This window comes from Labeo rohita, chromosome 9, assembly GCF_022985175.1.
Source record: "Labeo rohita strain BAU-BD-2019 chromosome 9, IGBB_LRoh.1.0, whole genome shotgun sequence".
NCBI lineage: Eukaryota > Metazoa > Chordata > Actinopteri > Cypriniformes > Cyprinidae > Labeo > Labeo rohita.
This window is the reverse complement of record NC_066877.1, coordinates 40,101,124-40,162,071: the sequence shown is the minus strand read 5'-3', so window position 1 is coordinate 40,162,071 and position 60,948 is coordinate 40,101,124. Positions and strand designations below refer to the sequence as shown.

The window sequence follows — 60,948 nt, the reverse complement described above, 5'->3', positions numbered from 1 at the left end:
GACATATTCTGCGTGATTATATCGGGACATGTCAGTCAGTCAGGACACTCTAATAGTGTCTGCTGTTTAAAGTATCCAAAAGAAAAGTGTCTTCAGTTTGTTGCACTTTATTTTGTTGGTTTTGTGTGGACTAATGCCTTGCTGAATAGGCCAAAATGTTGTCAATTATTCAGACATTTGTTTTGACAACTTAAAATGTAAAAATTTACACATGGAGTTGGGTTTTAACAGTGCCTTAAATATGAATTCAACAGAAAGTTTACTGTAAACCACAATAGGTCTACCTTTGAGGGAAAAATGGTAATTAAAGCACAAGCTATAGACAAACGTGCTATTTATGTCTGTATGTAGGCTATGTATTTCTTTATTTGGTCTATTCCTATTATTATTATTGTTATTATCTTACATTCGAATTGTAATATAAATGCCATTGGTGTGCACCATATAGCTATTTTATTTTCACACTGGAGCAATATTCTCCGTAGACATCAAATGTGATGAATAATATTTATCGACGCAGCGTTTTTGCACATCCGGACTAATAAACACCGCCGAACCACAGAGGAGATTTATTCTTTAAAACGGTTTAAATTATGAATTAATCGGAAGGTCACAAACAGATCGTTTCTACACACTGAACACACACATTCACCGCATGTGGCTTTGACATCATGTCCGCGCTCCCGCGAACGCGCGCGCCCCCTAGCGGGCGTCAAAGCGCCCTGTGACGTCACTTCAGCACCGTAGAGGAGAAACAGCTCCTTCCGCTCGACTAATGGACCCGAATCCGTGATCACGCAATTCAGCCGATGGGGCTCGATCCGGACCGGATGAAATCACGTCGACCCTAGAGAAAAGCACGCGCGCACGAGGATAGAGGAGAACGCGCTGAGAGACAGCATTTACCGCGGAACCGAGAGGACAACATCGGATCCCACCCGTCACTTGACAACGCGACAACAGCATCCTCCAGAGATACGGTACTGCTTGATCATCTACAGCCCAAATATGAAGCGAGCTTCTCCGCGACGCCTCGCTCGGGGCAGCCGTGGAGAGCGCGCGAGGCACGAAAAGCGGCTTTAAACGCCAGCGGGAGAGATGTGATGTGTGTATGCGTGTGTGTGTGGTGTGTGTAGCCGTGCAGTGTTTGTGTGTGTTTGATGCTGGGAGCGCATCCTCTCTTCACTCGTTGCGGTACTTTACGCGGCTCCTCGGCTCGACGCGTTCACACGCGCCATTGACGCCAATGACATCACATCTGAAAGAACGCGTCCGTTCACTGCGCTTCCACGAGCGCGTTTGTGGGAAGCTTTTGATTGTACACGCATAATAGTGTAATTACACGACGCGCGTAAAGAGTCGTGTCGTTGTGGAGCGCACGCGCGCCGTAAGAACGCGTGTGTTTGTTATGCAATTTTGTCATATTGTGCAGAGAGCGACGTGACGCGAGCGCGAGCGTCGGTTCGCACGGAGGAGCGAGCAGAAGTGCAGCGTTTTTCGTAGGACACGCTCATATTCAGAACGTATTTCATGCAGTTATACAATAGATTCGGTAATGTTATTGCTGGCACTGGCGTTGCAGTACGCAGGGCCAGCCTGTGGGATTGTGGGTAAATGACAAATAACATGTCCGTGAATGTATATAAATATAGAAGTGCATGTTCAGGTTGAACAGTCCACCTAAATAGTACTGTGACAACGAATTAGAAAATGTTTAATATGAGGTCAAACTTCTGTGTATAACAGATATATTGTCGAATTAGAAAAATGGTTTGAAATTGTTCTAGCTTAATATTTATAACTTCAGTGTGAACTACCCACTTAACCATGTAGAACATCTATCTAGTCCAACAAAATCAGTGTAAACAAAAAGTAGTGGAACAATAACATTGTAAACAAAATAAACCAGGGCTTACACAGAAACACAATGCCTAAAAATATAACAAAAGACCCCTTATAGATTGCTATAGGTAAGTTTTTTTTTTTACTGATGTGCAGACGAATTGCTCACGTTTGAAGTCTTTGCTCAAATTATTCCTGAGAACACATGATAACTCTTATCTCCGACTCTTATCTCCGATAGTGTGTTAAACACAGTCATCTTTTAGCAAGCTTTTCAGAGATTGTCATTTGGGACCCAGGACCACAAAACCAATTTTTGAAATTGATTTATAATTTCTACATCATCTGAAAGCTCAACCGATAAGCTTTCCATTGATGTATGGTTAGGATTCATCAATGTTAGGATAGGACAATATTTGGCCGATATACAACTATTTGAAAATCTGGAATCTTAAGGGGTCAAAAAAAAAAAAAAAAAAAAAAAAAATACTGAGAAAATAAATAAAGCAATGCATATTCCTAATCAAAAATTAAGTTTTGATATATTTATGGTAGGAAATTTACAAAATATCTTCATGGAACATCATCTTTATTTAATATCTTTATGATTGTTTGGCATGAAAGAAAAATCGATAATTTTTACCCATACAATGTATTGGCTATTGCTACAAATATGCCTGTGCTACTTACGACTGGTTTTGTAGTCCAGGGTCAGATTTTAAGTTATTAGTTGTTTGATAATAAAAAAAGAGCTTATCTTTTACTTAATGTTTTTTTTAGAGTTGGCACTATCTTCTGCACTGCACAAATTCAGTATAGCCCGAACAAAAAACATTCTCGTGTCTGTTGTTATATTAAGACTATTTTATGCACATCTCCTCATGGGGCCCCAACTCCACCACCTAAAGCAGTGGTTCTCAACCAGGGGGCCCACAGCCCACTAGAGGGCCTCCACAGCTCTTAATGACTGAGTCATTAAATCATTTATTTAACTGATTCGTTCAAAAGAGCTGATTCATTCAGTAACGATCCAAGTGACTGTTTTTATGAATGGCTCAGTGAATCATTGATTTGCCTGATTTGTTCAAAAACACAGGTTCATTCAGAAACAAAACAGAACACTGCTGTATGTTGCTCGGAGAGGCACAACAGTTCTGCTTTGTTTAGAACTATCACCGTCTGTGAAAAAGAGCAAAATATCGTCAGTATTGACAATGTTGTGTCTAAAATGCCATTTAATATTAACTTGAACTGTTGTATAAAATCACAATCGCTGACATAAAGTGCCATTGTGCTACGGGCGACCCGTGTTCGATTCCCAACTTGAGGACCTTTCCTGAATACCCCCACCTTTGCTTCCTGTCAATTCTGATCTGTCCTGTCACAATAAAGGCAAAAATGCCAGAAAATAGATTTTTAAAAAAAGAGTAACTGATGCACTGACAGAATACATTCTTATAGAAAGATATTATGAAGTAGAAAAGTGATCTTTGTGCTTCTAATTAGTAAAATGAAGTGCAGAGTTGGGAAACACTCACTATTTAAGGTGTGAATTCTACACAGCATTTACTACACAAGGCACAGCAGGGAGGTTGCAGCACTCAAAGACTCTCTTGTAATGTTTTGCATTTGCTTTAAATGATGTACTGCAACACATACAACATTACTTATGGTAATACCATATTGACCATGCTACCGTTTAAAAAATATAGCGGCATCACCAGTATTTTGTATCATGATACTACATATAACCCTAAGAGACACAAACTGCTCAGTATCCACACTTAAAGAATGGTTTTATTTTTCATTCAACCGGCCAGGGACCGGAATTAGACAATTTTCTGCATAATCAGCCCGGCCGGTCAGTATGTCGAGTGAAGAAGACACAAAGTTCGTAATTTATAATATGTGTAGGGTCAAAGTAAACCATGGTGGAACCACCACAGGGCTTGATTAACGCTTGCCTGGGTCAAGTAGACGGGACTGATAATAAATTTAGCCTATGTTGTGCCAGATGAGGTTTGTGCAGCCTGAGTGAGTGAGCGTGAGAGACTGTGCAGAAATCAAAACAAATGAGCACAAAAGCACACACAGAAAAAGTTACAGATGCATACTGCAGTAACAAAAAATTATATATATATATATATATATATATATATATATATATATATATATATTTCTAATATATGATTTAGGTAAGCAACTTTACACAACCAACATGTTTCCCTAAATATCAACATGATTGCAATGTGACATTGATTTTATTCCGTAGTAGTTCAATAAACAAGAAGTTAATATTAAGTGACTTACATTTTAGACACAGTATTGACTGTTTTTGCTCTGTTTTGCTGACAAAAATAGCTCTAGTCAAAGAAAAACTGTATAAATGTCAAACAGTCATTTGCCACCACCTGCTGGTGATTTTTAAAAGCATCATTGCATTTTTCCAGCATTTTTATATTTGTATGTTTAAAAAATATTTAAAACATTAATCTTATCGAGCAAGCAAACAATTAAGATCCGCACACGGTTACATGCCAGGCATATATCTTAATTGTTTGCTTGCTCCATGTTTATTTGGATCTACGCACCGGACCAGCTTGGGTTCTAGATTCTGGGCATTTGCCGCTGCACCGTTTCTGTGACTTTGAAACATTTTATCTTATAAAATTCTTTATGCATTTGCAGTTAGGGATGGGCGATATGGGCTTAAAAATTTATCACGATAATTTCTGGTATTATTGCAAGAACAATATCATTGACGATAATTCAGGGAATCCTGTTATCTTTCCTACTTTTACCCAAAATAGAGCATAACTGAGTACACATGTACAATGTAATGACTGTTTAATTCACGGAAAGCCAGAGGGTGCCCTTGTGCAGAAACTCCACATATGCTTTATAGCAGAAGTAATAGTACTGACAACGCTCAAGGAAATCTCTAATCGAGGTATCGCTGTAGCTGAATAAAGCGCAGATAGAGAAATTTTAACTGAGGAAACTTGACAATAAATGTACAATTGCTGCAATATGTCTGTGTTCTTCAAGCAATCTTGGTTATTTTTATAAGGATAAAGTATATTTATAATGCAATGCTAATTGACATAGCTTTTATAATACTATAAAATAGTATGATTATAGCCTCATTCTGTGATATGAAGCCACGTTTCTTTTTTATTCAACCGGCCAGGAACCGGAATTAGACGATTTTCTGCATAATCAGCCTGGCCGGTCAGTATGTTGAGTGAAGAAGAGATTTTATTTTTATTTTTTTATTGCATTCAGTGTGAACAGGACTGATAATAAATTTAGCCTATGTTGTGCCAGATGAGGTTTGTGCAACCAGAGTGGGTGTGTGAGAGAGACTTGTGCAGAAATCAAAACAAATGAGTACAAAAGCACACAAAGAAAAAGTTATAGATGCATACTGCAGTAACAAAAAATTATATATATATTTCTAATATATAATTTAGATAAGCAACTTTTTCACGTCTGATTGTAAAAGGTTATTTCAAACACTTGACTATGTTATAAAGTTAATTCAGAGAAAAAGCATGTCAATAAATTATATCTTTGTTGGACGTGTTTGTAAACAGGCTCATACACTTGCAAAACTGTAACGAACATGTGCTACTGTGGACTTTATCGTTATTATCGTGGGTAGACTAATTCTTAATGTGGGGAAAATTTTTACCGCTAAATCGCAAACGATAAGATATCGCCCATCCCTATTTGCAATTTTGTGGTGTAAATGGATGTATGTCACCTCAGCTTCATTGAACGGTCTGTGTAAATACATCTAATGCCACTTCAGGTGCAGCTTCTGTTTCCTCTGTAGTGGAAAGATGGAGTTTGTTAATACTGATTTAATTTGAATGGTGACAGCAACAGTTGAGTTACTCTACAGTTTCTTATTATTGTAACTGAATTAAATGACAATGTATGAATTTGATGTGAAAGATGTCACATTTAATAAGGCTAAAACAATGCCTATTTATAAACATAGTGGGAAATGACATCTGTTTTGTTATATATGGCAACTCATTTTTAGTTAATTGTTATTTCTATCTCTTTCTTGTCACAGAGCACTTTATTTTGAGGGTTGTTTAAGTGAGAGAATATCTGTAACTTAGTCCAGATTGGGGGAATTGTAATGTTTAATAATTTCATGTATTATGTAAATAATTTTTGCACTGAAAAAAAAGTATAGACTTTTGTTTGTATATGCTGTCAACTATAGTTCACACTTACAAAAAAATTGGAAATCCCCATTGGCCAAAAAAAAAAAAAAAAAAAAAATTGCAATCAGTGCATCTCTAGTGTTTTGCTGTGTTTGATGATTCTGAATGGATCTGCATGTAGTATCTATAAACGGTCAGGTCAATGCGGCTGGCTAATCGTCTTTGGCGTCTCCGTGTGGTCTTGTTTGGAATTGCAGGTTGACTTGTGCTTGTTTATTTAAGTGACCATATAATTGAGCAGTGTCAGTACTTTTAAATTGTAAAAAATGACTGCAGTGAAGAATTCAGGAGCTGTTTGATTTTGTTTAAAAAAGTTATAATTTAGCAAAGTGTGGGGTTATAAAGTATAGCTTAAATCTGCAGTGTTTGCAAAAAAAGCTGAAGGTTTAAATCTGTCTTGAATTTATTATCTTTTTCAATAATAATATGCAGCCGAAGTGTCATAACAGAAGAAATCACCAGTACAATATGGGATAGAGGCCCTGCAGTGTTGATTCAGAGAGAACATTGAGAACCATTGATCTGTAGGATGTGCTGGCCCTGAAAATCCTGCTGGTCATCACTATTTTTCTTATCAATTAGAGAAATATCATTTGTGTTAAGTAACAATACACAGAAATATCAGGCAGATTCACTGGCCAGTATTTGGTCATTTTAACATTAGGATCATCGGCTCATAACTGCGGCTGCTTGTCTGATCAGTTTTTGGGTCACTGAGTCCCACGATCCAGTGCTTCTCAGTCCTGATTTGTAGGGATGTCATATTACTCAATATAATATCGAACCGTTCAGTACGACATCCACGGTTCAATACACGCTTGTGAATTGCGGTTTTTCGTTTTTACATTTAAATAACGTCCTTATTTTATTTCTCTCGGAATTTGCTGTATGTGTGCCCGCAATTTCACGTGCTGAAATGAGCGAACGCTTCCCCGCTTATATTTGAAAAAGCAACACACGCAGAGCATCTTCCATTCTAATGCAATGATAAGCCTTTCTAAACCTGTTGTCCAACAAAAGTTATAAAAACAAATGTTATAAAAAACATTATAACTTGTTTTTAATTCACAACATCAGTCAAGTGTTTGAAATAACTTCTTTATGTGATCTGATGTGGATTCTCATCACAGAATGAGGCAGACAATGAATTCTACTCATATTCAATGTATGCCGATTATCAGTGGCTAATAAAAATACCCGAGATGGCTTGAAGAACACAGAAAAACCATATATTATTGCAGACGAGTGTTTATTGTCCTTACATTTCGTCATTCAAAGCGTTTAACGTTATATTTTGTTTTTAATAAGTTACAGCAATAATGATGCTTTTATCCATATTAGAGAAGCTAGAACGGAACGTAATCAGTGATACTTCTTTGACGCATATGTGACTTTACCAGTATGAATGAAACCCATTCTATTTTGCGTAAAAATCAAAAAAAAAAAAAAAAAACCTCTCTCATAAGAAAAAATAAGCAGACATATACTAAACCACGTTTTTCTAGTGTACATTGGTTTACAGGAGTATTTTGTTAATTTCTTCCAAAAAAAAACCCACACTGAAGTGGCAGGATATCAGAACCGAACCAAACCGAAAACCGTGGTTAAAAACCAAGGTGCGTATTGAACCGTGGACTAACTGTATTGTTGCATCCCTACTGATTTGTATCATCAGATGATCAGTAGAGGCTCCTAGACCTTGTGCGAATTTTGCACCCTTGAAAGCCAAACCAAAGGTTCCAAATGAAAGTGAGCAACTGATCATCTGATGCTCACTACAAGGACATCATATTACCATTTATGATGATTTTGCTCACATTTAACAAAACCCCACCAATTCACTCTCAACAAATTAGAATACTTCATAAGACCAATAAAAAAAACATTTTTAGTGAATTGTTGGCCTTCTGGAAAGTATATTCATTTACTTTATATGTACTCAATACTTGGTAGGGGTGATCAGTCTGTGGCACTGCTGAGGTGGTTTGGAAGCCCAGGTTTATTTGACAGTGGCCTTCAGCTCATCTGCATTTTTTGGTCTCTTGTTTCTCATTTTCCTCTTGACAATACCCCATAGATTCTCTATGGGGTTCAGGTCTGGTGAGTTTGCTGGCCAGTCGAGCAAACCAACACCATGGTCATTTAACCAACTTTTGGTGCTTTTGGCAGTGTGGGCAGGTGCCAAATCCTGCTGGAAAATGAAATCAGCATCTTTGAAAAGCTGGTCAGCAAAAGGAAGCATGAAGTGCTCTAAAATTTCTTGTAAAAAACACAGTGGACCAACACCAGCAGATGACATTGCACCCCAAATCATCACAGTCTGTGGAAACTTAACACTGGACATCAAGCAACTTGGGCAGTGAGGATTCCAAATGAAATACAAAACTTGTTCTCATCTGAAAAGAGGACTTTGGACCACTGGGCAACAGTCCATTTCTTCTTCTCCTTAGTTCAGGTAAGACGCCTCTGACGTTGTCTGTGGTTCAGGAGTGGCTTAACAAGAGGAATACGACAACTGTAGCCAAATTCCTTGACACGTCTGTGTCAATGGATGTTTGGTGGCTCTTGATGCCTTGACCCCAGCCTCAGTCCATTCCTTGTGAAGTTCACCCAAATTCTTGAATCAATTTTGCTTGACAAGCCTCTCATGTCTGCGGTTTCTTTCGGTTGGTTGTGCATCTTTTTCTTCCACACTTTTTCCTTCCACTCAACTTTCTGTTAACATACTTGGATACAGCACTCTGTGAACAGCCAGCTTCTTTGGCAATGAATGTTTGTGTCTTACCCTCCTTGTGAAGGGTGTCAATGATTGTCTTCTGGACAACTGTCAGATTTTCAACATATGTAGTTATGTTATGCTATTGCTATTGTAAGAACAGCTAATGGATTAATGGATGCTGCTCTGTGCTGTCATTACATTTTTCTTAAAGATAAAGAGGAAATGACGTCTTTTATTTCTCTCTTCACCAAACACTCACAATACAAGACACAACTGTTCCCACTTCAAGCTCACGGCTGATATGAGAGCCATCCAAGATGTGCTATGCAGGGTGGAAAACTGCTGCCTATAGCCCTATAGATCACACATAAACTGTGAGCAAAAACATTTCAGTCAGGTGTCCATATTTGCAGTCTTTCCACTGGCAGCGTGAGCAGAAGAGCTCCATAAGCAGCACTGAGTGGATAGATAGTGCCTATTTTTGCCACGTGGCTTATGCCCAACTCTAGAAAATGAAAGCATCAGGAGATAATAAATAAAAAATGGAAAAAATGAAAAATAAGAAAGTAGACTACTGAAGCAACACTCTTTACTGTTGTGATGTACAGTAAATGCATCATCTCCCTCATGTATATGTTTGCTATTAAAGATGATATTTAAGGTTGTATCACAGAAATAGCATCATTTTCTGTGTGGAGCTGTTACTCTGTTCCGCAACAAGTCAAAGGTGCAGTGTGAAACAGGCTGTAGTGTCGATGCAGCCCTGTCAAAGTTCAATGTAATAGTCTGAGTCAAATAAAGTGTCCTTAAGGTAAAATAATATTTAAGGACATCATTTATCTGCATATGTTGTGCTGGTCTTGTCATGGACTATGCCGTCATTTTTCTGCCTCAGTTCTTTGTGTGCAATGGGATATTTTGAGCACAAAAAGTATTTCACACATGCGTAATTTGTAAAGCAGTGCTTTGTTTGACAAAGAATCATTCTGGGCATGTTGCCCAGGTTTATCTGTCTGAAGTAATAATGGTTGTTTTGAAGATGTTATGAATAAAAATAAATAAATAATTACATAAAAATCCCCTTCCAGAAGTAAAATCCCATTCATTTTCCTCAAAGGGGCATTTGTTTTTAATGATAACCTTTTAAAGACAGCCCTGCTGTGAGCCGTGTAGTTGTTAATCAATGGTATTTGCATTTGTTGAATCCAGCAGCTTACATCATTTAAACTTGTTAGAACTTATTGTTAAAAAAGTTTTTTAAGCTTGCGTTTAACAGGCGATTTCCTGGTGAGAAACTACATTACCCAAGATTCTGGAGTGAGTTCTCCACCAATCAAAGAATTGCTACGAGCAAATCAGGTCAGAAGAGCTCTTTAGTTCCACCAGCTCATATGAAGCAAATAATGTAGAGTCAGTTTCCCTATGCTCTCAAACTACTGGAATATATGCATATTTTGCAATAAGTAAAAAAAACTGTTTATATAAAATCAGCATATTTAAATTTGTAGTTTGTAGTTTTTAATTCATGTCATTCACAGTTTAAGTAACTAGTAAAGTAGCAAATTACTTTTTAATTGACAAGAAAATATCTGAGTTACTTTTCAAATAAGTGACGCCAGTTACTTTTCCTCCCATTTATTGATTAAAAGCTCTCCTTTTCCCATGTTGAGAGAAATCGGTTGTAAGATATTAGTTTTAGAATGAATGTGAACATGCATTAATTCATCTCACACACAAAAAACAGATTCAGTATTCCTCAAAATGAATAAAAATAGTGAAATTCAACTCAGAATATTGACGCAAACCTGCAATAATTTAATGTTAAATAATACAAATATCCTTTATGCATTTAATACCATTTTATTAACCGATGTCTTTGCTGCCGACCTTCAATGATCCAATTCAACCATACTAAAAAGCAAAAATTACTCAAGATAATCAATCTAATATTTGTTTTCTTTTTTTTTATATTGCTGAAGAGTTGATATTTTTTTCTTCTGTGGTCTGCTGTACAGACATGAAAAGGCTTTTACATTTGCCAAAAATAGAAAAGTAACGCAAAAGTAACGTAACGCATTACTTTCCATAAAAAAACGTAATTCGTTTTTTTTTTAGGGAGTAACTCAATATTGTAATGCATTACTTTTAAAAGTAACTTTCCCCAACACTGTTGTTATTCTTCTCGTTATTTCCCTATGGTGGCTTATGAATCGGAAGTCTAATCCATAGACTTACTTCCACATAAGGAAGCTGGAATTGTATCAAAATGTGAACATCAGCTCACCCAGATAAACCTTTTCCATGTTCAAATTTTTCTTCTTGATTTCTTGATTTTCTTTGCAAAATAATACTTCTTTAAATTTCACATGCTAGGGCTGGGCGATATGGCAAAAAATTAAAATCTTTTTTTTTTTTTTCAGAATGTTTGACTGACTCTCAATTTTTTACGATTTTTAATGAGTCAACATGAAAATGTAACTACAATTTGTTTCAAGTAACTTGTTCTTTATTAACCCTCTAGTTAAAGAAAATTCTATTCCAAATGCACTATATATGAAATTGTCAACATGATGTAAATGTCAAACAAATGACTTTACACAAAAGATGCATGAACTACAACTACATATTGTACAAACTTGTCTCATACATATTATATGTTCAGAAATAATACGAGGAAAATGTTGTTTTAAAAGTCAAGGTAACTCAAATTCAAAATGACGGAAGGTATACATTGGGGAAAAAAAAATATTTGATCCCCTGCTGATTTTATATGTATCTGTATCAGTCTATAATTTTAACGGTTGGTTTATTTGAACAGTGAGAGACAGATTAACAACAACAACAACAAAAAAAATCCAGGAAAATGCATTTAAAAAAAAAGTCATAAATTGCATTATAAATAGCATTTTGATGCGTGAAATAATTTGACCCCTTCGCAAAACATGACTTAGTAGTTGGTGGCAAAACCCTTGTTGACAATCACAGAGGTCAGACCGTTCTTGTAGTTGGCCACCAGGTTTGAGATTTTGTCCCACTCCTTTTTGCAGATCCTCTCCAAGTCATTAAGGTCACCTTAAGGAACCTTCAGCTCCCTCCATAGATTTTCTATGGGATTAAGGTCTGGAGACTGGTTAGGCCACTCGTGGCTATGGCACTTTCTTGAGCAGGGGGACCTTGTGGGTGCTGCAGGTTTTCAGTCCTTCATGGTGTAGTGTGTTACCAATTGTTTTCTCGGTGACTATGATCCCAGCTGCCTTGAGATCATTGACAAGATCCTCTTGTGTAGTTCTGGGCTGATTCCACATCGTTCTCATGATCATTAAAGTTTCACAAGGTGAGATCTTGCATGGAGCCCCAGACCGAGGAAGATTTACAGTTATTTTGTCTTTCTTCCAATTGAGAATAATGGCACCAACTGTTGTCACCTTCTCACCAAGCTGCCTGGTGATGGTCTTGTAGCCCATTCCAGCCTTGTGTAGGTCTACAATCTTGTCCCTGACATCCTTGGACAGCTCTTTAGTCTTGCCCGTGGTGGAGAGTTTGGAATCTGATTGATTGCTTCTCTGGAGAAGATTTTAAGAGAGTGCCCCTAATCTCAGCTCAGTACATGTATAAAAGACACCTGGGAGCCAGAAATCTTGCTGACTGATAGGGGATCAAATATTTATTTCATTCAACCTTTTGGAAATGCATTTTTCTGGATTTTTTGTTGTTATTCTGTCACTGTTAAAATAATTTTCCCCCCACTGCAACACCAGTAGACTATTGTTAACTATTACTGTAAAAATGATGAACAGCAGGTTTCAGCCTGTCACCATGATGCAAACATGAAATATCAGACACAGTAGTAGTTCTTTAAAGGCTTTTTTTATTCGATTGTGCCTCTTTTTTGTTTATTCTGTGAAACAGCATTCTAAAAACGTGGCGCTTAATATAAAAGAAGTTCACTTCACTCCCATCTTGTTACATGTTTTTTCTATTCCCTATTCCGCCCGCATCACATCTTTGTCAACACGCGTTCTGTCAAAGTGCATTCTGTGTGAATGGCGCCTAGCGATATAAGCGCATCACATGAGCGTCATGTGAGCAGTTAATTACGTGCGCTGACATGCGGTTGGATCTTTCTTTCTCTTTAATGTTATCACTGCTGTATTGTCAAAGTGTATAATTCTAACGTTTAGTAATATTTCTGTTCAAAATCGTGATTTCTTGGTTTCTAAAAAATAAAATAGTGGCAAAACATTAAATTCAATTTAATCGATAAAATCCGAAAAATTGCCCAGTCTTAACCAGTGCAGAGGGTAACTTAACTTTTAACTTTTTTTAAGTAACTAGTAAAGTAACGAATTACTTTTGAAATTGAGTTACTTTTTCAAATAAGTAACGCCAGTTACTTTTTTTCCCCATTTATTGATTTATTGACAAGTCTCCTGTCGGAAAATTGTGAGTAAACATGATGTTACTGTATTCTAGACTAAATGTGACATGCATTACTTCATCTCACTCACAAAAAACAGATTCAGTATTCCTCAAAATGAATAAAAACAGTGAAATGCAAACTCAGAATATGACGCAACCCTGCAATAATTAAATATGTTAAATAAAACAAATATTCTTTATGCATTTAATCCCATTTTATTAACCAGTGTCTTTGCTGCTGACCTTCGATGATGCAATTCAACCATACTAATAAGCAAAAATTACTTTAGATAAACTAACATTTGTGCTTCATTTTTTTTTTATAGATGAAGAGTGATCTCCTGCATAAATGTACTTTTCTTTCAGCCTGAGGTGAATTCATTTCACTTTTGGTGTAAAAGGAATTAGAATTGTTTCATATTAAGAACAAAGAAGCAAGCCCTGCCCACATTTAAAAAGTAACACAAAAGTAACGTAATGCATTACTTTCCATAAAAAGTAATTTAAGTAACGTAATTAGTCACTTTTCCAGGGAGTAACGCAAAATTGTAATGCATTACTTTTAAAAGTAACTTTCCTCAACACTGGTCTTAACACACACATACAAAACACCTTTTTGTGCACTCAAGATATCCTGTTGGCATGCACAGATTTGTGGCATAAAATTAAGACCATATTGGACTTACCTTGCTGTGTGAATGTAGCATCGCACAAAAGCAAATGTTTTTAAAAAATAGTGGTGTTGTAACGCTCTGTTCACTGTTAACTGTGAGTACTTTATTACACAATTTGGAGACTGATAACAATGTGTAGAATTCAGCTGCTCATATGATCTCCACCGGTTGGTGGAGAGAATGGTGTTGGAAGAAGCAGCTGGAAGGACTGAGTTAACTTGTAAATGTGTGTTTTTTACTTTTTCCAACTTACATTTTTTGAGGACACTAGTTATGGTGCCTTGGCAGCCTGTCTGAAATCTGTTTGCTCAGGTGAATGCTTCCTTGTGTTGTTGGTTACAATGCTTTTTCTCAGTACTTATGGCTTGTGTTGTGATTACTTTCTCCAGGTGTATTGAAGAGCAGCGGTGCTACAGAGTGAGTGGTGAGGGCCACTTTCCTTAAGGGTGGGTAACGCAGTGGGCCACCCTCACCCCTTCTGCCCCCATGGCTTGTGTCCATGAGCAACATGCCCCTTCCCCGTCCCTCTCAGGGTTCAGCACCCCCCTCTCCGAACCCCCCTTCTGTCGGCCTGATTCGGAGGTGCCGGCAAGCACGCCAGACACCGAACTCACCCCGACCCAGTGCGTCCTCCGTAACGTGCTCTCCATCGACCCGGTCGGGGGCGGCAGCGGGACTCACACCCACAGCAACAGCCCCACCCTGAGCGACGAACCCGCCAACTTCTCCAACAGCGTGCTCAAGCTGCAGGAGGGTGGGGCCGAAGGCGGAGCCGTGCGCAACCAGTCTGACAGCTTCCGGCTGCAGGCAGGTGGAGGAGGCTTTCTGGAAGGCTTGTTTGGATGCCTAAAGCCAGTGTGGACGATGATCGGGAAAGCCTACTCGACAGAGCACAAGCAGAGCCAGGAGGGTGAGTACAGCAGTCGCAGAGCGTTGGGGTGTTTTAGCGTCTTTTTGGATGGAGATAATGGAATGTCTCTTTCAGAATCCTGGGAGGTGCCGTTCGAGGAAATCTCTGAGCTGCAGTGGGTGGGCAGCGGAGCGCAGGGAGCTGTTTTCCTGGGCAAGTTTCATGGTGAGGAGGTGGCTGTGAAGAAAGTCCGAGACATCAAGGAGACTGAGATCAAACATCTGCGCAAGCTCAAACACCCCAACATCATTACCTTCAAGTGAGTTAACGCCAACCTGCACACCAGCAAACATTATAAATACTATACATATTATAGTGCCATTCATTCTAAACAACAGTTAGGCTGTTATAAAGGTATAAATTTGTTTGAAGCAAAACTGAAACAGAAACCAGTGTTGGGCTCATGCGCCACTTTCATTCGGCACAAATCCCATTGTTTCCATATTGACGATATAGCCTAACATTTATTTGCTAAACTGTTTTTTATGTAAACAAGCATTTGTACTTCACCTGTATCCCAATGTCTGCATAAAACATCATCCTTCATGTGCACAAACAACTTAAACTGAGCCAAGGAAATTGTTCTGTGTTTGGTTGACTGCCTTTTAGCTTGATGATGAATAGACTGCGATGTCAAGTTAGCAATGCTAAAACCGCTGTGTACGCTTTGCTCATGTTTTGAGCACTTAATGTTAAATGCATTGTATAAGTGACTTTGGAACATAAGTTGCAGCACATTTCAGATGAAAAAATCATGGCTTATATTCTAAACAAGATGATATGGTTATATTTAACTTTTTGCTAGCCCATAAGCACTGCCTTCATCAGCAAATGACTGACGTGATCATTTAAGTGCAAACCTCACCTTGTAGCCAATTTCACTGGTCAACTCAATCATATGGTCGCCCGTTATGGATTCAGTTCAGAAAAATCATATATGGATCCACTTCAAACAATAACACTGTCTATCATAAAGTTCTGCTGATGCTAAACCAAGGTTAAGGCTATGGTGTAGGTAAAGATTAGAGAACAGTATTTATGATATGACCAATGAGAAGTGGCTGCAGATCCCTGATCATTACAAGAGATGATATTCAACAAACTCAACACAGGCAAATCAACCATCACCCATCTGAATCAAGTATTTAATTATGCGTCGTATCATGTGTCATACTTAGACAGATTAAAACTGTAGCTTGACTATGCAAAAACTCCCTGCGGATGGATTGTAACTCAATTATAACCGTAAACATACTTGATGCATCAACACCCAATTCTGAAGATTCTCTGAAGAAATGAATGGAAACTGCCTGTCCCATGTCACAAAATTAACATTTCATAAAATCCAAAAAGATGATATTACATTTACTACATAAAAAAAAAATATTTATTACATTTATGTGAGCATTATCAGTTCCTAATTGAAGGCTACTTCTGAGAGTTTTTGCCTAAATGTTATGGTATGTATTCCAGAAAGCAGGTGATGTGACTTAACTGGGTAAATATCAAGGGCGTAAGTTTGCTTTTGGCATTGGTGGGGACATAAAAACAAAAAACTCCTTTTTCTGTCTGTATGCTTTATATAGGGAGCTAATAATAGCCACAGATTGTGCTTTCTCTTTTTGTTTGCTCTGTTTTGTCAAACACAGTACTAACTCATCGATGCAACTTTGTTATTTCCTGAAGTGCACTTCTATATTAACTGTTTTGGACAGCTACTACATTCTGCCCATGTATTAAATGCGCGTCCTTGAAAGCAGGCAGTTGTCTAACGTAGCATATTTACTTCAACTTCTTAAATAATATCAATGGTATGTCGTTTTAGATGCGTCCAAAATGACAAAAACATATATTTAATTGTTTGATCAAAATTATTGCTAGGGACAGTTTGGCAGGGTTGTTTTTGAGGGTTCATTTACTTTAGGGGATTTCAGCAAATATAGTATGTTTTATAAGCAATTTCATGCAAATGTCAACGATGGAAAAAAATGAACAAAACCCTATGTATTTTGTGCATTTACAGTGGAGATTAATATTAGGAAAATTTATAAACACTTACTTTTGTTCAGAAATAATGTAATCTTGATCGTTCAAGATTTGAATAAATTGCAGTTGTCCTTTTTTTTTTATTATTTATTTATTCTCAAAGGGACAATGCACATTAATTAACATAAGTAAACAAGTCTACTATGTAAATGTGCCAGATTTAGCCATTCAGGCTTATTTTCATGTGCAGTCCCTGGCAGGTTGATGTAAAAAAAAACAGTCCACAAATACACAGAAAACATATATTTCAGCAAAAAAACAAAAAAAAAAAACAAAAAAAAAAAAAAAACACATACACAACCAGAGGCAAACAAGAAACCACTACTTCAAATTATGAAGACATGATTGATTATCCAGTAACCACCCTTTTATCGATTTAGAAAAAGAAGCAAAAGATGTAATATTTCTTGGTTCTATAGGTATAGTATTCCAGGTATGTACTGCTCTATACTGTAAGAAAATGCTGACTGCCCAAAAGCACTTCTTCTGTGTGGTATTATACAGTGCCCTCTAGTAGTGGCTCTAGTAGATCAATTAGAATTTTGCCCACTAAATTCATTAAGTGTGGGTGGAGCCATATCATGCAAAATTTTATACACAAGTAAAATATCAGCAAATTTAATCATATTTTCCTAGCTTAAAAACCCATATTTAGTTACAATTTTAGAGTGATGATATGAATTTGACCTTTTTTTCAATATTTTCAAAGCCTGCTTATGCACCTTATTTTTCCCATAAGAGTGGGTGCAGCCATTTGTAAATTTTTTGTGTCTGGCTTCTGGTCTCATCCACTTCCAGCTATTTTTAGCTGCACAAAAAGCTTGTTTTGCTGCTTGATATTGCAAATTGGTGTGTCTTACCATACTATTTTAATATATTATCTTAATTATGAATACACTGGTTTGTAGTGCAAACTGTTTTACCGTTTACTGCACTTAGATATTCTTCTCGTTATTCCCTATGATGGATTATGAACCGGACGTCTAACACATTACCAGGAAACAGCTTACTTCCGCATTGAAAAATAAGGTGGATAGAGTCTTTCTATATTGATTGTAAAGTAGTCCCACCTGTCTGTGTCCAGCTGGTGAGACAATAATTTATGTGTGAAAAGTCAATAGTATTAATGTATAACTTTGAAGCCTCAGTGGTTAAATTATTCCTAATATGTCTAAAATTTGCCAGATTAAATTTAATTGTACTCACAACTTTATTAACTTGTTTCTTAAATGTGAGTTGTGAGTCAAGTATTATACCTAAATATTTATGCTTCTATCAAAACATAATATGGACTAGTGTCTGTAAATATTAAGCTGCAAAAATACTATATATATCAATCCTGCATGTTCTGCAAGTTTTTGTGTTAATGAATAGAGCAGACACGGCTTTTGTTTACTACACACATACTGAAGCATGTGACACTCACAGTGTTTTCAGACTGTCGTCTGAGTAAATATGAGTACATGAACACATGAACATGATTTCTAGAACTGCTCTGAAAGTCACTTCATGAACATTTTACCTTATCTGCGAGAGCGATCCAAAAGCATACGAAGCAGTTTGCTCTCTATAGCCCTCTTGGTCCTGCGCAGAGCCGCGATAAAGTCGAACACTCGTTACACTCAGAGATGTGGCTCACACGTGAGGCTGTAGCGTGAAAGCATTACAACCCCCTTAGATGTAAGGCTACACTGGTGCGTTTTTGTTTAAAAAATGAAAACAATCCTCATCCATACTGGCATTTCAGAAAAGATCTTTGTCCATACTACACGACCAAAAGTATCTGTTACATGATCATTCACGCACACTGTAGCATGATGCTACATAAGACAATAAATACGATTTATATTCCACTTTTACTCAAAACTCATTTTAAACCACGAGCGAGTATTTGTGATAACTTCTGTTTGCTGCCTAATGTGTGTTTTGGCCATGTAATCTTGTTGAAATATGTTATGTCCTTTGAGTCAGACAGCGATTGCAGAAGAGAGAAGGCATATAACGTTATACATACTGGCAGACAGTGCTGGAAGGTGCTAGTGCTTGTCAGATGTGTAAGCTGAAAACATTTTGAGCTTTATTAAAATTATTTTCACTGATTTATTGTGTTGGATATATTTTGTTACTTTGTGCAGTGGTTCAGGAGTCTTTGAATCTGTATAAGTGTCAATAAGCTGAAAAAAATATTTTGAGATGATGTAATCCTGTTAAAATTGATTTCATAAAATTGTTATCGAAAAAGTGTCGTTCAGGAATTGGTCTCGGGGTATCGGTATCAGCATCGATATCAATATAGAAAAATTTTGAACGATACCCAACCCTAATAGGCTACAAACAGAAACTTAAAGGCCTTCACAGCAACCCGTCGAAATAAAAGTTTGGGTTAACTTGAAGAAACTGTGACAGAAATATTACTTCATGTAATGATAGTAATACTCCTAATACTAAAATTATTTAGTTTTATACTCTAACCAGCACTTACACACATCATCAACACATCTCTCCTCACAAGCACTTTCCCCACTGCATTCAAGTAGGCTCGGGTAACCCCACTGCTCAAAAAACCTACATTAAACACTTCACTTATAGATAACTATAGACTGATCTCTCTCCTTCCATCCATAGCAAAAACACTCAAATGAGTCGTTTTTAACGAGGTATCACTATTTCTCTCACAGAACAGTACATTGGGTGCTAACCAGTCAGGTTTCAAGAGTGGCCACTCAACTGAGACTGCACTACTGTCAGTAACTGAAGCCTTGCGGATTGCAAAAGCTGATTCCAGATCATCACTCATTTTTCTGGATCTTTCTGCTGCTTTTGACACTGTGAGTCATCAGATCCTCCTGTCCATCCTCTCATCGCTGGGCATCACAGGGATTCCACTTTGCTGGTTTAAATCCTGTCTCACAGGTAGGTCTTTCAGGGTGGCTTGGGGAGGGGAGGTATCCAAAGCACATCATCTGGCCACTGGGGTTCGTCAGGGATCAGTTCTTGGACCCCTCCTCTTCTCCATATACACTACATCACTGGGGCCCATCATACAGGCACATGGCTTCTCCTACCACTGTATGCTGATGACACACAGCTCTATCTTTCATTTCAACCAGATGATCCAACGGTAGCTGCACGGATCTCAGGCTGCCTGATGGACATCTCGGCGGGGATGAAAGAACATCACCTACAGCTCAACCTGGAAAAGACTGAGCTCCTTGTTTTCCCTGCCACTCCGACTCTACAGCATGATTTCACCATCCATTTAGGTTCATTAACAATTACCTCATCAAGTTCTGTCAGAAATCTTGGTGTAATCTTTGATGACCAGCTGACTTTCAAAGACCATATAGCTAAAACTGCTTAATCTTGCAGGTTTGCATTGCACAACATCAGAAAAATCAGGCCCTTTCTAACAGAGCAGGCCACACAACTTCTTGTCCAGGCCCTGGTCATCTCTAGGCTGGACTACTGCAGTGCTCTTCTAGCCGGTCTTCCTTCATGCACAATCACACCTCTACAAATGATTCAAAATGCAGAAGCACGACTGGTCTTCAACGAGCCCAAAAGGGCCCATGTCACACCTCTCTTTATCAGCCTGCACTGGCTCCCAGTTGCGGCTCGCATCAAATTCAAGTCACTGATGCTTGCTTATAGAGCAGCCACAGGCTCGGCGCCCGCCTACCTCCACTCACTGCTACCAATCTACACTCTCTCCAGAAGTCCGAGATCCACCAGTGAGCGACGCCTCATTGTACCATCACAAAGAGGCACAAAATCACTTTCCAGAACATTCTCTTACGCCGTTCCTGGCTGGTGGAATGATCTTCCCACCGCTATCCGGAATGCCAACTCCCTGACAACTTTCAAGTGACTGCTGAAAACTCATCTTTTTTGAAACTCTTTATTCTACTCTTTTCCCTTTCTAGCTTGTACTTATCTGAACAATGCCTGTTTTATGGTATTATGAGCACTTCCTAAGTCGTTTTGCCTCTTTAGGACAAATCGCTTGATGTATTCCCCACTTGTAAGTCGCTCTGGATAAAAGCGTCTGCCTAATGAATAAATGTAAATGTAAATATATTATCAAAACAATATTCTTTAAGGAGTATTTACCAGAAATATTACTTAACAGAATTTATTTAGCAGAAAAATGTAAATACACAGCATTTCTGGAAAAAAAAGAAATAAATAATATTGTTGTTTAATATTGACCATACACCATTTAATTAAAATGTCCACTTATTCTTTAATATCTGGCCATTTCTTTACAACAGAAATGCAACAACCACTGTAATTTCTTGAATATGTGGACATGAAAATGTGTAAACTTTTATTTTGAAATTGCGACAAACAGTTAGTATATTGAGAAAGATATTGATGTATTCTCTTGCATTTGTTATGACTTGATATTGAAACCAAATGTCCTCAAGATATGCGCAGTGAATGGCGCAGTGTGTGGCTGGTCAGGATTTTGTCTCAATCTGCTGTGTGTGTGTTTGTGTTTCAGGGGCGTGTGCACGCAGGCTCCGTGCTATTGCATCATCATGGAGTACTGTGCGCAGGGCCAGCTCTACGAGGTGCTGAGGGCCGGCAGGAAGATCACGCCGTCCCTGCTGGTGGACTGGGCCATGGGCATCGCAGGCGGCATGAACTACCTCCACCTGCACAAGATCATCCACAGGGATCTCAAATCACCCAAGTATAATGCTGCTTTAGCCTTATTAGCTTAAACCCTTGTCTGTACCAAATCACACAACTGTATTTAGAAGCATGAGCAAACCGAATGTGTATTTTATACTCAGACTTGTCTTCTCTTTGTCAGTATGCTGATCACACACGACGACCTGGTGAAGATCTCAGACTTCGGCACATCTAAGGAGCTCAGAGACAAGAGCACCAAGATGTCCTTTGCAGGCACTGTGGCCTGGATGGCGCCCGAGGTGATTCGGAACGAACCCGTGTCTGAGAAAGTGGACATCTGGTACGATCATTCGAAATCATTGGGTCTGGCAGAATTTCATGTTTCATTGTTTCATAAAAGATTCATAGGGTACATATTCTTGCTCCAGTGTACTCATATGCTCCTTTTACGGTATGTAAGGTACATTGTCAACCTTTTGAGGGTGCTGCCTTACACTGAAACAAAAAAAAAATCAGTAAAATTCTAAACAGGTGCTAAACAGGCAGCTGTACAGTTTTCTCTGTTAAGGAACTTACTGTTGACCAAATAACTGTATATCTTCTGCCAGTTTGTGCTGGTCTGTAAGGGAAGTTTTAAGGGAGGCTGATATGTAAATGAATGGTGGTCATAGACTTTCACAAGCAGAAGATGTCCTCAGGGGTTAACAAAAGTGAGGCACGTCATCCTGACAAACCCTCTGTGACTGTATGGCAGTGTAAAAATGCCACATCGTCTCATATGATCACAAATGTTGGCGTGTTTCTCAAGTCTTCTGAATAAAGTGCTATCCATAATGAGCCTAATTTACAACAAATGGAGCTGTGTTTACATAGAAAATCCAAGAAATAGCACACACTAATGTCCAGAAGAGAGTGAGGAGATGAATGCAGCTGTCAGTAATGTGATCCGTGGCGTCTGCAGGTCGTTCGGTGTGGTGCTGTGGGAGATGCTGACCGGTGAGATCCCGTATAAAGACGTGGACTCCTCCGCTATCATCTGGGGCGTGGGAAACAACAGCCTGCAGCTTCCTCTTCCTGAAAGCTGCCCTGATGGCTTCAAAATCCTGCTTAGACAGTGCTGGTGAGAAACAAAGGAAGAAAGAAAGTGTGCTTAATTGTATTGAATGTGCACTTGAAATAGATTTTTAACTGTATTGCAGATAATATAATATGAATAAAATAAAAACCCACTTAAGAGCACTTACAGAGAGATACACAGTCATGACTATGTTTCTTAACACGACTTTTATAACGTGCTGTTTGTAATAATGTCAAATAAAAAGTTTGACACTAAAGTGCATTTTAATTGATTAAGTTTTAATAATCTTTTGTTGTGTTTCAGAAAAAAGTACACCGTGGTGTGTTATTTAATATTACGTTCATTTATGTAGCATAAATGTACAAAATTGCAACTTCCCCATTAAAAAAAATTCTAATAACAAATACATGACATGGTTCAAAAAAAATTACGTTAAAGTATATTTTAGTTTATCACAAATGCTTGTCAGTACACTTTAAACATATTTCAAAAACAATAGAAGTAATTATAACATTATAAGTGGGTCAGAAAAACACTCAATATAAATGTAAACTAATGCAATTTCAATGCAATTCACTGTCCAAAAATATTACATTCAATTCATACTTAAAGTGCATGCTGAAGTACTTTTTCACAAGGGAAGAAAGAAAGAAGACAAAAGAGATTTATGTGGAAATAGATTATCTCTATGCAAAATGACAAGGACAAGATGCAATAAGCATAGAACGTTTAACTGACGGGTAATGGTTTGTAAGTGACTTTTGTAATGCTAATATGTGTGTGTAGGAACTGCAAACCCAGGAACAGGCCGTCGTTCAGGCAGATTCTGCTGCATTTGGACATCGCGTCTGCAGACGTGCTCTCCACCCCACAGGAGACCTACTTCAAATCTCAGGTGAGACACGCATTCATGTGTAGCGAAACAAAGTATGTACTTTTGTTCGCCTAAGCTAAATATGTCTAGTCATAAAAATGGCCACTGCATGACTTCCCTTGAGAGCAAGTACACTATGGCAAACGTATTTCAAAAATAATATACTTTTATAGATACTTTGTTTTAAGATGTCCTTGTTACATGTTACATCTACTTACTATTATAATAACTATTAATTATGCATAATTACATGCAAGTAAGCCTAAGCCAAACCCTAATTCTAACCCTAACCACATAGTACATGTAGTTAATTAATATTACTCAGTACTTAAATGTATAATTACACTGTAACGAGGAAACCTTAAAATAAAGTGTAATCGTAATTTCATATAACCTTTATTCACTTTGAAATGTTGTTAACTGCTAAATGTATTCATAAGCATTTATGGTACTTTAAAATCATTTCTATTGAAACATTTGTCATTCATTTTTATATAAATGTCATTTCAAATGTAATCTATATTAACTATATTACTGATTTAAAATGTAAGTAAAGTACTTTTTTGTGTGTCACTCAATATCCACCAGATGCCGCTGTGAAACAGTACTTTTAGCTCAATACAGTTGCCAGGACACATCACAATGATTTTATCTACTATGTACTTACATTTTTAATAAATTAATCATTTGGTACAATGCATGTATTGTTTTACATGCATGTTCTTACATTGTACTCATTTTAAAAAATACCTGCATGTAATTACATTACATAAATACACTGATGACCCACATACCACAAAACCTGTCCCTAAACTTACCTGTATCCCACCTCAATAGCAGCAAAAGTGTTTTGCAATACAATATTAGCACAATAAGTACAAAAGTGAGTGCCACATCATTAGCACTTTTAACAGTGTTGTTAAAGCACTCTGATGCTGATTTGAGATCTCTGTACGTGATTGCAGGCCGAGTGGCGTGAGGAGGTCAAGCAACACTTTGAGAAGATCAAGTCAGAGGGCACATGTCTTCACCGTCTGGATGAAGAGCTGATCAACCGTCGACGAGAGGAACTCAGGTCAGTGACAGATACGTGCACAAAATACTGTCCTGCAAAAATCAATAATAGAGCCCATCACCAGCAACTGCTTATAATCAAGCTGTATTTAGTAGTGTTGGGTATCGAGAACCTGTTCCATTTTGGAACCGGTTCCAAATTTCCAAGAACCTGGTATTTGAAGACACATGCATTCCGATTCGCGTTTTATTGCAATTTCAAAGTTTAAAATCAAGCCATGTAAGCACAGGAAGGGAAGCTTTTGATTTAAATTTCTGTACCTGTAATTTGTTTAGTTGTTTTTATTTATGCTCTAGTGTAATGATCAGTCCACTGAACGGTACAGTTTTATTGAACAGTGTGTACTATCCCAAATACAAACAAAAGAAGACTTGACTTGACAAAGCTTGACTTGGCATGAAACAGACTTGACTTGACAATGGCTTGACAAAAAGAACTCACTGAACAGCAGGTTACAACATCGATACACGATAAGGAACAATGGCTACATGAGGGCTATTTATATCAAACAATGAAGGTCACATGACAAGAACCAAACAATGAGAAACAAGACACATGACTAAGACAACTAATGAGAACATGACACATTGAACAAGGGAACCAATAGCAGGGAAAGGAAATAACATGACTAGACAAGGACCATGGCAAAACTTTTAAATAAAAGACATGAAAACTTGAACATGTAACAAAACCCAAACACCACGTTGTGTCTTGCTAATTTAATTTATTTTATTACTGACTGTTCTGTAGGCTGCTGATTTTTGCTCATGCTATTCAGCTGCGACAGAAAGCTTTGTAAAAATACAGAATAAAAATGTTTGACCTAATTTTGATTGACTTTTTAATGTTACTGGAATCGAAACTAGGAGTTGTTAAGAATCGGAAACGATAAGCAGAATCGGAAACGATAAAATTCGAACGATACCCAACCCTAGTATTGAGATTAAAAAATTAAATGAAGAATTTGGTTTGCACTTTATTTTTTTAGGCTGTCTTTGTTACAGTGTAATTGTACATTTAACTACTGAGTATTATTAATTACAAACGTACTTATGGGTTGGGATTAGGGTTAGATGCCTGTAAGATGATTACAGGGTTAGATGATATGATATGATATGACTAAGTACATGTAACAAGAACAAGAAGAAGAAGTGTTAAATGTATGTATTGCATTTTATCACAGCAACCTAACTAGTTTTTTGACTGAAACATGCTATTATGATGTAGTTCTACAGGAGATATTTGATGAGGAGATATGTTGTGTAGTTGTTTACACAGTAACTGCATTATAAGAATGAGAGAAGAAATAAAGCAGTGGACATTTGCAATGTGACCTTGTGTCTATTAAAGGATTGTTACTGAGCATGACGTCTGTCTGACTCATTTTAACAGGCATGCTCTTGACATCAGAGAACACTATGAGAGAAAGCTAGAGAGAGCCAACAATCTGTACATGGAGCTCAACGCCGTGATGCTGCAGCTGGAGCTCAAAGAGAAAGAGCTGCTCAGGTACAACACACACCATACATCTAAAACATACACATATAACACTTCTTTTAACCCATTTACTATGACTGTATAACAATTATTATGATTTTGTGATTATTATTAAACCTAAAATTTAAATAAGATAAGAACTATTCCATAGTAGGCAATCAAATTTTTGTAGATGGATGCAAGTTTTCAAAGTCAAGTTACTAAACTAAGTTCTATTATCAATATTGCCACATGCAGTGCATTGAGGAAGTACAGATGCTGCCTTTAAAAAGGTGAAAACAGAAGCTTGCAGACATGCTTATTGTAAATAAATACATTTGTTGTGCGTCACTCAATATCCACCAAATGGTGCTTTGAAACAGTATTTTGTAGCTCAACAGGCAGTTGCCTGGCCAGATTACACTGCTCTTGGTTACTTCGTTTCTTCTTTGATCAATCTTTAATTGTAGATGATTGCATTATATGTTCAACACAGAATTAACACTCCTTGATAGTGTCTGATAGTTTGCCAACTGAACATTTAATGCTATGATTTCCAGAAAACAAAATAGCCACAATAAAACTTTGAATGAAAAGTTATTTTTACTTATAAAATAAAATAAAATAAAATAAATTAAACAAAATAGTCTGCACCAATAACCTACAGCGCTTTTGCACTACGGACGTCCCGACTTCGAATCCCGACTCGAGGACTTTTCCCGATCCCACCCTTACCTCTCTCCCACTTCGCTTTCTGTAAATTCTGATCTGTCCTGTCAAAATAAAGGCAAAAATACTGAAAATATATATCGTTAATAAAATAACAATAATAATAATAAAACAAAACAAAAAGAGAAATAAGGATGCAATTGGGAGGGGAAAAGAGACTAAGTTATATATTAAAAAGACATACTGCATTCACTGTAGCAATGAAGTCTTGTTCATTATCAGGAATAAAGCAGACGTATTGCTCCACCAGTATAAAGAGTCATGAACCACCACAGAGAAAGATAAATCTAGACAGAGCTCCCAATCTGTCAGTTCTTTCTTTGTTCAGGCCAGGTGACCTCTCCCATGTTTAGGCCCTGTTTTGTGCCCTGTTCTGTGCCCTGTTCATTGAAAGGGATCCTGGAATTTCATGTCATGTTACTTTGAGATGATTACAATTCAGCCTGATCTGCTTCTGATATCTTCATTTACAACACGATGAAGTGCTAATGTTGCTGTGTTATTGATAAAGAAGGGAACAGTGTCTGGATAAGAAATATCCTGGTCTCTTCAAACATCACCCTTCAACCACAGTGGACAAACTCATCAAGAAGAGAAGTGTCCCTCAGAAACTTCCTCCTCACGGCAAGAGGTAAGAACAGACATCGACCACTTCACACTGGTTCTTGTTTATTAATAATTATCTGGATTGATTGCATTTATACCCACAGCAGAACTTCTCACAAATAATTAATTTCTGCCAAATTCACAACACGTTCATACAGGCATTAAATTGTTCTTAAGCCTGTTCTATTGTTAATGAATGTGGAGTACATTAAATAAGCAACAACAAAGGTTAGTCATTGCGACCCAGTGTTCAAAATCACTGGGTACAGTTACATAATGTATAGAGGTTTTGTTATGTGTGTGAATGCATGTTTATGTATAAAACAGTCAGCACAGCAACAGTATGCATGAAGTGCAGTAGTTCAAATACAAGCAAGCATATGAGTAGTTCCAGTTTCACTGTAGTTTATTTAAAAAGTCCAAGGCACATAAAATATGAACACGATTAAATATACAGTACTGTGCAAAAGTCTTAGGCCACTAGTATTTTCATCAGCTAAAAAATGGTTTAAAGTCAGTTAAAGTCTGTCTTGTGTTGTAGCGTGTCAGTAGGAAATATCAGATTACATTTCCAAACATTCATTTTGCCATTAATCGTAATAATCCAGTGAGATTTTTGTTTGCGCAAGGAGTCTGACAACAGCGAGTGCTCTGCACAGAGATCTGATCTCATCATCATCCAGTCTGTCAATGGAATGACATGAAGACAGAACAAACTCAGACAGACTAAATCCAGAAGAACTGTGACAAAGTCTCCAGGATGCTTCAAGAAACCTACCTGCAAAGCTGCAGCACTGTTAAAAGTTTTAGGCACTTGTGTAAAAATGCTGTAAAATGAGGATGCTGTCATAGATTTTCTTTATCAATTACCTTCTATTAACTAACTGAAATCAACATTTGGTGCGATCATTCTTCGCGTTTACAGCAGCTTTTGCCCTAGGTGCACTTGCGCAAAATTTTTCAGGTAGCTTTGCAGGTAGGTCTCTTGAAGCATCTTGGAGATGTTGCCACAGTTCTTCTGGATTTACTCTGTTTCAGTTTGTTCTGTGTCTTCATGTCATTCCAGACAGACTGGATGATGATGAGATTAGATCAGTGTGGAGCACTGGCTGCAAACAAAAATCTCACTAGATTATTACAATTAATGGCAAACAGAATGTTTGGAAATGTAAACCAATATTTTTACTGACACACTACAGGAAAAAGATAGAAATAACTTACTTTAAACCATTTTTTAGCTAGTGAAAATACTAGTGGCCTGAAACATTTGCATTGTACTGTATTTCTGACACTCCCACAAACATGGACATGACTTACAATCTTAAATGCATTTTCAAAGCAGTATTATTCTGGGGAATAAGGATGCCACAAACATATTTAGCAACATTCCATGTAATAACATTCCATTTTGCACATAGAGGTGCATCTAAAAAAAATTTAGTGAATTTAGTGGAAAAAGTTCTTTTTTTTGGTAACTTATTTCAAAAAGTGAAACTTTCATATATTCCAGATTTATTACATTTAAAGTAAAACATTTCAAAAGTTTTTTAATTTGGATTACAGCTTATAAAAGGTAAAAAATCCAGTATTTCAAAATATTAGTATATTTTCTTTATTTTATTTTAACCATCGAGCAAATGTTTTAAAACATTTTGATAAATTACTGAATTTTTTTATTACCTTTTAAACCGTTTAACTGATTGTATTAAACGGTCAAAATTCTTTCTGTCGGCTAATGGTTAACCGGTTAAAATGAGCCTCCCTACACTGGACTTCAAGCAGCTTGGATTCTGTACCTCCAGACTCTGGGATCATGAATTCAACATGAAATGCAAAATTTACTTTTATCTGAAAAGAGGACTTTGGATCACTGAGCAGCAGTCCAGTTCTTTTTCTCCTTAGCCCAGGTAAGATGCTTCTGAGATTGTTTCTGTTTCAGAAGTGGCTTAATAGCCCTTTTCCTGAAGATGTCTGAGCGTAGTGACTCTTAATGCGCTGACTTCAGCTTCATTCCACTTCTTGTGAAGCTCTTCCAAGTGTTTGAATCGGCTTTGCTTACAGTTTTCTCAAGCTTGCGGTCATCCCTGTTGCTTGTGCACCTTTTCCTAACCAATTTCTTCCTTCCAGTCAACTTTGCATATAATGTGCTTTGATACAGCACTCTGTAAACAGCCACCCCTTTCAGTAATGACCTTCTGTGACTTACTCTCTTTGTGGAGGGTGTCAGTGATTGTCTTCTGGACCATTGCCAAGTCAGCAGTCTTCCTCACTAGCATGTTTTCAAAGAACAAGAGATACCCAGATGGTCATTTAATGAAACTCAAATGTAAATATTCTAATATTTTGAGATACTGGATTTTTGACTTTCATGAGCTGTACACTATGATCATCAAAATTAAAACAAAAAAACTTTTAAGTGTTTTACTTTACTTATAATAAATCTAGAATATATATTTTAAAAAAGTTTCAGTTTTTGAAATAAGTTTTTCACAATATTCTATTTTCTGAGATGCACCTGTATTGAATTATAGGCTAACATTTCTGCAAAAAGTACAAAAGAAAAGTTTGTGAAAATAAGGTTCTTAGACATTCCTTGACATGTAATGTACTGGTAAGTATATTGTATACACCAATAGTTCGGTGTAGTGTCCTGCAGAGTTGCTCTGAAACCCTCCACCTCCCCCAGCACCACCTGTCTAGATCAGTTATGGGGATCAGCTTCATTATGTATGTATGTTTCGGCAGAAGTAGCATTAAGTCTTAGGTTCTCATAGCTGCAATTCATGCAGTTTAAAGAGTTGTCATGATTGTTATGCTTTTCAGTTTTTGATATACAATATAGTCAACACTATAATAATTCTGATCAGTATAACTTATTATACAGTTACACTGTAACATGGACACAGTAATATGTAATGTAAGGTATGTTGTGTAACCAATGGCTCTCTTTATTTGCCATATCCAGACCTGACCTCTTGAGATCAGAGATCATTCTCCCCAAGATGGATGCCGGTGTGCTGCAGGTGACCGTCCCACCATGTACAAACCGAGGACCTACCTCACCTAGTCGGGCCCGCAGGGTGAAAACCCGTCATAGGAGGAGCGGCAGGGGAAGCAGCGGGGATCTGTCAGGGCCTAAGCACCCTTCTGCCCCTGCTAGCAGAGAAAGAGAGCCCCCGCTGTCCAACACAACGACGCCCGCGCCACCCCTCAATGAAACTGCTTCAGGGGGCACGATAAGGGAGGGCCAGCTGGAGCCGCCCCCGCTGAAGCTGTCCTCGTCCAGCCCAGATCTGCTGTGCTCCACCCGACGCGTTGAAGACGGAGTCAGTGGAGCCGCCACAACCGAAGCTCTGGGCAGAGAGACTAGCGGTGGAGCTGAAGCGGGGGCCGGTCTGGATGAGACTCCGCCCAGAAGTGACACGGCGAGTGAAGACGCCGCTTCGTTGCCGTTCTCCAGCAGCCCGGATTCACCCTGCTGTGGAAGAAGTGGAGCGGTGGGCAGAACTCATGTAGGAGAGGAGAGAGAGGAGGGAACCGGGGCAGTACGATTGCCCAGAGGATCCAGTGGCAGTCATCTGACTCCATCAGCCATACTGTATCGTGCTGCTATTACACGCAAACAGGTACATCTCTATATTCTTGAGTTTTCATTTTCATTGTCAAGAACTTTGGTACAGATTTCTGTGTATGTACATAAATTAACAATGAACTCACTGATTATATTCTTATTAAAATCAAGCTGACTTGACTTGGTAAGGAAAGAAGGACTTTAGATCTTTTTTTTCACTTCTCAAACAATATAGCTCAACCCATGGCAACAGTTTAAAGGTTGGCCAATTCCTTGACAACACTGTATCTAAAAGTGAGACATGCAATGTTAATTATACCAGAGTTAAGAGCAGACCCACTGTAAACTGCTGATTCATTTGATTTTCAGGTTTACTGAACCTGAATAAAACCAGTCAGTTTACATGTTATCATGTCTCATGATCAAACATTTAGTAGTTTAAAGGAGAGCCCATTATAGCTTACACAAGTGCATTTGGGATATTCATTTAGGTGTAATAAATTTATTATGCTGCAGGTTTGCCACAAATAAAAAAAAAAAAAAAACCGCAAAACAGCAAAAATCTAAATGCATAGTTAAAATAGATCAAGGTAAAATTTATGTTATTTTTGCAGTGCTGTTTTGGGCCTTTATCATTGAGCATGTTTGAATGAATTGTGTTGAATTCCACCAGCGACGTGGCGTTTCCTCAGAAGAAGAAGAGGGCGAGGTGGACAGTGAGGTGGAGTTACCAAGGAGACGGTAGGAAAATTATTATTTATTCTTTCTGAAATCATTTCTTGTTTTCACCCATTAGGTGAACATTGTATGGTTGGTTGATTATAGAAGTCATAGCTAGGGTTGGATATTGTGAACAAATTTCCAAATTTCTAAGAACCGGGTATTTGATAAGACACGTGTATTTCAGTTCCGCTAAACAATTCCTGCGTCCGAATTTTAATGTGATTTATTTTAAAGTGTAAAATCAAATGTTTTAAGCGCAGGAAGGGAAAGAACTTGCACACTGTTTGTGTGCAGCACACACATCTGAAGCTCAAGCACAGTGAACAGCGGTCCCGGTGTGGGTTCCTGGCCTGTGTCTGTTCTTGAACCGTTTTGTGCATTTCCACTGCAGGAAAGGTCATTCCGGGCCGGATCTGACTTTTCTTTCACATTTACCAACCAATATGCAAAAAATGCGCCAGTATATCATCATAAACACAGGGTTTTTTTGTCGAAAGTGAAAGTAAAAAGATGAGAAAGAAAACACGTGTAACAGTATTAGATTAACGTGTTGAGCGTTAAAGAGGCAGCAGCCTAATAAACGTGCTGCTTGTCATTAATGCTAATCCAAAAACAAAAAAAGCATTCGCTGATCTTGACAGATATCTTTCAGAACTTTAATGAGGATTAATCTATATTTTGTTAATGGAAAGAAAACTATGCAGTGTTTTTTTAAACTTTTGATTTAAATTTCTGTACCTGTAATTTGTTCAGTTGTATTTATTTATGCTATTGCTCATTTATTTGCTTTTTCCTATTTTATTACTGACTGTTTACTTGTCTTTAACAATTTAATTTTTGAAGTTTATATTTATCTAGTTGTTTTTGCTGTGGTATTTTTTGTTATAAACTACAGACAGAAGTTCCTTTGAGGCCTAAGTGTTCTGTAGGCTGCTGATTTTTGCTCATGTTATTCAGCTGCAGCAGAAAGCGTTGTAAAAAATACAGAACCAAAATGTTTGACTCTAATTTTATATTGACATTTTTTTGTTATTGGAAACAAAACTAGGAATCATTAAGGAAACACTCCACTTTTTTGAACATAGGCTCATTTTCCAACTCCCCTGAATCAGATTAGACAGTTAGCATCTCACTCAAAAATGACCAAAGAGTTTTGATATTTTTCCTATTTAAAACTTGACACTTCTGTAGTTACATTGTGTACTAAGATCGACGGAAAATGAAAAGTTGGGATTGAAAATAGTCTCCCTGTACAAGCAGGTGGTCACGTTGGTTATGTTGACAGAAGTTAGCCTATTTTCAGGTACTGCGTAATATCATTACGCCTGCTGCACCCATGGTACGGCAGCAAAGATCCTTAACTATTACGCCGGAATGAGAGTATAGTTCCTAGCCATATCGGCCTAGAAAAATCACAATTTTTATTTTCGGACTGTCTTACTACACAATGAAACTCATTTTTGAGCGAGATGATAACGGTCTAATCAGATTCAATGATTTATGCTAAGCTATGCTAAAAGTGCTACCGCCAGACCTGGAGATCGGCTGAATGGATATAAAAACGGTAAAACTCAACTGTTTAACTCTAGGGCAGTGGTTTTCAAACTAGTTCTGGAAGCACCCCTGCCCTGCACATTTTGTATGTCTCCCTCATCTAACACACCTGATTCAGCTCATCAATTCGTTAGTAGAGGCTGCACAACATGAATTGAGTGTGTCTGATAAGGGAGACATACAAAATGTGCAGGGCAGCAGTGCTTCCAGGACAGGTTTGAAAACCACTGCCCTAGGGGGAGTTGGAAAATGAGCCTGTTTTCAAAAAATTGGAGTGTTCCTTTAAGAATCGGAATCGATAAGTGGAATCGGAATCGATAAAATTTAAATGATACCCAACCCTAATCATAGCACATATGCTAAGGTGCTCAGTTACTGCAACACATTTCCTGTTCCTGTTCTGTTTTCCTGTTGCTGGAGAACAGTATTCAAAAACACAGAAAGCAAAACGTACCTGGATGACCTACTGCACACAGAATTGTACCTTTTGGGGTACAACAGCTTGTCACTGGAGCACTACCTAAAAAAGGACATCTTTGTACCTTTTTTTTTTTTTACCCCTAATCCCCTAATAGGTACATATTAGTACATTAATAGTATGAATTACTACTCTAAGGTACATAATATATACCTATTAGGGTTAAAAAAAGGTACAACAATGTTCTTTTAAAGGTACTCCTACAAGTTGTTTTACCCCAGAAGGTACAAATTTTACCCCTTTTTTCCTGTGTACTTGCACATTTGATTGACACTTCACTATCCCATAAAGCCTTGGGAGCCACTTTATTTTACAGTCCTGTTTCGCATATAGAAATACTATGTACTTGCTATAGTGATTATAAAAACTGGGTAATAACTACTTAGGTGGGTACTGAACCTAACCCTAACCGATATAGATACCTTACATTAGTGCAACCCGGTATTTTTGACAGCTCTAATATTAATATATCCTCGTTTAATGGTTTCTGTGTTTTCGTTTTTTGCAGACGGCCGACCAGTATAACCAAGTGCCAATCAGTATCCACTTTCAGCTCAGAGAACCTGTCCGTTTCGGAGGGAGAGGAGGGCCACACTACTGACCACTCCCACAGCGGCACGCCAGACGTAGTCAGCACCAACACCGACGAGCGGTTGGACGATCGGAGCGACGACCTCATCTCCCAAGGGTCTGAGATCCCTGTTGATATTACAGACCCTACTCTGTCTGAAAGAGAGGCCGCTGCCCTCGAACAGGAGAGGGCAAACTTTGACCTGGAACAAAATATCCTGGAGGTATCAGTATTGTGTGAAACTTTACAACACATATCACCCTGAGAAAAAAACAAATGTTGCAGGGTTTTTCAGACCTGGCTCTGGAGGTCCACTGTCCTGTAGAAATTAGCTGGATCAAACAGACAGACTCTGCAGGACCTCCAAGACCAGAATTGAAGAAGCCTGCCTTCTGTTCCAATGACTGTGCTCGTTTAGGCAAATTAATAGTGTCGTATATAATGCGTCCTAGAGTTTGACTGTGCTCTTTGTCTTGCTCCCAGACTCGCGCATTGTGTGAGGACTCGGACTGTGACAGTGCTGAACTCGACCAATCAGGGAGTGGAGAGCCGAGTCGTCCGCCAAGCGCAGGAGGCTGGGGCCAGGGTCCTCAAAACTAAAAGCGCACACACACACACACACACACACAGACATCACACCAGCACACACTTTCACTTTTAGTTGCACCAAAGCGAAACCAACACAGATTTTCGTGAAACACGTGTGCGCACACATCCTCCGAGAAACGCAACGGTACACTACACAAAACGACTAGCCACCTTAAGAACAAATACACTGAGACTGGTCATAACAACTTTGGGATCGTAAACTGCCTCGTGACCAGGACGTAGCCACGGAAAATATAGCAAGAAAAGCGTAGCAGCAAGCCTGCTGCTAGAGATGAGGATTACAGGAACTACATGAACAGATCAATGCAATTAAAAACTTCAGGGCATTCCCATTAAGCAGCAATGATGTTATCAATAGGTTTGTGCTGTTCTAGTGCAGACAGGCTTCCTGTCGGGCCGGAATCGCGTCCGTTCATGTGCGGAAGGCTTGTGGTTAGCAGTCGATGTGAAGTCTCAGAGTCTAGATCAAATCTGTAGTGCTGTATGAAACTCCTGATCACAGGAGCGTCCGTCCTCCAGCCTGGATAAGGTAGTTTTGCCAAAACCGTACCCCAGTAATCTGTTCAGACGTGACGTAAATGAAGTGTGTTGCTCTCGGATTGGGACTGACTTCACTACTACTATGTACAGATGCTTCCTTTCCAAAGCATTTACAAGGTGCATATACAAATGTGATTCTATTATGACTATAATGCCCTGAATTGATGTAAATATATATTTAGTAAGCTAATTCTAAGAATACGAAAAGAAACCTATTTGTTAACATAAGGAAAACACAATAAAAACGGTCCAGTTTGTACTATTCTCCTGTGCTTGTGCCACCCTACCATGGCAGCTCAGATCGGTTTGGAGATCAGCAGGTGTGTAAATGTACAGTTATATATATATATATATATATATATATATATAGTCAGGTTGGCTTTGCTAGTGCAGGACTGTAAAACCCTTGGATGCAAGTATACACAAACACAGACTGAACGGCACACATAAAATGTACAGTATGTGACTTACGATACGGAGATACCCGTTCCGACTGTCTGCTCTCCTCTTACCTCTCAGATTATCTTTCAGTACTTTTTCTTTCATAGGGACATGCAATATGTACATTTCAACCTAATCTGAAGAAAGCACTTTTATTTTCTGCACTGTAAAAATAAAGTAAAACAAATAAATGACAATAATTTAATGTATATGAATTTTAGCTTGCCAGATGTAGGTCTGAAAAAGGGTAAAGTCCCGAAGAACAAAATGCATGATATACATTTTTATGTATTTTAATTTTTAAATCAATTGTTTTTATACATCTAAAGAAATGTTTGCACCTTTTTTACCTTGAATGTGTAATAATGTTGTGTTGCTTGTAGGCACTTTACAGTAGGATGTTTATATACATGGACATGATCACTTTCTCATGTTGCACTGAAAATGTATTTATGATAATGATGATGATGGTTCAATAGATGCAAATCTCCAGTTTCAAGAGTATGTATGTTAAGACAACCATTTAAAACCTTTTTGAAGATAATAACTTTTCTTTTCTTTTCTTTTCTGATGACGTTAAACAAACCTTTTCTGGACCGTACAAGTCATGTGTTCCTTGGACAACTGAACATGGTCAAAATTCACCAATTTTGGCAGCTCTATTCTGGCTAAAAACTAAATCTAAGGTCCTAAAATTGGTTACATTTACACAGACAGCAATAATCGGACTATGAATAAGAAATTGCTATTGGAAGAAATACATTTATGATATATTTGGAAAACGCATGAATGAATTGTGATGTATTTTAGTCACATTATTAAATCATGTAAACACCGTAATACATTATCCTACAGCAAACTATTTGACAACACATTTTATGTTTGTGAAGTTGTAAAAATAAATATATATATAATTATTAAATAACTGCTAAACTATAAAAATAGATGTCAATATATTACTTGCCAATATTATGTGGAATTAAGTCTCTTATCTGGTTCTATGAGCAAGAATATGAATGAAACAGTTTTTTTAACATCTTAATTTTAATTAATATTGTCTTGGAGAGAGAAAAAAGAAAACACTGCAAAACAGACTAATGCCTTCCATTAGTCAAGAGTCTCTTTAACACAGAAGTCCACATTTCAACTTCAATCTTCTCAGATGTTTGATTTTGCAATATGACTTTTATGAGTCAGCCTAGTAGAACCTGCCTTTAATGACTAGTAGATTACTTCACATGTTTGAAAAAAAAATCACAGTTTTCAGTCTGCATTTAAAGGACACACTAGATACTGCCTGAGACATTTAGTTCAATGGAGAATGCCAGTCATTTTTCTTTCAGCTACTGGAATAACTCTGCCATACTTTAGATGTTAGAATAATGTGAAAGAATTTTGGAAGGCAACGAAAAATTACTGCACTGTAGTCAAGGGTGTAGAAAGGGGAGCTTACAAAAAAAGAAAATTGAAACAAAACAATTTTTTATTCTCCTAAAATTGGTTCTAACTGGTTTTGTGTGTATTTTTTTAAGTATCTCATATCATAACAGAGGGGTGTATTACATAAAAAAAAGGAGGGAGAAAGAAAAGTATGTGTTAATGTAGATAAAGAAAGATTGGGTTTGTGAATAACTGATGCTATGGGAACATCTTCCAGATGTGGTTTTTATAGAAACATTTATTGTTGTTTTGAGCAAAAAAATCCTTCCTCCGCCAAGCAGTTAATCCACAGCAACATGCAACAGAATGTTGCTATTTGTGGTACAGACACAAACACTAGATGGCGCAGTAATACCGGGCTGCAGTCTCAAGACTCTGAACTGTGGTTACAAAGTACATTACAATGGCATCAAACACAGCTTAGCCAATTATATTTAAAAACTGGAAGTGTCCGTTTAATAACGTGTTTTGATACTTTTGTCTGGCTATAGCATGAGAAAAAGCATAATGTTGTCATCAAGGCAACATCTTTTTTAGAGATGTCCCTGCTTATTTTAGTAAGACAATGCCAAGATGCTAACAAATGATGTACATACATTTAAATACCAGCTTGTTTACTGACAGTATGCGAGTACAAAGCCAAACCCATCTGAGCAGCAAATATGCTATAATGCTTTGTTTACCTTGCTATGTCATGGGAGTGCAGCAGGCACGAGTAGTGAAAATATGGAATGGAGTTTAATTTATACAGACTTTGAAGGAGCCAAGTGGAATGGATTGGAGAAAGCAGCAGTGTGGAAGTCAAGGCTAAAGTTAAAACACTGAATAGAATTTAAATTATTAGAACATTCCTCAAGTGATTGGTACTCACTTCACCAATGACATTATGATTTCTCTGTCACCTGTTACTTAAAATGCATTTATGAGTATGTCAGATTACCACATACCCCACCCATCTTAGTTCAGGGTATCAGTCAAGGACTTTTACTTTGGTTTACCTTGGCAGTATAAAAACACTCCCAACAGGGTTTTTTCAATCATTTACCATTAATGCAAACTAAAGGGAGTTGGTCATTTGATTTATGCAAAAGACTGGTGAGAAAATGCTCATTTGTAGAGTCTCTTGATAAAATATTTTTTATTCAACAAAAGATAAACGAGTAATGAGCAAATACTAAATAAATATCTTGAATGAAAACAGAATAAAGTGCATGAGATCCATAAAATGCAAGTGATTAAGTTCGGTGTTGCGTTTTTGTGGGAAGACAAACCCATCCGATCCCCATGCACTGTAGTGAGTACCCTTTAAGTTGAACCTGACATTTCCACCTTGTCATTATTATCAGAATAACTACCCACCCCAGACCATTCTGTTTCAGTCGCTGCCCTCATCGACTCGGGCCCCTCTGGCAATTTCACATCACAAGACTTCTTGAGCCATCTCCACCTGCCCCGCAAACGGCATGCCCAGGACCTCTGAGTCAAGACCATCCAGGGAAAACTGCTAGGGCATGGGCAAGTGAAGTACAGAGCTCTGCCAATTAAACTTAAAGTTGGCTGCTTACATGAAGAAACCATCACTTCCAGTGCGCAAGGCCATGGAGGACTACATCAAGGAGGCTCTTAAACAATGCTTCATCCGACACTCCACCTCTACAGCTGCCTCGAGCTTCTTCTTTGTGAGCAAGAAAGAGGGAACCATGTATTGATTACCGAGCTCTGAACTCTCAAAGTTGCCTTACCCACTTTTCCTGGTCCGGTAAGGTGACAAGTGGAAGACGGCATTCATCACACCATTAGGCCACTACAAATATCAGGTTATGCTATATGGCCTGGCCAACTCACTGTCCGTCTTCCAAGATTTCATGAACAAGGTGTTCCGGGAGTACATAAAGGAGTTGCAGAGATTCCTGGGAATTGCCATTTCTATCGGAGATTAATCAAGAACTTCAGTTTCCACACAGCTCCCCTGGCCTCAATGCTCTAAGGTAAACCCAAGTCCCTGTCCTGGAACTCCACTGCCCACGGAGCATTCGAGAAGGGCATCAAGGAAGAGAACCCATAAATCCATTGAGGTTCTGATCAGGGAGATGGAGGAGAGGGGATCGGCAAGAGAGCAGGAAGCAGTCAAAAGGGGGGAGAAAAGATGGAGAGAAAAGCAGGAGAAGGAGGAGAGACGAGAATGAGACAGCCAAGAGCGGAAGGAATGATGACATGCTGAGGACAGAGAAAGAGAAGAAAGGTGGCGTCGGGAAGCAAGTCAAAGTGAGGAAAGATTCCTCACCTCCTTGAATTAATTGCAAAAAAATAAGTCCATAAATAAATGTTTATATATATTTAAACATCTGGATTTTTGTGAAGAACAAACAAATATTTTAAAGGGGAATTTAATTTCTCTCTCTCTCTCTCTCTCACACACACACACACACAATACTACCTTAAGTTTTGGATTAACTACACATTAGAGCTGTAATCGGGCCTTAAAAGTTAGGCCCGACAGTGTCCGAGCCCGAAGGAATTTGGCCCGAGCCCGACAAGTATATTTTGATTGACAGCTTTTTAAAAGCCCGAACCCGTTTACAGCCCGATATTATTCAAATGTGCGCAAGCACACAGCTCTTTTGCCTTTTGTCAAGAATGAGTCATTTATACATGTTTTAACATAATTTATTAATGACTAACGTCGGCTATAGGCCGCTTGGAAGTTGGAACAAATAATAAGTCCTCTGTAACATTGTAACATCTCAGCACCCTAAATAGGCGAACACTTAACGCGCCAATAAAAAAGACTCTTTCTTAACAAATTAAATTAAGATAAGTTCTAAATTAAGATGGGTTTTTGGCAATAACAAAATTAAGATAGTTTCAGCGCGGTCCTGCGGTCACTGATGGTGCGTCCAGCAGCACTGAACACCCTTTTACTGCTGCTGCGACTGCCCAGGATGCAGAGTACTGATCTGGCTAATTTTGCCGAAACGTAATCACCAGAGGCAAGCCTCCGTTTCACCTCCTCAGCATCCGTCTTCGCATCTTTCTCACGCTAATCGAAACGCATCACATGACCGCTAATTTACCGGGCAAGCCGGAGCGCAAGCCGGAGCGCAAGCCGGAGCGCAAGCCCGAGCCCGGCCCGAGCCCGGCCCGAGCCCGTGTAAAATGATATAAATTCAGCCCGAGCCCGACCGAACCCGTCGGGTCCCGTCGGGTTTCATCGGGTTCGGGCAAAGATCTTCAGCTCTACTACATATAGTGACAGTGATTAATGTTCACCCAAACATACACTATAACTTAGTCATTATTTACTGAACTTCATGGTGTTCGATCCCTCTAGTGGACATTTAAGCAAGACGATCCCAAACACAGTTGTGAAACTTAACTGGTTTCAGAAAAGAAAATAAACCTACTAGAATGGCCCAGCAAATCACCTGACTTGAATCCAATAGAAAGTTACTAAAGACTAAGAACTAAAGATCAGAGTTCATACAATAGAAGAGGCCCACAGAACCTTCAAGATTTGAAGACTCTGTGGAATAATGGGCCAAAATCACACCTGAGCAATGCATATGACTAGTTTCTCCATACAGGAGGCGTCTTGAAGCTGTTATTACTGACAAAGGCTTTTGTACAAAGTATTAAATAAATTTCAGTAGTTCAATACTTTTTCCTCAGTGTCATTTCATTTTATTACACGACATAATTTCTGAAATTACTTGTTTTATTTGTATGTATGAAGTGCTCGGATTGTTCTCGACATCTGGTGAAAATTTTTATGTCAACAGCATCTATAGAAATTACTGGGAAAAACAGTGACATGTTCAATGCTTATTTTACCTGCTGTAAAAGGTGATTTTGGTCAAGTATATTCTGCTTGCTTCTCATCATACAATATTGGCCAATAAAGCCTGACTTTTAGAAGCCTCAAAAGCATCAATAGTGCAATGAACAAAAACAGAGGGATCAAATGACATGAAAGTGAGTAAATAATGACTAATTTTATACGTTTGAGCAAACTGAACTCTCATATAAAAATTTTATGAAATTTATGTAAGCCTGTAGTAGTACACTGAAGAAATAAACTAAGACGAAAGAGACACTTTCAAAAAAGGATTTACTAAGAAATACAAATCACATTTATTTTTATGTATTTAGTAGACATTTTTTTATCCAAAGTGACATAACCACACAGGTAGTCGTGTATGGAAGAAAATTAATGACAAATGTCTGAAACAATGTCAATTTGGGCGGATAGAGTAGGTGTACAGATAGAATAAAGTTGAATGTCATCTGCATAAAAGTGATAATTTAGACCATGACGTTGTAAAATCAGACCAAGTGGGATTATGTAAATTGTGAATAGTAGTGGGCCTAGAACAGATCCCTGGGGAACACCTCGCTTCAGGGGGATAGTGTGCGATTGAAAATCCTTAACAGAGATGTAGAATTGTCTACCTGAGAGATAGGAAGAAAACCAAGAGAGAGCAGTACCAGAAATACCCAGATCAGAGAGGCGAGAAATAAGTAAATCATGGGAGACAGTGTCGAAGGCAGAGCTGAGATCAAGTAGCAGTAATATAGACAAGGAGCCAGAATCACTAGAAAGCAGTAGATCATTCACTACCTTTACAAGTGCAGTTTCAGTACTATAGAGGGGGCGAAAACCAGATTGAAAAGGGTCAAAGAGATTATTATCAACTAGAAAAGACTGGAGTTGGGCAGCAACAGTACTTTCCAGTAATTTAGATATGAAAGGTAAATTAGAAATGGGACGATAATTAGACAGAACTGAGGGGTCGAGGTTAGGTTTCTTGAGAACTGGTGTAACTGCAGCAGTTTTTAGTGGCAGAGGAAGTGAAGCGGAGGTAAGAGATGCGTTGATGAAATGAGAGATAGGTGCAGAGATGGCAGAGTGACAAAGTTTCAGGAGAGGAGTAGGAGCAGGATCAAGGTGACACGATGAAGATTCTGGGGTCGTCAGGGAAAAACAAGACAAAGACTGACTGGAAAGATTTGATGGATGGCTGAGCTCTGTATCAGTAGGGAAACATTGGTGGACAGCATTAGTCTTTTCGAGCAAATAATCCAAAAAGGAGCAGCAAAAGTCAGTTGAGGCTAGGGCATCCTGAGGTGGGGGGTTAGTAAGTTTATTTATTGTATTAAATAACGTTTTTGGCCTATTGCTTGATTTATTAATTGTGGCAGAGACTAAATTAGAGTGAGCTGAAGTGAGAGCGGATTTATAAGATTTGAGATGATCAAGAAAAGCCAAATAATGAACAGTAAGACCGGTTCTCCTGTAAAGACGTTCAAGCCGTCTACCAGTGGCCTTAAGAATACGGAGCTCAGGGGTATACCAAGGAGAAGAGTGAGTAGCGGGGACATTTCTGGTCTTAATAGGAGCATGCTGCTGTAGGATTTCAGAAATTATAGAGTGGTAATTAGAAAGTATCACAGACGGAGAAGAAATATCAATGACATCAGAGAGGTTCGAAGAGACAATGGAGGTACAAAATGATACAGTATCAGTAGCTTTCAGATTGCGGTATGAGATAACAGTCTTAAGGCATTTAGAATGCATAGGAAGATTGAGACTAAAGTCAAGAAGTTTATGGTCAGAAATACCGGTGTCAGAAGCAGAAATGGAAGTAATATCCCCCCAAGATGTACATATTAGATCAAGGGTATGACCACGAATATGGGTAGGAAAACAAACATGCTGTGTCAGATCAAAACATTCAAAAACAGACAGTAACTGAGTAGTGTTGGAGCAAACTATATCAACATGAATATTGAAGTCACCAAGCAGGAGAATAGGGAATGACAATGAACAGGCAAGGGTTAACAGTTCACTGAGTTCAGAAAAAAAGCTGGAGAGGGCTTTAGGAGGACGGTAGAGCAAGATAATTGTGAGACAGTCAGCTTTCAATACCATATATTCAAATGAATTGGTGTTGTGAAAATCAAGTTGTTTCAGTCGAAGACTGAATAAAATGGTTTTGTATTGTATAATACATACAAAGCATGCTTGTGTTTATGACTATAAAATCATATTTATTTATTTATTTATTTATTTATTGTATAACTTTTTTTCCCTAGTGATCTGATACCTGCACCACAGATGAATGCTACATGAATGCCATATGAAGAGTGCTGTACCAACATCAGATGTTCAACTACACTGATTTTTTATTGTAAAACAATTTCCTGGACTACTGATGATGAGTTTTGTTTCTTAAATCCATGGAAAGAAGCAGCAATTACTTAAATATCAGGTATAATTTACTTGTTTCACCTGCTGAACAGAATTCAGAAAACAGTTTTCAGGAGTCACACAAAGTCTGTTCACGTCTCTATGGTTAGATCAGTGTAGTCAACAATGTGCTTTTGACCTAAATTATGTATGTTTTGATGATACTGTGTTGTAAATAAAATGCAAATAGTCTAAAACTCCATTCTTTGAATCTCTTCTTGTTTCTACCTGACAGTCACAGTCTCACTGATGGGCCATTAGAGGAGGGTCTTTTGTCTCTCAGGTGTGAATCACTAAATATGGTCATTGGTCATCAATATCATGGTCATTGTCACTCCCTTGCATATTTCCTTTCCATCACAAAACATGTCTTAGAAAATTTAAATCAATATATTGTTTTCTGTAAACGAGTGAATGAGATGATTTTCACATCATTTTGTAGAAAAAACTCTAGACTACCACATCCAGTTCTCAAAAGTCTTGTGAACAAATGTTCTGAATTTGTTTCATGGCCTTATTTCAGTGACTTTAGTTTTAGTTTTTCACTAACCACGCATAAACGTTTTTTTTTTTCAAAAACACAAACATGTACATTAATGTTGCTTGCATATTATTGTAGCCCAGTTTGTGCTGATTACAATGTAATCAGACTTCAGCCATTAATATGTTTTTAAGATACTGAAAAAAGCACAAATGTAAGGGCGTGTCAAAACTTCTCCAGGGAAGGTGAACATGATTTTTTTTTAATTTTTAGTTATGAAAATGAAATATTTTGAATTTAAATATTCACAGCCTAAATAAAGAACTCTGTTAAATTTCAGAGACTAAAAATGCAAGCCCTGGAAATACAAGACATTAAAATGCAAGCACTGTTAATTCAATGCATTATTTTTTCAGTTCTTTTTTCAGTTTTTCAGTGCAATTCAACATGCTGTTTTGTTTCAAAGACATTTGTCATTAATTTTCTTCCATAGTCGTGCTCATGGAGAGCAGGCACACAAATGTTTGGAGCGGAGACAGCAGCAGTCAGATTGTCCCACACATGTTCTCCCCCTCTTGGTTCAAGGTTGTGGGGTTCAGGGGGGCTGTCATCATGGTCTTCCTCCACTGGCTCAATGATGTCCCCATTGAGGAGAGCCAGATTGTGAAGCGCAGCGCAGTATGCAACAACCTCAGGCACAAAGACAGGGCTCACCTCCAAGGCCTTGAAGAAAAGGGAGTGCCAGTGTGTGTTCATCACTCCAAAGGCTAGCTCTACTATGCTTCCTGCACTGGAGTGCTTTCTGTTAAAACCAGCCTGCACAGTGGTCTGCACAGGTTCTGTGTACGGGGTGAACCCTAGAATCGTGCACAGACCGCCTATAAATATGTGCAAGTTTATTAGAACATTAAATTCAAATAAAGCTTTGTTTAATGTGTTGTTAACTTGTATATGTATACAGTTAATGTGATGGTTAATTTATTAATTCATTCACTCATTTTTATGATGTTTCATAATGTCAGTAAATAAAGGAATTGTTTCATTAATTCATTGCTTGATTGAAAATTGATGTGTTCACTGTAACGGAGTGAATGAGACGAGAGGCGAGCGGATCCATCTGCGAGCTTTTATTTGAGGGACTAGACAGATACATGGTCGAACAGGCAGGGTCAAACAATGGCAGGCAGGTATAACGAAGACAATACACAATAGAAGTCCGTGAAACAGGCGAGGGTAGATCCGTGGCGAACGTAATCCGTAAGGGGCTTGGCGAGGAGAATAACCAGAAAACACGAGCGAGAGTAAGTAGGCAGGCGGCGATGAGTCGAAACGATATAACCAGGCGACAGAACCAAAACACGGGAACTAGGAACTCGGGAACTAGGAACTCGGGAACTTAGGGAACAAGGAAACTAGGGAACGCTAACAACAATAACAATCCAGGAAGTGCACTGGGAGGGACCGGCTCTTATATAGAATGCCTGATTGGTCACGGGGGTTGACGCAATCAGTGCGGTGGACGATGGGAGATGCAGTCCGGAGTGTGGTGCAACAGTCAGAGTGTGTAGGTGAGGTGAGAGTGACATCTGGTGGTGAGCGGACGACGGGACACCGACCAGATTCGTGACATAGCCCCCCCCCAAGGAGTGGCTTCCAGACGCTCGAAGGGAACAACAGTCCAGGGGAGCGGTGGCGTGGGAGCGAGACAGGGCGTTGGCTGGAGGACCAGGTCCATGTGGGGGCCCAGTGATTGAGGCAGGACCGACAGAGCAGGTACCCTCCAGGGCGGGGCCGGAGGCGGAGCAGGAGCCCTCCAGGGCGGAGGCGGAGGCGGAGCCGGAGCAGGAGGCGCAGGAGCCCACCAGGGCGGAGCAGGAGGCGTAGGAGGCCTCCAGGGCGGAGCCGGAGGCGGAGCAGGAGCCCTCCAGGGCGGAGGCGGAGCAGGAGCAGGAAGCGCAGAGGCCCTCCAGGGCGGAACAGAAGGTGCCAGGGCCCTCCAGGGCTGAGCAGGAACCCGCGTCATGGACTGGGACCTGGGGAGAGCAGGGACAGAGGAGGCAGAGAGAACAGGGAGAGAAGCAGAGAGACCACAGGATAACGCCGCCTCCCTAGGAGGATCCACAGCCGAAGCTGACACCTCAGGAGGCATTGGCGCGGCTTCTCCGACAGGGAAGGCCTCTGAAGTTGACTCGTGGTCAGACGGGGCCTCTGGAGCAGACTTGAGACCAGACGGGACCTTTGGAGCAGACTTGAGACCAGACGGGACCTCTGGAGCTGACCTGAGACCAGACGGGACCTCTGGAGCTGACCTGAGACCAGACGGGACCTCTGGAGCAGACTTGAGACCAGACGGGAGCTCTGGAGCAGGAAACCGCTATATGGCCTGGGACCTAGGAACAATAGAGACAGAGGAGGCAGACAGAATAAGGGGAGAAGCAGAGAGGTTGTAGAGGGATGTCGCCTCTGTGGGAGGATCTACAGCCATGGCTGACACCTCAGGAGGCATTGGCATGGCTTCTCCAAGTGAGGGGAGCTCTGGAGCAGACTTGAGATCAGACAGGAGCTCTGGAGCAGACTTGAGAACAGATGTGACCTCTGGGGTGGACTCGTAAAAAGACGTGACCTTCGGAGTGTAGTGTGCGGCCCACATACTGAGTATGGTGATCGCCATCGCACTGGCCGACATGATGTGACTTGACTCTGGGCCGTCCGGCGGGACGTGACTGGACTCTGGGCCGTCCGGCGGGACGTGACTGGACTCTGGGCCGTCCGGCGGGACGTGACTGGACTCTGAAACAACAGCAATACCTTGACTTGGCTCAATAAGTGCTGCTGTGACTTGACCTGTCACGTGAAGTCCAGCGATGATTTGACCTGGCCTATGAGGATCAACGGTGACTTGACCTGGTCCGTGGTGATTGGCTGAGGCCTGACTTGGCTTGTGAACATCAACTGTGACTTGACTAGGCTCGTGGAGATCTACTGTGACTTGACCTGGCTCGTGAAGATCAGCCATGGCTTGACTTGGTTCGTGAAGATCAGTAGTGAACTGATTTGACTTGTGGAGAATGGCCGCTGTGTCCTGACTTGACTCAGGGGTAGCCGCCGCGACATGAAGGAGCGCCACTTTAGTTGCCCATACTGACATTAGGGGTGAGTCCAGCACGTGGGCCATCATGACCACAGGTTCTGGAATGGCGGCTATCTTGTGGAGTGGCTTGGAGACGGCGGCCATCTTGTGCAGTGGCTCTGGCGTAGCAGCCATCTTGTACAGTGGCTCTGGCGTGGCAGCCATCTTGTGCAGTGGCTCTGGCGTGGCAGCCATCTTGACAGTGCTTGGCTTAGGAAAGATGGCTGTTCCTTGACTTGAGATGGGAGTGATAGTTCTAACTTGACTTGACACTGGAACAGCAGCCGTAACTTGACTTGACTCGGGAAATGCAGCTGTACCTTGACTTGACTCTAGAAATACAGCTGCAACTTGGAGAGACTTGGAAACTTGACTTGACTCAGGAAATGTAACTGTACCTTTGAATGGCTCTTGTATGGCAGCTGTGACGTGACGGAGCTCTGTGATCGCCGCCATTTTGTGAACGGGCTCCGCCGTCGCCGCCATCTTGTGAGCGCGCACCGGCGCCGCCGCCCTCTTGCGAACGGGCACCGCAGTCGCCGCCATTTTGTGCATGAGCTCTGTTGTCGCCGCCTGAGTATGATCGCGTTCCGGCGCGGCCGCCATTTTGTAAACGGGCACCGCTGTCGCTGCCATAGCTTGAGCGCGCTCCTGCACGGCCGCCATTTCACGGGCGATCCAGGCGGCAAACGTGTTTGTGGGATCGTGCTCCGGCATGACCGCCAGTCTGCGGGTGGGACGCGCGGTCGCCTTTACCGCGTTGTCGCGTTCCCTCTCTGCGACCCCCACGGTGCACGGCGAACCCACGCACGACAATGCAAAGTTCATGAGAGCTGCTAGAGAGGAGCGCGGACCCTCGCGTCTCAGTCTCGCCCTCAAGTGCTCGTTCACACCGTCACAGAACACCTCAATTTTAATACAGTCCGGGAGGGTGGAGTAGTTAAAAATGGCAATAAACTCACGGGTATATTGTTCGAGGGTGTGGGATCTCTGTTTGATTCTGCATAGAGTTCTGTCGGTGTCCATGTCTGAATGTCCGGGGGTGAAGCTGCTGGATCCTGTGGTGCTGGATTGTTCTGTAACGGAGTGAATGAGACGAGAGGCGAGCGGATCCATCTGCGAGCTTTTATTTGAGGGACTAGACAGATACATGGTCGAACAGGCAGGGTCAAACAATGGCAGGCAGGTATAACGAAGACAATACACAATAGAAGTCCGTGAAACAGGCGAGGGTAGATCCGTGGCGAACGTAATCCGTAAGGGGCTTGGCGAGGAGAATAACCAGAAAACACGAGCGAGAGTAAGTAGGCAGGCGGCGATGAGTCGAAACGATATAACCAGGCGATAGAACCAAAACACGGGAACTAGGAACTCGGGAACTTAGGGAACAAGGAAACTAGGGAACGCTAACAACAATAACAATCCAGGAAGTGCACTGGGAGGGACCGGCGCTTATATAGAATGCCTGATTGGTCACGGGGGTTGACGCAATCAGTGCGGTGGACGATGGGAGATGCAGTCCGGAGTGTGGTGCAACAGTCAGAGTGTGTAGGTGAGGTGAGAGTGACATCTGGTGGTGAGCGGACGACGGGACACCGACCAGATTCGTGACATTCACATTGGGTCCAATTGTCTTATGTGTTTTCATGCATGTCATATGAAAACAATTAAATTAGGCTTTTTTATTAAATGACACAATTTTCAGTAAAAAAAATATGTAGTACAATTAAGCATGGGTCTGCATCTGTTATTATCATTGTGTGAATGTGTTGGGGTGGGCTAGCAATGCAATTCATTCTGGTGTAATCTAAATTTTTAAATGGTCACACTTACTTACTTTTTTAGAGTATAAAATAAACAGTCTTTTCCTAAGTAATTCCATTCCAAACATTGAAAGTGCTAAGGAAAACCGCACTAGGCAGGGTAATCAATTTACTTTTGTAATCAGGTGGTAGTGCACACCTGTCACCTTAACCCATTTAAACCCACTAGCAACTATAGTTGCCACAGTTTATAGTTGTTATATACATATATATATATATATATATATATATATATATATATATATACATATATATATATATATATATATATATATATAATCATGAAGATCTCTAGAAACACCCAAACAAAACATATCTTACATGAGATCTATAGTTGTTTGTATAGTTAGTCAAAAGTCCAAGGTGGGCAATGACTTGTCAGTACATATATATTGGGCAAATGGGGTATACTGTGCTAATAGGCTATTAAATTAATGTTAATGGTCTTGTTTAGTGTTTTTGGGAGAAAAGAGAAAAGGGGAGTGGGGTGGACAAGGGTGACGTAACTTCACATTCCAAATGTCTTTTGAAAGAAATTGTATGCATTATTTATTTATTTTTAATTTATTTTATTTATTTATTTATTTATTTTTAGTTACATAGATGCAATTTTATCTTCATTCTTTATATTTTTTTCCCAATTATTTTTGATACACAATGTCCTATTGGGGCAACTTAATGGCTGCACTTTGTTCTGCACTATGTTTCACCACTTTAAGACAAATGGATATGTTTTAATATTCCAGAGATTATAAAATAGATGCAGCTTTTTTGGGTTTGCACTGAATGTTCTTCGACTTTTATACATAATAATTTTGCTTATGAATAAAGATTGATCTGTTGAAAGCAGTTATTTTGAATTAAGTGCTAAATGTTCTCCTCTCTTTGACATGGTGGGTGCATTTAACATATTTGCCCACCGGCAGCTATAGTTGCCTCACATTCAAATATGATTTTCAAGAAAGAAATACACAAATTAAACCTTTGAGAGGTAATCCAAATGCTAAATCTACTGGAAGCCTGGGTTGTCGCCGAACATTAACCCGGTTGTTTCATTTCTGGTGCAGTTGTAGTATGCGTGTACGAGTGGCTTTACTTACTCTCTCCAGCAGCTTAGCCTCCAAGGTTCCAAGCATAATTAGCAAGGTTTTGTTGAAACTTTCAACAGGATTCTCCCTCGGATGGTATGGGGTTGTTCTGACTTTCCACGCCCCGGCAATCACACAATTCTTTAATCAAGTGCGATTCAAAATCAGAGCCTTGATCGTTGTGAAGGTGTCTGGGATAGCCATAATGACATATAAACTGCTCCCACAGACACTTCGCAACGGTCTTGGCTTTCTGATTTGAGGGTATTGCTTTTACCCATAAGAGGGTGAAAAGTACTTTGTTTTTGTTGTGAAAAATTCTTGTACAGCTCATCCAAGGTATTTGTGCCAATCAACATAGACGACTGAAAAGAGGAAGGAAGATCAGGGATGACAAGTGCTAAGGTAGGCATCTCCATACGTATTCCAACAAAATCTCTGGGAAAGGTGATAGTAACTTCAACATAACCAAGGTAGGGAACATTTTCACCACTGGCATTCTAACTTCAAGCAAATTGTCCAAAGACTGAATTTGTTGGTCACTGAGATTCCTGTTGTGGAAAGATTGCGTGATGGTGGTGACTTGTGAACCTGTGTCGAGTAAACAGTCAAATGTCATTCCTGCTATGTCAACTTATGCGGTGCATCTAGTCCCAATTAACCCCCTGGGTACGAATGACTGCCGTGAGTTCACCTGTGCTTGTGACATCAACACTTTATATGGTTTGGGACACTCTCTATTGGTTTCAGTTCCTGCTTGCCCCGCAGCAAGAACAGCTGCTAGTTTTGGCTTGGGGCTGCCATACTGCAAAATTCATTCATTCTGTGGCTTTGTGAGTTGGCTTCTTTTCTCTGCTACCAATGTGGGATTTGGATCATTGGAACAGGAGCTGGCAATATGCCCCTCCTCTCCACATCTAAAGCAGTACCCCGGTTTAGGTCTAGCTGGCATACTACACTTGCATTCAACTATACAGAGCAGCAACAAATGAAATAAATCAAACTATCCAGAGAATGACATAAACTGAAATAATAAATGAAAAGGTTTCAAGCATATATACAGTATCAGAAATCTGAAAGCAAGGCTATAACATGGCTACAGTTGCTGCAAGCAAGCATCCCAACAATCTAAGATACAGAAAAATGTTCGCAAAAGAACCTGACTGTAAGTACATTAACATTATTAGTTTCAACTTGTAACTAACGCCTTTCATATTTTAACTTAAACAAGGCCCGCGAATGCCGGAGAACCATATTTGTGAATTTTTAGCCATCACTAACTATTCTGATCTTCTGGACTGTCTTTTCATAGAGATTTTTTGTGATGCCATGAATCAACCTCTAAGCTCTAAGCTTAGATGTGAGGGTCTGGATTCGTCACTTGTTCAGTTTATGGACTTTGCTTTGTTGTCTGTTGGTTCCTCTTTCACTGTGGGTGTCACAGAGGAGGAACGTTACACTGCGTCTGTGATTGAAATGGCGGACCCACCGGAGCGCACCTCACAAAATGGCTGCCACAACAATGACCCTTCATGTCACAGCTGCCATTCCTGATTCAAGTCAAGTCACAGCTGATCTTCATGAGTCAAGTCAAGTCACAGCTGACTTTCATAAGTCAAATCAATTCACTGCTGATCTTCCTGGGTCAAGTCAAATCACAGTTGATCTTCCTGAGGCAAGTCACATCTCGTCTGATCTTCTGTAGGCTCGTCACATCTTGTCTGATCTTCCAGAGGCTCGTCACATCTCGTCTGATCTTCCAGAAGCTCGTCACATCTTGTCTAATCTTCCAAAGGCTTGTCACATCTCGTCTGATCTTCCAGAGGCTTGTCACGTCTCGTCTGATCTTCCAGAGTCTCGTCACATCTCGTCTGATCTTCCAGAGGCACATCACGTCTTGTCTGATGTGTCTTGACACATCACAACTGATCATCTAGAGCCTCGACACATCACGTCTTATCTTCCAGAGCCTCATCACATCTCAGCTGACCTCCCAGAGTCACATCACATCTCAGCTGTTTGTGTGGAGTCACGTCTCATTTCAGCTGTTCATCCAGAGTCTCGACATGTCACAGCTGATTTTCCAGAGTCTTGTCACTTCCTGTCTGTTGCACCTAGATTCTCAAGGACTGTTCTTCTGTATCCCAGACTGGCATCCAGCATGGAAGATCCACCACTGGTGTCAGCACATGCAGCTGGTATCCCTAAACCAGTACTCTCTAACCCGTCTGTCCCCGAAGTAATCTACTAGTTCCCTGCATTTCCCATATGGGGGATTGCTTTCTGGTGTGTATGGGCTTCGTTCACTACCGCTGAAGTTCCAGAGCCAGCGACGTCTGCGAAAGGATTGCCAGATGTGGCATCTGAGGCTGCAGATCCTCCAGAAATGGCAGTGCCTGCTCCAGATCCTCCAGAGGCAGCATATGCTTCTGCTCCACGGCATCACTGTTAGATTCTGCTTTACAGTCCAGGCCCACCTCTATTCTATGATCCAGGACTGCCACTGCTCCACGACCCAGGACCTCCATTGTTTCACTGTCTGCCACTGCTTTATGGTCCAGGCCCACCATGTCCCCACTGCCAAGGTCTGCCATTGCCCCATGATTCTGATCCTGTTCCCCTGCATGGGCCTGTTCCTCTGTCCCTCCCCATTTGCCTCAGCTCCACCCTCCTGAACTTTGGTTTTTAGGTTTTGTTTGGGCGTCTGGAGCCAACCTTAGAGGGGGGGACATGTAACACTTTACACAGTTTTTGGGATTTGTTTCACGTTCATTTTTTCATGTTCATTATGTTGAAGTTAAGCCATGTTCCTTGTCACGTCTGTTACGCTGGAACATGTGGAGTCTATGCATCTCTTTCTTGCACTTTCTCTCTCTCTGTCTCTCTCTCTACCTCTGTCATTCTTACAGATGGCCCCGCTCTAATTGTACACTCCGGTACGTACTCTGTGGTTGGCTGAAGCTGGAACCAATCGTCTTTCAAAAAAAGAGTCGATGCTGAGCTGGTGGCGTGGGATGTTCATGCTGTTGTTCTGTAAAATTGTGTGTGGCTAACCCTCTGGGGTCTGAGGTGATTTAGGGGCCCTTTAGATGTTTTGACATGCCCTGACATTTGTGCTTATTTCAACTACTTATACTACTGGCCAACATATAATTTTTTTTTGTATTCAGCACAAATGGTGCTACAATAATATGTGAGCAAGATGGATGTACATGTTTGCAATTTTTTAGAAAAAAAAATATTATGCGTAGTTAGTAAGTTTTGGGGAAATAAATGTAGCTAAAATAAGGCCATAAAACTCATACTGAATAGTCCTGAGCAAGGCTTTTGAGTAATCACTCTTGTAGGCTAGAATATTTACTTCAAAATGATGTGAAAATGATCGTGCTTACTCTTTCACAGAAAACAATATATTGATGTAAATTTTCTAAGATGTGTTTTGTGATAGAAAGCCGTATGCGAGGGAGGGATAACGGCCATGAATATTTAGTGATTCACACCTGAGAGACAAAAGGCCATCCCCTAATGGCCCATCACTGTGGCTGTCACTATGAGGCAGGTAACAAAGAATGTGAGGAGAGTAAGATAATGGGGGGTTTTGGTCGTTTGTATTTTATTTACAACACAATATAATCAAAACATACATAATGATGGTCAAAGATTATTATTGTACTCACTGACCGAACCACAGAGATGTGAACAGACCTTGTGTCATTCCTGTTCAGCAAGTCAAACTAGTAAACCATATCTGATATTTAAGTGTTTGCTGCTTCTTTCCATGGATTCAAGGAAAAAAAAAAAAGTCACAGAGCTTATGTTACTGAAAATCAATGAAAAATAACATCTGATGTTGGTACAGCACTCTCAGAAGTTTGAAGAGACTCCAGTAAAAATCAGCAATATTCATCTGTGGTGCAGGTATCAGATCACTAAAAAACGAAAACAAAAAACATCTCTGAGCATGTTAATATCAGAAGAATCTGTATATAACGATCTTGTAGTCACAGATCTACAAGATCTGTACTATGTAAAAAGGACATTTTATATCTGAGAAACAAATTATGGTTTAGCACCTTATAAAACTCTATTTGGAAACAGAGTATTAATAATAAACATGATCTAGACATAGTTCGTAGCATTCATCATGTTACAGTGTACACTCATATTACTTTTATATCGTATTTTGTTTTATATTATATAGACCATGAAAACTTAATCGCGTCGTAAGAAATTCAGATACAATGATCTACTTTCATTTTCAAAACGTTTCACTCGATTTCAAACATTTTAGCCAGGAATCATAGTTTAGGAAAAACCAAGCTAGTAAATGTGTTCAAGCTTATGTCAAAATAAAACGTTAACTAATGCAAAAACGAAGCATCACTTACTAATTAGACTGATCTCTTCCTCTGGATCAGCTCCGCGTCATGTTGTGTTCTTCATCTGCGGTGAATTCTGTGTTTTTCCTCTCAGCGCTTCTTTTTCTTTTTTCTGAAGGTAAATTCTGCTGTTTCTCTCAGCACGTTTTCTTCCAGAAACGAACAGTAGCCGAGATGGACTTGATGAATCGTCAAGCTTTGTTTACGATGATGTGGGCGCTAACACGCGGCGCCGCACAAGTGGCTATTTATCATATCAAAAGCAAAAGCTGCTCGTGGGCGTGATCGCATTAAAAATAATTAGCTCTGAGGGAAAAACTAAGCATCACGTTGGTTTCACGCGGATTACTTTAGCACAGAATATTTGTTTTTGATAAGACTTGATTTATTTAAAAGTAGAGATATCACGCTTTCTATAGATATATCTCTCCTGTCTGTGTGTCGAATATTCACTGAGTTTAGGTTCATTTTATTGACGCATTTCTAAAAGCCGTTTGCGGAGACAGTGAAGACTGGGAAAGCACCCTGTATATTTTCTTTAATTTAAAGCAGCACACAGTTTAGTTTTTATTGTGAGTTTGCACAAATAAAAGTATACACTTAATGGTTTCTAATGATGTATAACACTTATTTGTGTGACCAAAATCGACAGAGTATTTTTAGTGTCTTTTGCACTGATCTTAAAAAATGTGAGCTGATCACGCCGGCGTGATCGTCAACCCCAGGGGGTTAAGAATAAACCCATAAACTGTATAGTGTCTCTTGTGTAAATATTGTGAACTTTGTTTAATAGTTTTCTTTTCTTTTCACTTTGCTCACCTAGTGTTTTCGTTGTTTTTTTTTTGTACAGTTCTCCATTTGATTGTCTTTTTTTTCTTTCTTTCTTTTAACGTGGCTGTGTGTTTTGCCCTTTACTGCAAATATTGTAAACAACACTTATTTTCTGCACGGAAGCTGTAGGGGTTGGGTGCCTTTTCTTTTGGCAATATTTGTTTTCTCTTGTTTTCGTTCAGTCAGGGAGTTAGTTCAGTCTCTGTATTTTTGTTTGAACTTTTTCTTTTTGTTAGGGCATTAAGATTTATCGGGAAAAGGGTTTCAATTTTTGTTTATTATTTTGGCCTTGGCCCAACCCTGAAGTCGCTTCCAATTTTTTTTTCTTGTGAGGATGATCATTGAACTTTCCTTACAAGAAATAAAAAAAAAAAGAACGAAAGATCACAAGAGTCCAGTGTTAAGATTTTTATTTTATGTTTCACCTAGACCCTAGACCTGGGAGGGGGCTCGTCTTTTTATTAATCCACAAAAACGGATTATTCTTCATCCATGAACGCTTCTTGTGGCTGTACAGTGGGTAAGTCATTCCAATTTATTCTTTGTTTGGCTGCTTTCTTTTTGGTGTGTGAAGTAGGAATAGTTAATAGGGTTATTATGGATTTTGATTTGATCGCCTTTACACTAGCTTCGAGCACGGAACAGTTTGACTGCTGTCGTAAGGACGATCTGTTCAAAATTGCGGAATTTTTTAAAATTGTACTGCTGCATAATGCTTCTAAAAAGGAAGTAAAACAATTATTGCACCAAGAATTGGTTATGCAGCGGATTTTGCCTGATGAGTCGGGGGTGTGTGCCGGGGATGCAGGAGCTTCTACGCCGACGGAGGTCGACAAGAAGCTGCCGTCTGAGCCACACTCGCCCGCGCCTTCCAGGTTTCCAATAACTGCATCACCCAGTAGTACATTGTTATTGCCCCATTCAGACCAATTGTTAGTTTTAAGAATGAATGAAAGAAATAGAATTGGAAATTAAACGGGAGGAGAGCAAGACAAAAAGGCTTAGGTTTGACTTTTACGGGTGGGGGTGTTACGTTGGAACATGTGGAGTCTATGCATCTCTCTCTTTCTTGCGCTTTCTCTCTCTCTGTCTTTCTCTCTCTCCCTCTGTCATTCTTACAGATGGCCCCGCCCTAATTGTACACTCCGGTATGTGCTCTGTGGTTGGCTGAAGCTGGAACGAAGCGTCTTTCAAAAAAGAGTCGATGCTGAGCTGGTGGTGTGGGATGTTGATGCTGTTGTTCTGTAAAATTGTGTGTGGTTAAGAAAAGACCGATAAACTGTATAGTGTCTCTTGTGTAAATATTGTGAACTTTGTTTAATAGTTTTCTTTTCTTTTCACTTTGCCCACCTAGTGTTTTCGTTGTTTTTTTTTGTACAGTTCTCCATCGGATTGTCTTTTTTTTTCTTTCTTTCTTTTAACATGGCTGACCCTAGTCCTGGGACGTAACATGTCTTGCTTCCCTTGCCCTCATGTATTCCTGCTATTGGTTATGTTGTTCAATGTGTAATGTTCTGATTGGTTGTTCAAGTCATGTTTTTGTTTGCTCATTGGTTGGTTTGTGTTATGCGCTTCTCACTGTTTGCTATAAGTAGCCCTCATGTTCCCATTGTCTCTTGTTGTGTATTGAAAGTGTGTACCTGCTGTTGGTGAGTTTGTGTATCTGTTCTTGTTCCTGTTTCATGCTGAGCCTGTTTCAAATAAAGTCTGTTCATGCCAAGTCTTTTCATGCCATGCCATGCCAAGGCAAGTCTGCTGGCAGCTGGCAGCCATGGCGGGGCAGACGGGGCAGGCAGAGCTGGCAGCCATGGCGGGGCAGACGGGGCAGCCATGGCGGGGCAGACGGGGCAGGCAGAGCTGGCAGCCATGGCAGAGCAAGCAGAGCAGGGAGCCATGGCAGGGCAGGCAAAGCAGGCAGAGAAGGGAGCCATGGCAGGGCAGACAGAGCAGGGAGCCAAGGTGGGGCAGGCAGAGCAGACAGGAGCAAAGATACCCACAGTGGAACAAATGACATCCATAGCAGAGCAGAGAGTTCATAATTGGCCTCCTTGGCCGTGACATGGCAGGCAGAGAGTTCATGATTGGCCTCCTTAGCCGTGACATGGTGGGCTGAGCATTCATAGGAGGACGCCGCCCCCTTAGGGGGTTCTGCAGCCAGAGCCGCCACCTCCGGGGGCATTGGTGTAGACTCATGGTCAGACGTGGCAGTGAGATCATGGGTGGACGCCGCCTCTTCGGGATGTTCTACAGCGTACGCTGACACTTCTGGAGGCATTGGCACAAATTCTTCGACAGGAGAGGCCTCTGGCACAAACTCGTGGACAGACGAGGCCTCGGGAACAGACTCGTGGTCAGATGAGGCCCCGGGAACAGACTCGTGGTCACACGAGGCCTCTGGAGCAGACTCGTGGTCAGACGAGGCCTCTGGAGTACAGTCCGTAGCCCGCACGCTCAAAATGGCAACAGCCATTACAGGCAGTACAGTAGATAGTGGGATGCCTGCTGGTCTTGAGGGTGTGGATGCTGTGGACATGTGGCTTAGGAGCGTGGGCTCTGCGTGGCTTGGGAGATGAGACGAGACCTGGCAAGGTTCTGGAAGGATGGCTAAGACCTGACGAGGCTCTGGGATGTCTGCTGATACGTGACGAGGCTCTGGGATGTCTGCTGATACGTGACGAGGCTCGGGGAGGTCAGCTGATATGTGACGAGGCTCTGGGGGCTCAGCTGAGACGTGATAAGGCTCTGGGGGGTCAGCTGAAACGTGGCAAGGCTCTGGAAGGACGGCTAAGACCTGACGAGGCTCTGGGATGTCAGCTGATACCTGACGAGGCTCTGGGATGTCAGCTGATACGTGATGAGGCTCGGGGGGGTCAGCTGATACGTGACGAGGCTCGGGGGGTCAGCTGATACGTGACGAGGCTCGGGGGGGTCAGCTGATACGTGACGAGGCTCTGGAGGCTCAGCTGAGATGTGACAAGGCTCTGGGGGGTCAGCTGAGACGTGACGAGGCTCTAGACAATCAGCTGAGACGTGACGAGGCTTTGGAAGGTCAGACAGGACCTGGCGAGGTTCTGGCATTATGGCCGTGGCTTGGCGAGGCTTTACACTAGCAGCCATGTCACGAAGAGGCTCTGTTAGGAGAGCAGCTGTCTCTTGACTTGATTCAGGAAAGTCTGCCATGACTTGACTTGATTCAGGAAAGTCTGCCGTGACTTGACTTGACTCAGGGAGGTCTGCCGTGACTTGACTTGACTCAGGGAGGTCTGCCGTGACTTGACTTGACTCAGGGAGGTCTGCCGTGACTTGACTTGACTCAGGGAGGTCTGCCGTGACTTGACTTGACTCAGGGAGGTCTGCCGTGACTTGACTTGACTCAGGGAGGTCTGCCGTGACCTGACTTGACTCAGAACAGATGAAGAACAGCTGTGACTTGACCTGGCTCGTGAAGACCAGCTGTGACTTGACTTGGCTCAGGAAGATCAGCTGTGGCTTGACTTGGCTCAGGAACAACAACAGTAACTTACTTGGTTCATGAAGATCTGCTGTAACTTGGCTTGGCTCATGACGATCAACTGTGGCTTGACTTGGCTCGGGGACTACAGCAGTAACTTGACTTGGCTCATGAAAATCTGCTGTAACTTGGCTTGGCTCATGGAGATCAGCTGTGGTCTGGCTTAACATGGAGAACCCAGCTGTGGTCTGGAACAACAGCTTAACATAGACAACCCAGCTGTAACATGACTTGACTCAGGAACAATAGCTGTAACGTGACGACTCAGGAACAACAGCTGTAATGTGACTTGACTCAAAAACAACAGCTGTAACATGGTTTGACTCAGGAACAGTAGCTGTAACGTGGCTTGACTCAGGAATAACAGCTGTAACGTGGCTTGACTCAGGGACAACAGCTGTAACTTGGCTTGACTCATGAACCACTCCAGACATGAAGGTTGGGGTGTGAAAATGTTCTGATTTAATTGGTACTGTAGGATTGCAGGGCTCCTCATCTGCAATCCCCACAGTAAACGAAGATCCACTTAGCCTAAGAGCATAATCAATACACTGTTCCAGAGACCAGTGTATTTTTCCTCCAGTTAGGTAGGAACGAATGGGTTTGTTTAATCTGTGGCGGAAAATGTCCTTAAGTGCCACGTCATTAAAAGTCACCAAATAACACAGCTCACAAAAATCAGTGACATAATCTTCTATCGGCTGGTTACCTTGGCGGAGGCGGAAGAGGTGTGATGCTGGATCTATGGTGGATCTGTGTTCTGAAAGCCACTGGATCTGTAGGAGGTGAAGTATTCTGTAACAGGACTTGTGAGAAGCTTGATAGATCCAGGTGCGAGCTTTATTAAACACAACGTAGTCAAGACAGGCAAGGTCAATCTTCAACAAACAGTAATATCCAGGGCAAGGCGAGAGCGTAATCCAGTAAATCAGGCAGAAGGTCAAAATACCATAAGAGCAGTCCAAAAGTAACAAATAAACAAGGCAATGGAACAAGGCAAAACTATGACAATGAAACAAGGTGTAACTATGACTATGAAACAAAACAAAACCGTGGAAATCACAAAACAAGGCAATGAAATGCTTGGTAGAGTCCGCACAGGCAAAACAATACTTCGCAATGCCTGTTTGGCATGGCCCTCCTTATATGGCTGACAGGAAGTAAACATAGAAGCAGCAGAGGGAGCAGTAACAGTCAGTCCATGGATGAGGGGGGGGCAAAGCGAAGGGATAGTCAGAGAAACGAGCGAGTAGTCCAAAAGGCAGGCGGTGAAACAGATGAAACGAGAAGACCGGGCTAGAAAGCTAAACACTGGGAACTAGGGAACAAACGTGAAACAACCATCCAATAAACCACAATACTCGGTGAGTCACAGGGGATAGTCTGGGGCTTATATAGGGCGTCTAATTGGTTACAGGTGTTCGTGCAATCAGCACAATGGGTGATGGGAAACGTAGTCCGGGGTGTGATGAAACAGTCTGTGCAGTGTGAGATGTTAACGAGATGCACATTGACCTCCGGTGGCGGGCTGACCAGACAGGAATCATAACAACAGCAGACAGCAGAAGAAAAAAATGTCAACTCTTCAGCAATGAAAAAAGCAAAACAAATGTTAGATTATCTTGAGTAATTTTTGCTTATTAGTATGGTTGAATTGGATAATCGAAGGTCGGCAGCAAAAACATTGGTTAATAAAATAGGATTAAATGCATAAAGGATATTTGTACTATTTAACATATTTAATTATTGCAGGTTTGTGTCATATTCTGAGTTGAATTTCACTTTTTTTTTATTCATTTTGAGGAATACTGAATCTGTTTTTTGAGAGTGAGATGAATTAAAGCATGTTCAGATTTATTCTAGATAACATCTTACTCCGGATTTCTCTCAACATAGAGACAGGAGAGCTTTTAATCAATAAATGGGGGGAAAAGTAACTGGCCGTTACTTATTTGAAAAAAGTAACTCCGATATTTTCTTATCAATTAAAAAGTAATGCATTACTTTACTAGTTACTTCGAAAAAGTAATGCTATATAACTTGCATTACTTGTAATGCTTTACCCCCAACACTGATTACCATTTAAAATAACAGTTTTCTATGTGAATATTTTGTAAAATGTAATGACTACACTGGACAAAGCAACCGTTGCAAATCATTTGAACTTTGTGTGAGCATATCATAAAGAGAGTGCGGTAGCAGTT

At 40.1% G+C, this 60,948-nt stretch overlaps 1 protein-coding gene across 1 annotated transcript; it reads left to right on the top strand.

Annotated features, from left to right (window-relative positions):
* Positions 1-734: 734 nt before the first annotated feature.
* Positions 735-36,760, top strand: map3k12 (mitogen-activated protein kinase kinase kinase 12). The gene is made up of 14 exons (XM_051119713.1): positions 735-980; positions 14,285-14,805; positions 14,881-15,064; positions 21,356-21,547; positions 21,671-21,829; positions 22,451-22,609; positions 23,354-23,462; positions 24,407-24,516; positions 25,909-26,025; positions 27,233-27,352; positions 30,293-30,953; positions 31,572-31,639; positions 34,162-34,447; positions 34,708-36,760. The coding sequence occupies exons 2-14, from the start codon at positions 14,382-14,384 to the stop codon at positions 34,822-34,824; spliced, it is 2,706 nt and encodes a 901-aa protein (XP_050975670.1). The 5' UTR covers positions 735-980; positions 14,285-14,381; the 3' UTR covers positions 34,825-36,760.
* Positions 36,761-60,948: the final 24,188 nt, after the last annotated feature.

Coding starts and splice junctions, on each gene's coding strand:
- map3k12 (XM_051119713.1), top strand. CDS start 14,382: ATGGCTTGTGTCCATGAGCAACATGCCCCTTCCCCGTCCCTCTCAGGG. Junction 14,806..14,880: donor GCACAAGCAGAGCCAGGAGG/GTGAGTACAGCA, acceptor TGTCTCTTTCAG/AATCCTGGGAGGTGCCGTTC. Junction 31,640..34,161: donor GTGGAGTTACCAAGGAGACG/GTAGGAAAATTA, acceptor CGTTTTTTGCAG/ACGGCCGACCAGTATAACCA.